Source organism: Salmo salar, chromosome 09 (assembly GCF_965601325.2).
Source record: "Salmo salar chromosome 09, fSalSal1, whole genome shotgun sequence".
NCBI classification, from domain to species: Eukaryota; Metazoa; Chordata; class Actinopteri; order Salmoniformes; family Salmonidae; genus Salmo; species Salmo salar.
The window spans coordinates 138,112,118-138,167,091 of NC_138299.1; the positions used below are offsets into that span (position 1 = coordinate 138,112,118).

Genomic DNA, 54,974 nt, shown 5'->3' on the forward strand with positions numbered 1-54,974 from the left:
AGAAATTCCACAAATTAACTTTTTATTAGGCACACCTTTTTATTGGAATGCATTCCAGGTGACTACCTCATGAAGCTGGTTGAGAGAATGCCAAGAGTGTGCAAAGCTGTCATCAAGGCAAAGGGTGGCTATTTGAAGAATCTCAAATATAAAATATATTTTGATTTGTTTAACACTTTTTTGGTTACTACATGATTCCATATGTGTTATTTCATAGTTTTGATGTCTTCACTATTATTCTACTTTGTAGAAAATTGTAAAAATAAAGAAAAACTCTGGAATGAGTAGGTGGTCTAAAACTTTTGACCGGTAGTATATATATGGTAGTATGTATGTGCGTGTGTGTGTGTGTGTATTATGCTACAGTCTCACTCTGTGCTTGGTTGTGTGTTACAGGAAGAGAACCATCATTCTATGAGAGGTCCTCAGATACAGTAGGACATAAATTCACTTACCCTCAATGAAAAATATACAGGTAATGAAACAAGACAAAATGCCTTGTTTCAACTGATTGTCTACCAAAAAGATCCCATTCCAGAATGTTACCAACAGTTTGAAAATAATGAAAATCAGTCACAGGTTCCCAAACCAACAATTTCCTGACCGTGCATGGTAAAATAATAGTCCTGCTGTTTGTGTGTTGGTCCACCTGGTGGGGCTGCTGATGCAGTGCGCTTAGTGCTTTCTGGCCAAACTGATCTGGCAGACCATGAACAAAGTCACATGCAGTGAGGGCCGTTACTCAGGCAGTTATGTCTGAAGAGATGGGTACAGAGTAGACTGTACATCATCCCCACACACAGACAGACCATGGAGCTACTAAAACTTTTCACATCTTCTGGACTAACTATCAATGATCAAAACACTGAATACTCATCATTGCACATTCTTTAATTGTGGTTAATAATGTTAGGATGTACATTCGTCATGGAAAATTCTGTCATAACAAATATAAATAATGGAGTGAGTAAACTTCTTGTAATTGAGGATTAAACACCAAAAATAAGTGTGTTTTGGCTGATGATGATGATGATAATAATAATAATAATAATAATATTTGGCTTGTATGATTATCATTAATATAACATAAATGTATTAAAGATATATATGATCATCAACTTGTTAAGTAGATTTTTACAAGTGCTTCTTCATTCCTATATATTCCAATATAAAATGTATTTGATTAATCTAGATTACACATCACAGTATATAATATAAAAAGCAACAATGTTACTTGAACTGTGGCAAGTTGAAGCCTTTCTCACAGAGTCGTTCTCATTTTAGCACAGTCTTTGCTGTGGTCAGCATTCTCAGTGGCAGCACATCCTCCACCCATTCGTTTGGAGAGGTCATCATTCGTTCCCATAGAGCTACCTCGTCAGAATTCGAGTCCATCCAATTCACCACTGCCCCATAACTTCTGCCTGTATGGAGAGATGGAGAGAATCTAGGCTTAGCCATTGAAATCAATTGAATAAAATGAACGTGTTTCTATGGAGAAATCGAGAAAATGTAATAGAAATTCCATTAGTACCTGTGCCAGGCCCCAGTCTTAGACCCCCCAGGAAGTTACTAGCCAACTTGTCACGGTCCCACACAGTCAGCTCCACACAGGCCTCCTTCAGGTCTTCCTGTCTGAAGCCGTCGTACACCATGGTGTGGTTAAACACCGGCTCCACCGTCCTTCTCAGCACCCGTGTCTTCTGACGACTCTTTCTGCTCGTGTCTGGGAGCACGAAGCTACGAAGGAGATAGTCTCACAAGTCAGGCAATTGTTTCAGAAATATTACTTAAACAACCTACAACTATCCTGAGAAAAGCAAATTTGAAAGGCTGGAAATCGAGGCTAAGAAGGGAATATGTCTTTGATGGGCCTCCACATCTTCTGTTCTCCCCAGATACTGTAGTTCTCCTTGATCATATTTAGCCATTCATACATTTCAAATGTTGATATTATTTATGGCATGTGTCGTACGTACCACTTGACATATGGGTCGACGGTGGCCCCTCTGATGAGGGGAAGGTTCTTGCAGTCTTTCACCCAAATGTGAACCTCACCTTTGTTAGAGGGGGGGTCCTTGCCTAGGCCTAGGGGTCAGAATCAAGCATGGTTCAGTGAACGTGTACACTAGCTTTCTATTGCACAAAAGTCATATTTTAATGTAAGGTAACTAGTTAACGAAAGCAACACATTTTCTTGATAAAATATCAATTTTCTATATAATAAATTGCTTATAGAGACTGGTTACAGTTAAGACGTGAGGCGTACAGACTCTTACTGTGGGAGACTTGAGGCAGGAAGCGTATGGCCAGTTTCATCTCCCCTCTGTCATCTGAGGGCTGCAGACTGGAGGCGGGCTGAGGAGGCCAGGGGAAGACAGTCAGCACAGAGAGTACCCCAATTTACGATATAGCACCACCACCTCACTGGACACACTCCAAACCACACTCACACCTCCACAACCTACTGTGTATAGCAGCATACACATGTCATGTCAAACAATACTAACATGCACAGCCATTGAAATAAATAACAAAAGCAGAGATATGGATTTCAGTCTTGGATTATTGTTTTAGTACAGTACTGAATGAGACCAGTACACAGACAAAGCAGTTGTGTTGTTGTCTTACCCTGGATTTCAGAGCTAAGTAGTTCATCTGGGTGTGGTTAAATTCCCATTTGGACAGGTCCACATCCACTTCGCCCAGAAAACTGTTCCTGCCAAAGGTGTCGTGGTGCCAGACAGAGAGAATGAGGGTCTGAGTTCGAAGGTACTCCATACGAAGCCGATACTGATGAAGGAACAGGAGAGAGAGGTTTTGCTAAAGCACTTTATGTCAGACCTGATGTATGTGTAAAAATACATTACTCTAACGTAAATCATATAGAGTTTTTAGAAAATCTCTTACTCTGAGGAGCTCGTTGAAAATGGGGTTGACAGTCTTCTTCTTCACAGACGTTTTCCTCTTCCCTAGATTGGCTTTGTCAGGCACCAGGTAACTTTTAACATACCTACGACAAGAAACACAAGAATCATACACACAAAGTACCATGTATTTCAGCAGTGTCCAATCAATTATGGAGTAGTAAATAAGAAAGCAAGGCTATATATTCCCAATATTCAAGGACCATAAGGAATCCAATCAGGGGCCTAGTGTAATAGTGGTACTATACTCACGGGTCAGAGCGGCCCCTCTTGGGGTCGACGGCCGCCAGATCTTGGCACTGAGCCACAAAGATGTGGAACTCCCTGAGCTTCTGGACGTAGTTGATGGAGAACTGGATGTTCCCCTGCACCTCCACACCTCCATAGTCGCCACTGTACATTGTCATCACACTGCCACTCAGCTAACACACACACACACACACACACACACACACACACACACACACACACACACACACACACACACACACACACACACACACACACACACACACACACACACACACACACACACACACACACAGAGTTAAAAACGTTTAAACAGTTTACATAAAACCATAGCCCGGCAGGCAGTTCTTATCAAAGTCAGGATGTGAAAAACTATCATATTTGTGGTTAATGGGACAATTAAGAGATTTAATAAGACTGTTAATATTGTATAATCATGATAGTTGCCAATAGAAAATGCCAGTTAAACTTGGTTAGGCAGAAAATGTGCATGCTTTGAATGTGAACAGTGGTTGCGTGTTAGCAGGGCATGCGTGAAGTGAACATACAGAGGACACAGATGCCATGCCAGAGGAGCTGCTGAGTTTAGTCATAGATCTGCCCGTGTTCTGCCTGCCTCCATGGTAACTGTCCTCAGAGGCAGAGTCAGTGTCTCTGCCATCGCTCTAGAACACAGACAGCAGAGCTAGAATGCCCAGTGCACATACAGACATACAGTGTTCTTTGACCTAAAGTGCTTGCATGGGATAAAGCTGCAGTGACTTTACCTCATTTTGCAGGAACGAGGGAACAGATTTGCTCATCTTCTTCAAATGTTCAGTGTCAGAGTAGAGGGATGAGGAGGGAGAGGGGAGGGTAGATGCTGAGGGAGGACAGAACAAAGAGAGGGATGAGAAGTTAATTGTTAGGCTTGGTACCTAAAACCCTCAGAAACCTTTACAGATGCACAATTGAGAGCATCCTGTCGGGCTGTATCACAGCCTGGAACGGCAATTGCACCGCCCGCAACCGCAGGACTCTCCAGAGGGTGGTGCAGTATCCCCAACGCATCACCGGGGGCAAACTACCTGCCCTCCAGGACACCTACAGCACCTGATATCACAGGAAGGCCAAAAAGATAATCAAGGACAACAACCACCTGAGCCACTGCATGTTCACCCCACTATCATCCAGAAGGCGAGGTCAGTACAGGTGCTGGCCATCATACTGTTAAATAGCCATCACTAGGTGGCTTCCAACCGGTAACGAAACCCTGCAGCTTAGAGGCTGCTGCCCTATATACAGTTGAAGTCGGAAGTTTACATACACTAACGTTGGAGTAATTAAATCTCATTTTTCAACCACTCCACAAATTTCTTGTTAACAAACTATAGTTTTGGCAAGTCGGTTAGGACATCTACTTTGTGCATGAAAAGTCATTTTTCCAACAATTGTTTACAGACAGATTATTTCACTTATAATTCACTGTATCACAATTCCAGTGGGTCAGAACTTTACATACACTAAATTGACTGTGCCTTTAAACAGCTTGGAAAATTCCAGAAAATGATGTCATGGCTTTAGAAGCTTCTGATAGGCTAATTGACATAATTTGAGTCAATTGGAGGTGTATTTGTGGATGTATTTCAAGGCCTACCTTCAAACTCATTGCCTCTTTGCTTGACATCATTGGAAAATCAAAAGAAATCAGCCAAGACCTCAGCAAAAAAATTGTAGACCTCCACAAGTATGGTTCATCCTTGGGAGCAATGTCCAAACGCCTGAAGGTACCACGTTCATCTGTACAAACAATAGTACTCAAGTATAAACACCATGGGACCACGCAGCCGTCATACCGCTCAGGAAGGAGACGCGTTCTGTTTCCTAGAGATTAACGTACTTTGGTGCGAAAAATGCTAATCAATCCCAGAACAACAGCAAAGGTCCTTGTGAAGATGCTGGAGGAAACAGGTACAAAAGCATCTATATCCACAGTAAAACAAGTCGTATATCGACATAACCTGAAAGGCCGCTCAGCAAGGAAGAAGCTACTGCTCCAAAACCACCATAAAAAAGTCAGACTACCCGAAGAACACCATCTCAACCGTGAAGCACGGAGGTGGCAGCATCATGTTGTGGAGGTTCTTTGCTGCAGGAGGGGCTGGTGCACTTCACATAATAGATGGCATCATGAGGATGGAAAATTATGTGGATATATTGAAGCAACATCTCAAGACATCAGTCAGGAAGTTAAAGCTTGGTCGCAAATGGGTCTTCCAAATGGAGAATGACCCCAAGCATACTTCAATAGTTGTGGCAAAATGGCTTCAGAACAACAAAGTCAAGGTATTGGAGTGGCCATCACAAAGCCTTGACCTCAATCCTATAGAAAATGTGTGGGCAGAACTGAAAAAGCATGTGCGAGCAAGAAGGCCTACAAACCTGACTCAGTTACACCACCTCTGTCAGGAGGAATGGGACAAAATTCACCCAACTTATTGTGGGAAGCTTGTGGAAGGCTACCCAAAAGGTTTGACCCAAGTTAAACAATTTAAAGGCAATGCTACCAAATGCTAATTGAGTGTATGTAAACTTCTGACCCACTGGAAATGTGATGAAAGAAATAAAAGCTGAAATAAATCATTCTCTCTACTATTATTCTGACATTTCACATTCTTAAAATAAAGTGGTGATCCTAACTGACCTAAGACAGGGAATTTTTACTCGGATTAAATGTCAGGAATTGTGAAAAACTGAGTTTAAATGTATTTGGTTAAGGTGTATGTAAACTTCCGACTTCAACTATACATATACTTGAAATCACTGGCCACTTAAATAATGGAACACTAGTCACTTTAATAATGTTTACATACTGCTTTACTCATCTCATATGTATATACTGTATTCTATTCTACTGTATTTTAGTCAATGCCACTCTGACATTGCTCATCCTAATATTTATATATTCCTTAATTCCATTATTTTACTTTTAGGTTTGTGTGTATTGTTGTGAAGTGTTAGATATTACTGCACTGTTGGAACTAGAAATACAAGCATTTCACTACACCCACAGTAACATCTGCTAAACATGTGTATGTGACCAATACAATTTGATTTGATTAACCTTATCATAGATCACTTACTGTAGCTATTGAATTACCCAACAATGCTAGCATTCTACAACATAGAATAATAAACCCCTACATTATATTTGGTATAAACTGTCTAACCCAATATCGATCCAAAGGCAAATAACATAACAAATCTTAACCATCACTGCTTCGCCTGATGTCATCAAGAGGAGCTAGCCTTCTATCTTGTCCTGTAGTGAATGGTGGAAAACAAAGACAACATTACTTTTTCACCCCAACCTGCATTAATACTGGTACCTAAGCCATCCTGACAGCACCCCTATAATGCTTGTATAGTGGTTGAGAAGACAAGGGACATTTCTCACGTGGTGGCATGGATGCTGTGATGTCCTCAAGACTTTTGGCCAGATTTCGTGGGCGGGCCTGAGCTCTCTTCAATGCCTTCTGTACATGGTCATCATAATTGTCACCTAAAATATCAGAAATTAGAGAAAGAGTTGCTCATACTGTACATGCAGATGACTTCAACAAAGACCACACATGGACGTGTTAAAAAAAACATTACATGCGGCCTCTTTACACTGATCATTTACACTGAGGGTACAAAACATTAACCTTCCTAATACTGAGTTGCACCCTTTTGCCGTCAGAGCAGCCTCAATTTGCCTAGGCATGGACTCTACAAGTTGTCGAAAGAGTTCCACAGGGATGCTAGCCCATGTTGACTCCAAAGCTACCCACAGTTGTGTCAAGTTGGCTGGATGTCCTTTGGGTGGTGGACCATTCTTGATACACATGGGAAACTGTTGAGTGTGAAAAACCCAGCAGCAATTCAACCTGGCACCTACTACCATACCCCGTTCAAAGGGACTTAAATCTTTTATCTTGCCGATTCACCCTCTGAATGGTACAAGTATACAATCCATGTCTCAATTGTCTCGAGGTTTAAAAATCCTTTTAAACCTGTCTCCTTCCCTTCATCTACACTGATTATAGTGGATTTAATAAGTGACATTAATAAGGGATCATAGACTGACCAGGTGAATCCAGATGAAAGCTATGTCATGGAAAGAGCAGGTTTTCATAATGTTTTGTACACTCAGTGTATGTAGTCTGGTGTTTACAAGCTTCTCTAGAGTTTTTCAGTTGGAAGAGAAAAATATATTTGAGGTTGTTGAAAATAATTTGTTTTACTGGCTATATTGTAAATATCATCACTCATAAAAGTTAACTCAAGAATGTTCTAGATCTATCCTGAACTGGAATGCTTAACTCAAGCAAAAAAAAACTTGGCTACTTGGCTGTTGGCTCTATTAGAGAACCATGTGATGTCAATAAAGTTACAAAAGCCTATCGTCCAACCCACAAATTAAACACAGGCAGCTGATTCCCTGCACACACTCTATTTACACTGACACAGATAGCCAAGGACACTGCATCCTGGATGCTGCCTCATCTACAAAAACATCTACAAGTAGATGACTTCACATGGAACCCAGATAAACAAATAAATATTGTATGTTCTCATGAAATAACACAGGTTACATAACACTTGTACTAAGACAACAGGGTGTTACAGTATACAGTAGATCATCAAAACTCACGATTTGAACTTATCCTGGCGTTAGACCAAGTTTCAGATGTGCTGCTCGATGCTCTCTCAGAGGCACAGAATGATGACTCATGTCCTGTGTCAGTGCTGCCCTGGTTTGACCAGAGGGCCAGGGGGCGCTGGGTTATCTTGCTGTTCCTCCTGCTGTAGCGCTCCTCTGAGTCCACTAGGGTGCTGGATCTGACAAGCCCACCACTCAGGTCAAGTTCAGCCCCAGGCGGGCCTTCTCCCTCCTTCTGCTCCTTCACTGCCAGGGCCAGAGCAGTGTGGACGCTGGTCTTCTCTGTGATCCCCAGGTAATGGCGGTAGTCTCTGGGAACAAAGGCCCGAGCGCGAGGGGTCAGAGATTCAGACTCGTCTGATGATTTTGAGGACCTCCTTGGACCAAGAAGTGCTTGCTTGTCAGCACTCTGTCGTCTACCCTGTGTCCTTTTCGCTTGAAAAGCACTAATATCTAGTGTCTTTTTAGGGTACAACAGAGAAGTTTGGTCCTGTTCCTCATTCATGTCTAATGTGAACATACTGGTGGCACGCCGAAGAGAACTTGCACGTCCACTTCCACTTGAGTTTCCAAAACTGTCTTTTCTAGCTTTGTGAGACCAAGATTCCTTTCCTGAGGTGCTTTGGGGCTTCAGGGCCTTTTCCTCTTTGGTGAAGTCCTGTTCTGAGCCCCTGTTCTGAGCCCCAGGGGCTCTTTGCAGCTCTGACTCTACGGTGATTTGAGGTGAGAAGTTGGCTTTAGTGTCAATCATAGCTCCTGATCCCACACCAACTGATCTAGACTTTGACTGGTGCGCTTTAGTGTCAATCATAGCTCCTGAACCCGCTCCAATCGATTTAGACCTCGACTGGTGCTCTCTGTCTTTGTTCCCCCTGACTAAAGATGGAGGGCGAGATGGAGAAGATGGTGAAGAAGGTGAAGATGTTTTCTTAAGCCGGCTCTCATCCAAAGGTGGTCTAGCACTGACCTTTTGTGACTGGCTGGGGGAAGATTTGCTATAGAAATCAGGGTCAACACATTGCTTTAACTCAAGCATTGAGTTCTGGGCATCCATTGGCTCCTTCTTTCTGAGGCTTTTGGGTTCGTCAGAAGAGATCGGCCCTCTGCTATTCGAAGTGGCCTCACCCCAGAAGTTACGAAGATTCTTAAACTGCGAGCGGTTTGCTCCAAGACCTGGGGACGACTTCTCCAGTCTTTGATTCATTGTGAAGACTGTGAAATTCTGTCTTTTTCTGTCAGAGGAAAGGTTGGAATCCCCTTTGTGGTCGCTGTCTGATTCGTTGCAGATTGACCTCAGGTCAAACTCAGACTTGGTAAACCTTTTATTCAGCTTTCCTGGGGCCGATGATGGAGTTTGAGTCATGCTGGAGTCCCCTGCTTCTTTTGATTTACCTGTATAAAATATAGGCCTGTTCTTCTCCTGCTCCCAGAAGCACTTGAGCTGCTTTATCTTGTCTGCCTTGCTGTCCTGCCGAGGGGGAACCTGCTTCAGAGTGTGTGGGCTATTTCCTTTATCTGTAATGTTGTGGTCTTGTTTTTTACTGGACACACTTGAATGCACAAAATCTCTTTTCAATTCTTTACCCTCCTTTGTTTCTTCATTGACATAGCTCTGCTGAGTTTTGGGGGAAAACTGTTCACTTTCTTTTTCAACCTTGTGTCTAGACTGATGGAACTTCTTAGAGTCTGGGCTGGTTGCAGGCTGGAAGAGTAGTTCATGCAGTGGATTGGGACTGAACGGCATTTCAGGTTGGGGTTTTGGTATGGCAGGTGAGAGCTTCACAGTTTGGGGGTTAACTGTGGGCTGGAGGAGCAGCTCAGGCTGAGGACTAAGTGTGGATGGGGAGAATCTCTGAGGTTCTGGACTGAGTCTGGACTGGGACACTGTGTCAGGCTGAGGATGGAGTCTAGTTAGGAAGACTTTTTCTGCCTCTGAGCTTCTTCTGTCTACTGTCATTGGGAATCTTCTGAGATCTTCTTCTGTTAATGTCAAATCATCCTTCTCACTTTGAGCCGCAGGAGTGTAGCTAACATCCCAGGTTGGCAGTGTACATATCTCTATAGAGGGAGCAATAACAACACTCTGTTTGTGTGTGTATACCTCCTGTTTGTAAGGGCTAACACTCGGCTGAACACTTCTCACATCTTGACTAGTAGAGTTTTGTTGAGTATCTAGGCTTAACCGTTCATCCTCTTTTCCATCCCCGAGATTCTTCCTGGACGACCCCTCCACACTGTATGACTCTGGGCCAGGAACAGTTCTATGAGACTTCTCTGCTAGTTCTCTCTCTTTCTCCATTTGTTTCTGTCCTTTGTCAGTGATTGATCTGCTGATGAGTATCTTGGGCCCGGTGTTGCCCTTCTCCCAGAAGGACTTCAGGTGGGAAATTTTGGGTGGTTGGTTCTCATCTTGGACCTCCTCCTTCTCTTTGACTTCCTGTGTTGTGACCTGTGGTCCAGCAGCTTTGGCTGGAGGGCCACTGACCTTCTTCACATCCTCTTGCCTATATATCACATCCTCTTCTCTATCTAACATCACTTGCTTGAACTCCTTCCTATATGCTGCTCTCAGCCTCTCAGCCTCAGACATGCGTCTCTTGGGCTGGTATGATCTTTCTGTATTCAGAGGTGACTGGTCAAGAGGTTGATTCACAGAGGATTCAGACTGAGATCCATCCTCTACATCTGGTGTTAAACATACTGACACTCCTTCTCCAATACTTTGTATATCCAGGCTGGGGTCAACATGTAGAAGCTTTCTCTTCATCTCTGGAGCTTTCCCCTCCGTCTGCTGAGACCTGCTCTCAAAGGAAGGCCGGTCATCTGTATCTGTTTTTGCAGAGCCAATCACGTCTTCCTCCATGTCTGGTTGATCACTTTCAGTCTCCAGCCAGTCATTGCTGTCTGTGCTGCGGCTGAACCACTCTAAGACTTTAGATATGGAGTCGCCCTCCTCCCCTGTGGATTGGGGACTACGGGGGGCTGATTTATAGGCAGGTTTGTGCCCTACTTGTTTTTTACGAACATGCTTATCAGGCTTATCCCCAGGGTTATGGAGTTCATGATGCATCCATTGAGCTGAAAAAAGAAAGTTAATGAAAGTGTTATGATGAATGACAAAATAAGCTGAAAAACTCAAGATTAGACATTTCAACCGTGGCCTAGTAATACCCTTCATCATTAGTGAGAATTCCATTGATTGATCACGTTCATGTATAAACAGTACCCTTGAGCCAAGCACTTGAATGACTTTGAATACATTTTCACACTGGTTTTAAATTGTAGTGTGGGCTCCATGAATTCTCACTTTCTGTCTTTGGACTTACCTACAGTGCTTGGAGGCAGACTACGGTCCTCCTGTCTGATTGCGGTGCCCACATTGCAGGTTCTTATCATCTCCTTGTCCTGCATCTCAATGAGTTGAAAGGCTGCATGCTGAGAAGGCTGGTGGTGAGTAGGGGCTGTTAGTTCTGAACTCGGAGAGAGTGGTATGGACAGAGGTTCTGAAAATGGACCATCAGACCTCTCTCTGCCCTGAGGAGGACCCACACTGACAAACTCTCTCTGGATGAGACCATCGTGACTCTTCTGACCACCTGTGTAGGATTTATCTGTGTGTCTGTCATTATCAGAGTGTGTGGCTGGTCTAAGGTCCAACAGTCTGAGAGGCTTTGGCTCACTCAGGGGTCTCAATGGAACTTTGGAACTCTCAGTTTCCCTAAGAAGAGAGGGAGTCCTCACTGAGTTATCTGAGGGCTCCTCTGCTCTCTTCTCTCTCTCTAGGGCCTCTTTCTCTCTCTCCAGCTCAGTATTGGTGGAGACTAGGGTTAAATCCTTCAGTGGCTTATGGGAGAGGTGACTCAAAGTGTTCAGTTGCTGACTAGAGGGAGAAACTGGAGTTGCATTGTTCTGTAACTCACAGATGGGAGATGGAGTAATTTTCTGTGACTGAACGTCCAATGCCCCCTGGCTGGACTGGTTGGAGCCCCAGCAGGAGCCATGTTGGAGACTTCCCTGGGGGGCAGGGGCAGTAACCTTTGACCCAGCTACATGACCTTGCTGCCCAGGGGCGGAGACATCACTGCCTGTAAGAGAGCTCTGAGAGCGCCGGGAGAGGAAGGTTCTCTTCTTGGGCACAGGCCTGAATCCTAGAGAGGACCCTTCGGAGGTGGCAGACCCTGCTGAGTTGTGACTGGTGGAGTCTGCTGTCATGTGAATCTTCAGGGGAGATACGGGCTCTGTGTGCGTGAGAGATGATGGAGGAGATGATGATTATTTACTGTGATAAGTTCTTGCCATATCACAGGCCTGGTTGGCATCAGTATCAACATACTACAGATGCAGGATCTTAATTTTACATATATTGCCAGAGTTAAAATAATCCTGCAGCAAAAGGATTTGAACGTTTAGTTCATAATGTTGCTTGATCGTGAATATGCTATTAGCTAGCCAAAAGGTGGCTCCATGAAAAGTGCAATATTGTTAATATAACTGTGTGTTTTTTCAGAATTTATGTAAATCACAAAGCTCATCTGAAGTCCAGGAACATTCTGAGCAACAAAATAATGACCAAATGAAGATCCTACATTTGTAAATCACTATTGTGAATCAGCCAAAATAGGTTCTCATAGCATCCTGAAAGATCAGGTTACTCAATTTGACTCAACCTCCTTTTCTTCTATTTACCTGTATGTTTGCATAATGCTTGATTGTGTAAAAAGGTGTATGCACTGCACTCTAACCTGTTTCAGATGCTTTCTCAGCCTCTTGATTTCCATTGGATAACTGTTTTTCTGTCTTCTCTATCTCCAGAATAAGGGATGCTCGATTAAAAGGATTGTGCCTTGGCTGGAATGAGAAGAGAAGAACATGATTAGGAAATGCAATTGGTTTATGGTTCTATATTTCATAATACTGTCATACTGTGATATGGTGATTGGAAAAACAGAAGTAAATCAGAACAAGATGAAAATCCTTTGTTTGTTTATTCTGTTCATGCTTCACATATATTCTCTGCAAATGAAATCTCACATACCCTTCCCGGGGAGCGCACCACTGAATTTAGTCTCTCTTTCTCTGCATCTGATGCACTGAGGCTTTCGCTGCAAAAAAAAGACAGAATGACCACTATCAAAATAGAATTGGGGTTGTATACTATAAATGAGTAGCCCTCAGAGCACCACGATACACTGTACTGGAATCTGTGGCCTATTTGCATTTCCTCATTAAATTCCTGAGCACCTCTGTGACTGGCTGTTCAGTGAACACGCCTCCTGCATAACTGATGCCTGCTCACATGTGATTAATTGTGACATCAAAGGGAGGCAGGGCTGTGGAAGAGCCGACTCACCTAGAGAGCTGGCTGCTGCCCACTGGGACTCAGGGAGGTAAACACAGCCCATATGACCTCATGCATAGCATGCCAAACACACCAAACACTACAAGACTTCACTTTGTATTGACTTTAGGAAGTGGTGTAAGATATAAGAATTAAAATTTTTCAGGAAACTATTTCCAAAATCTTCCAAACCCCCTCCCTTCGCAAACCCTTGGCAGCCCCCCTCCCGAACTTGAACCAATTAAAATAGAAGTGACTGGGCAGAGAATCATACTGCCACGTTATCTGTACAATAACAGCCAAACGTAAAATTACAGGCCTATCAAATTGAATTACCGTCTTCTCAAAATAATCACTTTTTATAGCATTCCCATAGTGACTGACTCCTATCCTCGTGAGACCACATCCTGAAAGTATAACAGAGCAGACAGATTCCATGCAAACAGTGAGCACCACCTATGTTGACTCCAATTGAGTCACGAGACACACCTAAGACACACACACACACACACACACCACAGGACTCAGGAGCTGTTCAAACACCTGAGTATCTTACTCACTCTGTGCAGGCAAGCACTATGATTGATCAATCATGATGAACTGCTATACTGACTTAGCCTTAAGGCATGGTTATGAGACTAGGTAGTGGGCTATACTCGGCCTTGTCCCGGGATGGTATGTTGGTGGTTGGAGATATCCCTCCAGTGGTGTGGAGGCTGTGCTTTGGCAAAGTGGGTGGGATTATATCCTACCTGTTTGGCCCTGTCTGGGGGTTTCATCGGATGGGGCCACAGTGTCTCCTGACCCCTCCTGTCTCAGCCTCCAGTATTTATGCTGCAGTAGTTTATGTGTCGGGGGGCTAGGGTCAGTCTGTCACATCTGGAGTATTTCTCTTGTCTTTTCCGGTGTCCTGTGTGAATTTAAATATGCTCTCTCTAATTCTCTCTTTCTCTTTCTTTCTTTCTCTCTCTCGGAGGACCTGAGCCCTAGGACCATGCCTCAGGACTACCTGGCTTGATGACTCCTTGCTGTCCCCAGTTCACCTACCCGTGCTGCTGCTCCAGTTCCAACTGTTCTGCCTGCAGTTATGGAACCCTGACCTGTTCACCGGACGTGCTACCTGTCCCAGACCTGCTGGAACCCTGACCTATTCACCGGACGTGCTACCTGTCCCAGACCTGCTGTTTTCAACTCTCTAGAGACAGCAGCAGTGGTAGCGATACTCTCAAAGATCGGCTATGAAAAAGCCAACTGACACTTACGCTTGTGTTACTGACTTGTTGCACCCTCGACAACTACTATGATTATTATTATTTGACAATGCTGGTCATTTATGAACATTTGAACATCTAGGCCATGTGCTGTTATAATCTCCACCCGGCACAGCCATAAGAGGACTGGCCACCCCTCATAGCCTGGTTCCTCTCTAGGTTTCTTCCTAGGTTTTGGCCTTTCTAGGGAGTTTTTCCTAGCCACCGTGCTTCTACACCTGCATTGCTTGCTGTTTGGGGTTTTAGGCTGGGTTTCTGTACAGCACTTTGAGATATCAGCTGATGTAAAAAGGGCTATATAAATATATTTGATTTGATTTAATGGGTTACAGTAGCGAGAGGAATGGGTTAGGGATGGATGAGGAAAGAGGGGTGGGAGGGGTGCATTGGCTCACCTGTTCTCTTGGGGCTGTGTTGGTGCCACCAGGAGCCTGGCAGGTTTTGGAGGGGGGGTGATGTCTGAGACTTTACCGCTGACTGCTCTGGGTCTGGACAGAGACCCATCTGCAAGAAAGAAAGACAGACAGACAGACAGACAATAAGTGCTTACAGTACCCTCACTATAAACTCAAAAACCCATGTCTGCTGATGATCTGTACATACCAACTCGATATCATAAACTTGACTTATACCACAGCATTGTTGAATAGTCATTCCTGATTGGTTAGAAGGGCGTTATAGAATGGACATTATAACCAGATAATGGTACAGTTGAAAAGATATCGGGATACCTTGCAATCATGATGCAATACGCGTTTAGTACTAAATACAGTACCTTTGCGGCCTGACTTTGAACTCAAAACAGTGTGGTTTGGTAGCACTCTTCCGTACACATTCTACTCTGGTATAGCGTTTTCATTATACGGCAGTATGTGTGTACTGCACACATGCTTATCTTTGTGTGACAATGACTTACTGTATGCAGCACTTAATTAGTGTTTGAACTGTGTTTTTGACCCACCTAAAGAACCTGCTTTCCTCTGCTTCATGGAGGCCAGGATGATTTCAGAGCCATGGATCTTATCCCTGTGTCTCATAGACTTGGCCTCGTAAAACCACTCTCCTGTCAGATACTTGAGCCTGCTCTCCACAGGGGCGCTGGTTTTCTGCAGCTGCCTGATGGGAAAAACACACACAGGTGCATTACAGTATACGTTACGGTTACCCATTAAACACATTACAGAAGCAGAGGTCATGGCTAGAACACAGTTCAGTCAAGGGTGTGATTCTGAATAATTACCTTTAGGTAATGCCATTGAATTAAATGGATTTAATAAACGTATCACTAGTCAATTTAAATAACGCCACCTTAGTAATGTTTACATATCCTACATTACTCATCTCATATGTACAGTTGAAGTCGGAAGTTTACATACACTTAGGTTGGAGTCATTAAAACTCATTTTTCAACCACTCCACACATTTTCGGTTAACAAACTATAGTTTTGGCAATTCGGTTAGGACATCTATTTTGTGCATGACACAAGTCATTTTTCCAACAACTGATTACAGACAGATTATTTCACTTATAATTCACTGTATCACAATTCCAGTGGGTCAGAAGTTGACTGTGCCTTTAAACAGCTTGGAAAATTCCAGAAAATGATGTCATGGCTTTAGAAGCTTCTGATAGGCTAATTGACATCATTTGAGTCAATTGGAGGTGTACCTGTGGATGTATTTCAAGGCCTACCTTCAAACTCAGTGCCTCTTTGCTTGACATCATTGGAAAATCTAAAGAAATCAGCCAAGACCCCAGAAAAAGAATTGTAGACCTCCTCAAGTCTGGTTCATCCTTGGGAGCAATTTCCAAACGCCTGAAGGTACCACGTTCATCTGTACAAACAATAGTACGCAAGTATAAACACCATGGGACCAAGTCGCCGTCATACCGCTCAGGAAGGAGACGCGTTCTGTCTCCTAGAGATGAACGTACTTTGGTGCGAAAAGTGCAAATCAATCCCAGAACAACAGCAAAGGACCTTGTGAAAATGCTGGAGGAAACAGGTACAAAAGTATCTATATTCACAGTAAAACGAGTGCTATAACGACATAACCTGAAAGACCGCTCAGCAAGGAAGAAGCCACTGCTCCAAAACCACCATAAAAAAAGTCTGACTATGGTTTGCAACTGCACATTGGGACAAAGATCGTACTTTTTGGAGAAATGTCCTCTGGTCTGATGAAACAAAAATAGAACTGTTTGAACATAATGATCATCGTTACGTTTAGAGGAAAAAGGGGGAGGCTTGCAAGCCGAAGAACACCATCCCAACCATGAAGTACGGGGGTGGCAGCATCATGTTGTGGGGGTGCTTTGCTGCAGGAGGGACTGGTGCACTTCACAAAATAGATGGCATCATGAGGGAGGAAAATGATGTGGATATATTGAAGCAACATCTCAAGACATCAGTCAGGAAGTTAAAGTTTGTTCGCAAATGGGTCTTCCAAATGGACCATGACCCCAAACATACTTCCAAAGTTGTGGCAAAATGGCTTAAGGACAACAAAGTCAAGGTATTGGAGTGGCCATCACAAAGCCCTGACCTCAATCCTATAGAAAACGTGTGGGCAGAACTGAAGAAGCGTGTGCGAGCAAGGAGGCCTACAAACCTGACTCAGTTACACCAGCTCTGTCAGGAGGAATGGGACAAAATTCACCCAACTTATTGTGGGAAGCTTGTGGAAGGCTACCCAAAACGTTTGACCCAAGTTAAACAATTTAAAGGCAATGCTACAAAATACTAATTGAGTGTATGTAAACTTCTGACCCACTGGGAATGTGATGAAAGAAATAAAAGATGAAATAACTAATTCTCTCTACTATTATTCTGACATTTCACATTCTTAAAATAAAGTGGTGATCCTAACTGACCTAAAACAGGGAATTTTTACTAGGATTAAATGTCAGGAATTGTGAAAAACTGAGTTTAAATGTATTTGCTACGGTGTATGTAAACTTCCGACTTCAACTGTATTCTATACCATCTACTGCATCTTGCTCATCAATATATTTATATGTACATACTCTTATTCATCCCTTTACATTTGTGTGTATAATGTAGCCGTTGTGAATTTGTTAGATTACTTGTTAGATATTACTGCATTGTCGGAACCAGAAGCATAAGTATTTCGCTACATTCGATTAACATCTGCTAACCATTTTATTTGGTTGAGACACACTATAGGCTAAACGTTGACGGGAAAAGGTACATTTACCACCACATGAGTTAACAATCTAAACCAATAGACATGGGAACACAATACAAAGCTTGTGCCAAATAGTTCCACATTCTTTGGGAGGAGAAAACACTTATTTCCTTCAATCAGTATTAAATGAGGGAAAGCTCAACAATGATTTCCCTTAGAATTCGTTGTTGGTGATTAAGTAAGATGTTTTCTTTGTAACAACATTGTTTAGCTGGATATGCACTGAGAGTTCATACAATATTTGCCTGTGAACAAGTGAACAAGCGAGTTTGACCAAGACAGTGACACCATTACTAGTTTCTATTCATGGTTGTTCTGTGTAACTCTACTCTCATATTATGAGGGAAACATAATACCTTGGACACACAAAAGGGCCATACCACCACATGCAACCATCTGAAGCTGCAGCATATCTGTTTGAACACAACTCCTCACTAATGCCACCTCATAAACTCAGCAAAAAAAGAAACGTCCTCAAACTGTCAACTGCGTTTATTTTCAGCAAACTTAACATGTGTAAATATTTGTATGACCATAACAAGATTCAACAACTGAGACCTAAACTGAACAAGTTCCAAATACATGTGACAAACAGAAATGGAATAATGTGTCCCTGAATAAAAGTGGGGTCCAAATCAAAAGTAACAGTCAGTATCAGGTGTGGCCACCAGCTGCATTAAGTTCTGCAGTGCATCTCCTTCTCATGGACTGCACCAGATTTGCCAGTTCTTGCTGTGAGATGTTACCCCACTCTTCCACCAAGGCACCTGAAAGTTCCCAGACATTTCTGGGGGGAATGGCCCTAGCCCTCAACCTCCGATCCAACAGGTCCCAGAAGTGCTTAATGGGATTGAGATCCGGGCTCTTTGCTGGCCATGGCAGAACACTGACATTCCTGTCTTGCAAAAAGCCACGCATAGAAAGAGCAGTATGGCTGGTGGCATTGTCATGCTGGAGGGTCATGTCAGGATGAGCCTGCAGGAAGGGTACCACATGAGGGAGGAGAATGTCTTCCCTGTAACGCACAGCGTTGAGATTGCCTGCAATGACAACAAGCTCAGTCTGATGATGCTGTGACACACCGCCCCAGACCGTGACGGACCCTCCACCTCCAAATCGATCCCGCTCCAGAGTACAGGCCTCATGTAACGCTCATTCCTCTGATGATAAACGCGAATCCGACCATCACCCCTGGTGAGAAAAAAACGCGACTTGTCAGTGAAGAAACCTACAAACGATCTTCAATGCCATACAGCACTCCTTCCGTGGCTTCCAACTGCTCTTAAACATCTAGTAAAACTAAATGCATGCTCTTCAACAGATCGCTGCCCGCACCCGCCCGCCTAGCATCACTTCTCTGGACGGTTCGGACTTAGAATATGTGGACAACTATAAATACCTGGGTGTCTGGCTAGACTGTAAACTCTCCTTCCAGACTCATATTAAGCATCTCCAATCCAAAATGATATCTAGAATCGGATTCCTATTTCGCAACAAAGTCTCCTTCAATCATGCTGCCAAACATACCCTCGTAAAACTGACTCTCCTGCTGATCCTTGACTTCAGCGATGTCACTTACAAAATAGCCTCCAACACTCTACTCAGCAAATTGGATGCAGTCTATCACAGTGCCATCCGTTTTGTTACCAAAGCCCCATATGCTACCCACCATTGCGATCTGTATGTTCTCGTTGGCTGGTCCTCGCTACATATTCATCCCCAAACCCACTGGCTCCAGATCATCTATAAGTCTTTGCTAGGTAAAGCTCCGCCTTATCTCAGCTCACTGGTCACCATAGCAACACCCACCCGTAGCACGCGCTCCAGCAGGTATATTTCACTGGTCATCCCCAAAGCCAACACCTCCTTTGGCCGCCTTTCCTTCCAGTTCTCTGCTGCCAATGACTGGAATAAATTTAAAAAATCACTGAAGTTGGAGACTAATATCTCCCTCACTAACTTCAAGCATCGGCTGTCAGAGCAGCTAACCGATCGCTGCAGCTGTACACAGCCAATCTGTAAATAGCCCATCCAACCAACTACTTACCTCAACCCCATATGCTTTTTTTGTTTTTTTTTCTGCTCTTTTGCACACCTGTATTTAGTGTTAATTGCTAAATTGTAATTACTTCGCCACTATGGCCTATTTATTGCCTTACCTCCTTACTTCATTCGCACACACTGTATACAGATTTTCTATTGTGTTATTGACTGTACGTTTGTTTATCCCATGTGTAACTCTGTGTTGTTGTTTTTGTCGCACTGCTTTGCTTTATCTTGGCCAGGTCGCAGTTGTAAATGAGACCTTGTTCTCAACTGGCCTACCTGGTTAAAACATTTTTTTTTCTTCAAAGAACACTTTTTGCCAGTCCTGTCTGGTCCAGCGATGGTAGATTTGTGCCCATAGGCGATGTTGTTGCCGGTGATGTCTGGTGAGGACCTGCCTTACATCATTTGTGCCCATAGCCTTCCCTGTAGCTCAGTTGGTAGAGCATGGTGTTTGCAACGCCAGGGTTGTGGGTTTGATTCCCACGGGGGGCCAGCACAGAAAAAAAAATGTATGAAATGTCTGCATTCACTACTGTAAGTCGCTCTGGATAAGAGCGTCTGCTAAATGACTAAAATGTAAAAATGTAACAGACCTACAAGCCCTCAGTCCAGTCTCTCTCAGCCTGTTGCAGACAGTCTGAGCACTGATGGAGGGATTGTGTGTTCCTGGTGTAACTCAGGCAGTTGTTGTTGCCATCCTGCACCTGTCCCGCAGATGTGATGTTCGGATGTACCGATCCTGTGCAGGTGTTGTTACATGTGGTCTGCCACTGTGAGGATGATCAGCTGTCTGTCCTGTGGAGCTGTCTTAGGCGTCTCACAGTACGGACATTGCAATTTATTGCCCTGGCAGTCCTCATGCTTCCTTACAGCATGCCTAAAGCACGTTCACGCAGATGAGCAGGGACCCTGGGCATCTTTCTTTTGGTGTTTTTCAGAGTCAGTAGAAAGGCCTCTTTAGTGTCCTACATTTTTATAACTGTGACCTTAATTGCCTACCATCTGTAAGCTGTTAGTGTCTTAACGACCTTTCCACAGGTGCATGTTCATTAATTGTTTATGGTTCATTGAAAAAGCATTTCAATGATTAAACCCTTTACAATGAAGATCTGTGAAGTTATTTGGATTTTTACGAATTATCTTTGAAAGACAGGGTGCTGAAAAAGGGACGTTTCTTTTTTTGCTGAGTTTATATAACACAATTTATTCGATTACGGAAGTGATATCAGGTTTCTAATCAAATAATATTTAATTGCATTTGTTTACTTTTTAAATATGCAAACTAGAGAAAAGGCTAAACTGGAACTTGATGATGAACCTGACATCTTTGAAAAGCTACAGCGTCTTTGCTGTTTGCCAACTTTCGTGTGAAACATAATTCTGTTACAATAAGAGAAACAGTGCACATGATTGGGAATCTCAAAGGTTTTGCCACTAGCAGGGTTAGGAATCATCTTTCCTTTTGCATTTTACATTTTGGGGGGGGGGTTGCGGTGAGAAGTGTGGGTGCTGTGGGATTATTTAAGATACTCTTTGAAGACGTAGGGTTTCATATGTTTCTGGAAGATGGACACAGACCTTGCTGCCCTCAGCTTCAGGGGGAAGCTGGTTCCACCGTTGGAGTGCCAGGACAGAGAAAGGCTTGGACTGGGCTGAGCGGAAGCTGCCCTCCCATAGGGGTGGAAGGACCAAGAGACCAGAGGTGGCAGAACATAGTACTCAGGTTGGGGTGTAGGGTTTGAGCATAGCCTGAAGGTGGGGAGCGGCAGTTCCTCTTGCTGCTCCGTAGGCAAGTACCATGGTCTTGTAGTGGATGCGAGCTTTGACTGGAAGCCAGTGTAGTGTGGGGAGGAGCAGGGTGACATGGGAGAACTTCGGAAGGTTGAACACCAGGTGGGCTACAGCGTTCTGGATAAATTGCAGGGATTTGATGGCACAAGTGGGGAGCCCAGTCAACAGCGAGTTGCAGTAGTCCAGACGGGAGATGACAAGTTTCTGGATTAGGACCTACACCACTTCCTTTGTGAGGAAAGGTTGTACTCTATGGATGTTGTAGCGCATGAACCTGCAGAGCGAGTCACTGCTTTGATATTTGCAGTGAATGACAGAGTGTTGTTCAGGATCACGCCAAGGTTCTTTGCAGTCTGGGAGGGGGACCCCGTGGAGTTGTCAACCGTGATGGAGAGGTCTTTGAGCGAGCAGGCCTTCCCTGGGAGGAAGAGCAACTCCGTCTTGTTGAGCTTGAGGTGGTGGGCCGACATTCAAGCTGAAATATCTGCCAGGCACGCAGATGCGTGTCGCCACCTGGGTGTCAGAAGGGGGGAAGGAGAAAAAATAGCAATGATAGGAGAGACCATGTGAGGATATGATGGAGCTGAGTGACTTGGTGTATAGAGAAAAGAGGTGAGGGCCTAGAACCGAGCCCTGGTGGACACCAGTAGTGAGAGTACGTGGTGCAGACACAGATCTTCTCCAAGTCACCTGGTAGGAGTGGCCTGCCACGTAGGATGCAATCCAAGAGTGTGCAGAGCCTGAGACGCCCAGCCCTGAGAGAGTGGAGAGGAGGATCTGATGGTTCACGGTGTCAAAGGCAGCGGATAGATTTAGGGGAATAAGAACAGAGAGAGTCAGCTTCGGCGATGCGGAGAGCCTCCGTGACACAGAGAAGAGCAGTCTCGGTTGAGTGACCTATCTTGAAGCCTGACTGGTTATGGTCAAGAAGATCGTTATGAGAAAGATAGCGAGAGAGTTGGCGAGAGACAGCACACTCAAGTGTTTTGGAAAGAAAATAAAGAAGAGATACAGGTTGTAGTTTTTGACATCAGAGGAGTTGAGTGTTGGTTTCTTGAGGAGGGGAACCACTTGGGACATTTTGAAGTCAGAGAGGATATAGCCAGTGGTCAAGGATGAGTTGATGAGGGAAGTGAGAAGTTCTCCAGAGATGGTCTGGAAAAGGGAGGAAGGGATGGAGTCGAGCGGGCAGGTTGTTGGGCGCCGGACCTCACTAGTCGCTGGATTTCATCTGGAGAGAGTGGGGAGAAAGAGGTCAAGGTGTAGGGTACTTCTGTGTGAGTGGGACCAGTGGACTCTATAGGTTGAGTGAATAAGGAGCGGATATCGTCATCCTTCTTTTCAAAATGATTGACAAAGTCGTCCGCAAAAAGGGGGGGGGGGGGGGGGGGGGTGGAGGATTAAGGAGGGAGAAGGTGGAAAAGAGAATGTAAACAACCCTGGTCATGTGAAAGGGGGTAGCACAGTATTACACATGATTGGCGCTAATCCTTTTACGCTAAGGCAAAAGCTGTACACAGACAAGTCAACCATACAGAGTCAGTCTCCAGTCTTCTTCTGTTAGAAATAGACTTGTTAGGCCAACTCCATTACAGAATGAATAGGCCTTTGTTTCTCGACTTTTGTCTCACTGTGGAACTGCTTTGACAAGAAGGCTTAAGACAATTTAAGATACCCAGTTGTCCTTAGTTGGCACGTCTGAATGTGTAATGACATGACAAGAAATTCTAAGTATGTCTGAGTATACATCAACACAAGGTTGTTTATGTAGTTAGTGGATGTGCCTCAGGATTCCATGGTTAAATGCAGTGAGGTGTATCTCTGTGTTCTACCTCTGAGGGTATCTATTTCGGACCATCGAGCCTGCATTTTTCTCTCCTACGTGGTTCTGTAACGTTGAATTGGAGTGGTAATCGAATTGCTTATCTCACATTGAAGCCTCTCTGTGGTGGAGGCTGTGTCTGTATCCGGCTGAGTTGATATTATATTACAGACAGACAAACAAACATCACCTCACTAGCCTGTTTACCACTCCCACACAGGTTGGGGAGGTTGACATAGAACCACTCTACTCAGAATGAAAGGGAATGAATAGGCACTAAAAAATAAAACAATATTGAAAACATAACATTATCTAATAAAATATTGCATATTTACTTGCAATACACAAAGTATGTATTTGATTACATAACTATAATTTCAGCTAGAGGGTGGAGATGCTAAGTGGGGCAACACTAATGCTGTAAAAATAAGATGTGAAAACTAGGAAATACTCTAATCCCAGTCATGGTTCAGAGCTGTGAGAATATGGCTATCATAAACTTACTTGATCCTCTCCTCCTCTGCTTTCTTTAGCTCTTCGTCTCTCTTCAGCACAGTCATGATCATCGACTGTTCCTCCTCCGTCAGATGGCTCAAGTCTATCATGGTGACTCAGGTTCTCTCTCTCGCCCAGGCAGGTATGGAAAGGGCCTGGAGTTGGGCCTTGTGGCCTGTTGAGGCAGTCAGTGATGGGATGTGATGGGCAGCGTCTGTCTCTAAGCTCAGAGCTTCAGAGGCATTGCTCAGGTAGCTAGCATCTGCAGAGTTGATATGAATATTCAAGGTAAGGTGATACACCTCTTCATGTCAAGATTAGGCTCTGCATGGAGAATGTTGTGAAGACTAAATGAACAGTAAATCAAGCAGGATCAAACACTAATTCAGAAAACCATGCTGGATCAAACACTAATTCAGTAAATCATGCCGGATCAAACACTAATTCAGTAAATCATGCCGGATCAAACACTAATTCAGTCATTCATGCTGAATCAAACATTAATTCAGTCAATCATGCTGGATCAAACAGTAATTCAGTAAATCAAGCATGATCAAACACTAATTCAGTCAATCATGCTGGATCAAACACTAATTCAGTCAATCATGCCGGATCAAACAGTAATTCAATAAATAATGCTGGATCAAACAGCAATTCAGTAAATCATGCTGGATCAAACACTAATTCAATAAATAATGCTGGATCAAACAGCAATTCAGTAAATCATGCTGGATCAAACACTAATTCAATAAATAATGCTGGATCAAACAGCAATTCAGTAAATCATGCTGGATCAAACAGCAATTCAGTAAATCATGCTGGATCAAACAGTAATTAATTTAAGTTAATGTGATTTTCCTCTGCGGTCACATGGACTAAGTGTACTCTGCATTATTTTCTCTCAACTACAAACAGCTCTGATGGTGTGCAGTGGGTGGAGAGTTGGACTAAAGTGGTTCAATTAATGTGCTTTAGTTTTTTCTGAACACTGGAGAGATCAATGCCTTGTTAAATAAATCACATACAGTGAGTGAAATAAGGTGATTAATCATGATTTACAGTCATTGAGAAACAAAAGACTATGTTGAGTTGGCAGTCAGTTGAAATCAGAATGACCGTAATTTTGCCATACCGATGCTGGGTATAATTAATCCCTAAATAGGTAAGGATTTATTCCTGTGTAAACCATCTGACATACTGGCTGCCTTCACACAGGCAGCCCAATTCTGATATTTTTTCCACTAATTGGTCTTTTGACCAATCACATCAGATCTTTTCACATCAGATCTTTTTCAGAGCTGATCTGATTCATCAAAAGACCAATTACTGAAAAAAAGCTCAGAATTGGCTCAGAATCAAACATTGTTTTCCCTTCTCAATGAAATTCTGCTGACTTCCCTTAGTTTGAATTTAGACAGGTTGCCTGCTTTACTTAAATCAATCACATCTCTATAAATACATTTTATAGTTTGTGCTACCCAGTAGGCTACATTCAAAGACACAATTTAAGTATTGTTATCGCCAAATCGATGATAAAGTAAAAGAAAATTGATGTTGACACTAGAATTCACTGTCAATTGAATATTCAGAGACATGATCCTTGATCCAAAATCCAACTTTTGCACGTTAAATACTACACAACTTGAGTTGACCAGAGATTACCCCTCCTGTTGACTTCAGGTCAAATCTGATAGAAGTTATGAATACTTTGTCCTTCATTATCAACAGCAATTACAACACCAGCAACCTTGTGAAGACTTGTTAGTGAAAATGGCTTATAAATGTTGGGCAAACAGCTAAAAAGCATACAGCTAAAATGTTGTCAGATAAAAAGATACATGAATATGGAAGCCACATAATGCATGCTAACTCTGTCCTGTCTCAGGGATTTGGACATTGATGTTAGCTATTCACATTATAGTTCAATGTAAGACATTTCGTAATGTCATATTGTGGGTGTGAACTGTCTATAAATCAGAGGTAGGCTTTTTTATATAGTAGCCTAGTAGCAGACAACAGTGATAACTTATAAAAGGAAATGTTTTGTGCAATGTGATGTTTTTGCCTACTTAATCTGTCTCATAACTATGTTAGTGTAATTGGATAATTAAATTGCATAGACTCATGTCTTCTCAGAAAGAGACGCCCTAAAGCTCTTTAAAATAAGTTTACGTTTGTTGTATATAGGACAACAATGGGATCAGCCTTATAAAGAAAAACATTTTATAATTATTATTTATATATATATTTGATGTACACCTGCACATGCCCACGACATGAAAAACACCACCAAAAAGTGGCCTAAATAAAGAATAATAAAGAATACACAGCAAAGGTCTCTGAAGTCTAAATTCATTGTATGATATTTTCTGTCGAGCCTTAGGACATTTGAGGCAGCTTGTAATCATATTCGTTCACAAGTGTTGCCTTCTGAACAGTGAGGATTGACAGCGAATAAAAAGCCTGTTAAGTCAAGAACAAATGTCATTGTGGGTAAGGCTTCACAACGCCCTCATGTTTTCCTCATAAAACGTTAAAATCTGAAAGAACATTAGGTTGATACCTTATTTTGTAACTTTTTGGAGATAAATACAGACCAGCCAAAAAATAGTAAGTAAAAAGTTTTACCTTGTTTTGGAAGCTACCTCTGAAGAGAAATTCGGACATCCACTGGAGGGAGGTGGGTCAGACTCAGGGGAGGTATGCGCTTCACTCAAACGGGTTAAGTGCCCATAATGACTGCTGGTCACTGTTCAATGTCAACGGCCAACTTTGATAGCAGCCTGTAATGTAGCAACTTCAAGTGTATGATGAGCTAAAATCGTTGAAAAGACAGCTGTCCCAACAAAACGAGTGTTATCGTTTTTTCATACGGGTATCTAGGCTAACGTTAATGTAATCGTACTACAATCTTATTACAGTGCCAATGCCACAATGGGAATAAGTAAAATTGTGTAAAATGTACACGAGGAACACTAACAAGGTGCTAATTTATTAGCCGTGCCATCTGGCATATTCCCTGCCAATTGTGACATTCTTTACTTCAAGATCCAACCCACAAAGTCATGATGATTGTTGCGATAATAGCAATGAGTATGTTTGTCAAGGAGGAGTGTAGACCTGATGCTTGTTGGAGGACAGGTGTTTGAACAGGCTGGCGGGTACAAATGCAAACGTGAATGTTGATAAAAACAACACTGTAAATAGTCTCCAAGTGACTGCATACATGCTGTTGGAGTAAAGTAGATTTCATCCACATGCAGTATACAGATATACAGTAAGCTACATTACTGTGTAATAACCAAAGGTTTGTAGTATAGAAATTGGACACAGGGTGGCAGTCTTGTTCAGATAAAGTATACAAGTATGCAATACGTTTTGTGGCGAGGCTCCATGAAATCTCCTACAAAGGAAGCTGAGGACATACAATATTAAAATACAGGAGAAAGGCAAAAAGTAATCCAAAAACTAAGAGAATCCACATATATACTAACCATAGTGCCAAAGATGCCATCACTGTTGCAATATTCACCAACACATTTTAATAAAATGTTTAAGAACATCAATTTGTGGAAGCTGCTCTTTATTTGAAAAAGAAAGAAAAAAACTCAGTCAATGTCTGCTACACGTTCTAATTACATAAACAAAAATATAATCTGCGCCAGACAAATGCAGAAAATATCCTGAATCAAACTTAGGTAGAGTCAGATTTTGATTGAATTGCTTTCATATTTCATACATCTTTCACTTCCCTCTCCGTTGAACAGTCAGTTTTATATACACAGAGCACCGATCAACAGTGCCCCTCTCTCACCCTGTTCCACTGGATCTTTATACAACTAATTTACATCAAAACTGTAACCCTTGTTTAGTATCTGCAACACCCAGACACACTCTCCTCTCGTCTGGCTCCCAGGGAGTCAGAGCTGAGGAGCTGTGCGGTGCGCGTAAAGATGTGTGCAATATAAAAGCAATTCTTTCACATTCAGAGTAAAGGCAGCCATTTAAACGGTCAGTGAGTCGATGGCATGCCAAGCTTAAAGCAAAATGGATCCCACCCCAGTGTGATGCTTCAGAAACGTGGATGAAGTGTTTTTCAACTAGACAGAAAAGTTGTTCCATTGCAAAAAACTCTAGGCACAGAATTGACTATATAGATTACTGACTCATACTGGAACCCCCTACTCCACTTGCACAGGGGAGATCATGGGATTTGAGCCAGTAAGAATTGTTCTTAACACAAAACTTGGAGAACATTTAGTGCTCTATCATTGCATTTATATGTGTATTTTATATAATATGTATTTTCTTTTCTCTACCGCTCCAATGAAACAATCCAACATCCATGTTTAATGCTGAAGCACTCCCACAGGTGTTCAATGTACTATAGATTTTTCCCCCAGTCTTAAAACCAAATAATAAATAAATAAAACACACAAGGAATGTCTACTGTAAACACAGTAAAAAAGACAAACTAAAACAGGTGTAAACGTCATTAGCATCACTACTCAGTGACAGTTAAATAACTAGGAAATGGATGACTGATGATCGGATCAAGAGAGGGAAGGATTCCTCTTTCTTCATGTCCCCCCTCCCCCTCGATTAGAACACCAAGCTGTTACATCCAACCACAGTAGTATTTCCAAATACATTAGATATCAAAGTCTCTCAGCACCCATAGCTATCTTTACAGATTATAAAATGGCTATGGAATCCCTATAGGTTTATTTTTTATTTTTTTACAGCAGCATCACTTGAGGTCTTGGACAAATGACAGAATAATAGGTGGTGAATTCTCTTCTTCCCAGCGTCATTTGGACATGGTTTCCATGGTTTTCCTCCAGTCATTGCACTGTTCGTTGTGTTCTTGACATGTCTGTATTTGGGGGGAGGGGGTGAACATTTCCGTGAAGAGTTAGACTGGCAATGAGGACAAAGCTTTGCTGCTAAGTGCTTCATCTTCTGAGAGACACTTCGTATTACATGAACTGCATCTGTGGGTGGAAATCATCATACAAGGATTGATTAGACCAGAGTATTACCAGCTCACTCATGGTGGTGCTGAAATAGTAAACTGAATAAATACAATGAAAAGGCATCACAATGTCCTCAGAGCAAAAGCAACCGTCACAATGGCAACCTATTGGCTGAAAACGACAATACTATATCTAAAGTCATGGCATGGGGAAAAACGCATATCAGCAAAGACGTAATGGCTACCGTATCTGTGGAAAGTATAAAACAATTTAAAAAATGCTGAAATGCATCTGCTGATTGTTTAAGCGAGCAAGACACAAACCAATTAAATCAGGCCAATATAAAGTGCAAGAGATATAGCCAGAGGAAATAAACAGCAGTGGTTGATCAGATGGAAGAAGCAGTGAGTTTTCAAATGAAGGAAGAGTAAGAGAAGAGAAAAAAAAGAGAAGCATGAGTGTAAAGCCGCGCTGTGCATGCATGTACATCCGCAAGCACAGAGCAAGCTGTACCTAAGAGACGCTCTACAAGAAATCCTTGAGAGAGAGCTGTGCAAATGGATCCTGTCCAGGGGCTCTGAGAGGACTCTGGCTGGAAGGACTAGAGGCTGCAGAGGGCTATTACAGGGAGAGGGAGAAACACATGGAGAGGAGAGGTCAGAGAGAGAGAGAGAGAGTGTGAGTGAGAGGGAGGGATCAGATCGGGTGAAAGACAGGTTACACCAAGGGGGGTAAAATTGCGGACTCTTGAGGAAAGGGATGACAGACAGATTTTGTCCCTCTCCTCCTGAGAGGTAAGAATAAACTAGAACACTGTTGTTATCACAGGGGGTAGTACACACACACACACACACAGCTAATGTAACTATACACAGCACTGAATACACCTGGACACTGAACTCACGTGCATGGTACACACACACACACACAGAACTGATTATTATACAAACACACACCTGAGCGCTGGATACAGAGCTGAAGGGGTTGGGCGGCCTCATGACGGGCTGGTTGTACATCATGTTGGGTTGGTTCATCATACCCATAGAGCCAAGCTGTTGGGGTGGCTAAAGACAATAGCATAGAGAAACATCAAGCATAAGAGACATGCTACAGTAGATTGCATAGCACAGAAGCATGTATAGCACGTATTACTGTTATTCTTATTGGCTATTACCGGTCAGTGCTATCTCTACTGTATGGCTATTACCTGTCAGTGCTATCTCTACTGTATGGCTATTACCTCTCAGTGCTATCTCTACTGTATGGCTATTACCGGTCAGTGCTATCTCTACTGTATGGCTATTACCTCTCAGTGCTATCTCTACTGTATGGCTATTACCTGTCAGTGCTATCTCTACTGTATGGCTATTACCTCTCAGTGCTATCTCTACTGTATGGCTATTACCGGTCAGTGCCATCTCTACTGTATGGCTATTACCGGTCAGTGCCATCTCTGCTCTATGGCTATCACCTTTCAGTGCCATCTCTACTGTATGGCTATTACCTCTCAGGGCCATCTCTACTGTATGGCTATTACCTCTCAGTGCTATCTCTACTGTATGTGGTGCGGGGGGGGACAAGGAGACCAGCAGAGGAGCAATACTAGCTACTGCATGGCTTTGTTCCTTAGAGATAGCTAATGCGTGGCTACGTCCCTCAGTGCTAGCTAATACATGGCTACGTCCCTCAGTGCTAGCTAATGCATGGCTAAGTCCCTCAGTGCTAGCTAATGCATGGCTAAGTCCCTCATGCTAGCTAATGCATGGCTACGTCCCTCAGTGCTAGCTAATGCATGGCTACGTCCCTCAGTGCTAGCTAATGCATGGCTACGTCCCTCAGTGCTAGCTAATGCATGGCTACGTCCCTCAGTGCTAGCTAATGCATGGCTACGTCCCTCAGTGCTAGCTAATGCATGGCTACGTCCCTCAGTGCTAGCTAATGCATGGCTATGTCCCTCAGGGCTAGCTAATGCATGGCTATGTCATGGATTAGCTAATGGAATGGATCCAGACATCCAGCTGACAGATACTGACCATGCCATATCCCCCCATCATGCCTGTGGGTGTTGTTGCAGGGTAGGCCATGACTGGGGGGGTCTGTGGAGATACAAACACACAAATGATGACGCAACATCTTCTCCCACAGAGAATACAGCAGACCAATGTCAAGTCAAGAACTTCTTAACATTGTTTGTCTGAAACCAACACTAGAGTGATACATTAGCTAAACACTCATCACAGGCAGATAAGAGCACCAGTACTTAAGAGGCCAGTGTAGTGTGTATTACCATGGAGACGGGGTTCCAGGTGGTGTTTGGGGCTGCTTTGGGCTGCCAGTTGCTACCGCCAGTCAGCCTCTTCTCCCCAGGCTGGCTCCAGTGGATGTCACTGTAGATTAAGACAGCTAATATTAGCACTGGCTCCTAACTGCTGCTGGCTATACAGAACAGTTCTTCATCTAGCACTGACCACAGCACGTTGAAGAGACTGAACAGCTCACTTACTTTTTCGTTGTGCCATTTCCAATCCCGAGATCTAGAAGAGGATAGTAATATAAATGTGAGATATACACATCCAGAAACAGTTCATTCTGCTATAGCTATGTGACATAGTGCGGTCTAACCTAGGAGTATATCAAATAAAATATAAATAGACACCACTCAGGCAGAGATGGGTGTTGATCTCTCTTAATTCATAGTTTTCTGTTCTGGGAGTTTAACCTGAATGAAATATCCTAGAATGACGTTGTGACACCTACTTCCCACCAGGTTGGCCAGGGAGGAGTCCAGGTCATCTCCCACCAGTTTGTCTGACAGCTGATTGATTGAGCACAGGGCCTGATTGGAGCCAACCATGGTGGGTTTCAGGATGTCTAAGGAGGACAGAGAGATGTACATTGGTTGGATGTGAAACACCATGTGTATCAAACAGTATAATAGTCAACACCTCACCATCAGATTCCATGTTGTTAGCACCAGAAGCTTTGGCTCCAAAGACTGACTCGAAGTCCACTTGGAGTGCTCCTGGGGGAGGGGCCTGTGTTGCTGTGGAGTACCCTGTAAAGAGGTCAGAGGGGAGGCTGCTCAGAACACAGCAGGTGCAATGATGGAGAAGTATTATTCCATTGGTGTCAAAGTCAGAGCTGCTAAATAGCTACAGAAAGTCACCTTACAGAAAATGGCTGGTCTCCTTCTAAATGGCTAGAGCTACAGGTTCTCTAGTACTCTACCTCTGAATAGACCTGCTACAGTAGAGCTACAGGTTCTCTAGTACTCTACCTCTGAATAGACCTGCTACAGTAGAGCTACAGGTTCTCTAGTACTCTACCTCTGAATAGACCTGCTACAGTAGAGCTACAGGTTCTCTAGTACTCTACCTCTGAATAGACCTGCTACAGTAGAGCTACAGGTTCTCTAGTACTCTACCTCTGAATAGACCTGCTACAGTAGAGCTACAGGTTCTCTAGTACTCTACCTCTGAATAGACCTGCTACAGTAGAGCTACAGGTTCTCTAGTACTCTACCTCTGAATAGACCTGCTACAGTAGAGCTACAGGTTCTCTAGTACTCTACCTCTGAATAGACCTGCTACAGTAGAGCTACAGGTTCTCTAGTACTCTACCTCTGAATAGACCTGCTACAGTAGAGCTACAGGTTCTCTAGTACTCTACCTCTGAATAGACCTGCTACAGTAGAGCTACAGGTTCTCTAGTACTCTACCTCTGAATAGACCTGCTACAGTAGAGCTACAGGTTCTCTAGTACTCTACCTCTGAATAGACCTGCTACAGTAGAGCTACAGGTTCTCTAGTACTCTACCTCTGAATAGACCTGCTACAGTAGAGCTACAGGTTCTCTAGTACTCTACCTCTGAATAGACCTGCTACAGTAGAGCTACAGGTTCTCTAGTACTCTACCTCTGAATAGACCTGCTACAGTAGAGCTACAGGTTCTCTAGTACTCTACCTCTGAATAGACCTGCTACAGTAGAGCTACAGGTTCTCTAGTACTCTACCTCTGAATAGACCTGCTACAGTACAGCTACAGGTTCTCTAGTACTCTACCTCTGAATAGACCTGCTACAGTAGAGCTACAGGTTCTCTAGTACTCTACCTCTGAATAGACCTGCTACAGTAGAGGTACAGGTTCTCTAGTACTCTACCTCTGAATTGACCTGCTACAGCAGAGGGCTCAGTGGGGTAGGGGGCCTGGTGTGGAAGGTGCTGGGCCATGGCCACTGGACCACCACAGAAGGAGTCTGACAACGCCAAAGTATGGGCAGGAAGAAGGAAGAGAGCAAAGGAAGGCATTTCAAGGCACGGCAAGAAAGGCAAGCAAGGCAAAGTGACAGTACAGACAAAAAGGAGACAGTTAACAGAAAACACTTAGTTTTACTTGTTAGTGTCCCTAATTCTAACAAAATCAAAACAGGAGCTGCAGAGTACAAGGATATAAAGGCTATAAAAATATCCTATTGACACTAAAGTCATCTAAATCACCAGACTACCCTAACCATAGGGTTATTATGGGGCCACTAAACACATTACATGGGTTGAGGGGTCTATGTTTGCCTATGGGCTCAGGAAACATAGGCTGGGATGGTGAGCCATCATAGTACCTGAGATGGAGTGTTCTATCCGCACTGTGCGTTTGTAATTGGTTGAAACGGACGAGTTTGTGTCAGTAAAGGGATTATAACGATCTAGAGAATCAAAAATAATATTAGTAAGGGAAACAGATTTCAACTTATACTGCTAAGAGAATACTACAAGAGAAAATAATCAAATTATTGGTTTGTAATATCTAGAAGCAATAGCCTACTTGAATACATTATGAAACAATATATATCAGCAGCAGGAAAACCATAATTTGAACACAACCACTTAGTCAGAATAATTTTGGACATGGGTTTACTAGACACTAAAATGTGAGACCTCAATGGATAAAGCCTCATATTAGACTGAACTGGCATGGGAGCCTATCAAAACCAGTAACTCCACGTCACAGTGTTAGCTTGTGGTTCAAACCTTAGCTTCCATTATAGGACTGTGCTACAATAACAATATAGCAAGTGGAGGCTTTGCATTTCAAGGTACACAACAAACATTTAACTTTAGACAGCCATGAGATCATTTACAGTGCATTCAGAAAGTATTCAGACCCCTTGACTTTTCCACATTTTGTTACGTTACAGCCTTATTCTAAAATTGATTAAATACAATTTTTCCTCATCAATCTATACACAATACCACATAATGAAAACACGAAAACAGGTTTTAGAAATTTCAGCAAATGTATTAAAAATAAAAAACAGAAATACCTTATTTACAAAAGTATTCAGACTCTTTGCTATGACACTCGAAATGAAGCTCAGGTGCATCCTGTTTCCATTGATGATCCTTGAGATGTTTCTGCAAATTGGTGTCCACCTGTGGTAAATTCAATTGATTGGACATGATTTGGAATGGCACACACACCTGTCTATATCAGGTCACAGTGCATGTCGGAGCAAAAACCAAGCCATGAGGTCGAAGGAATTGTCCGTAGAGCTCCGAGACGGGATTGTGTCGAGGCACAGATCTGGGGAAGGGTTCCAAAACATTTCTGCAGCATTGAAGGTCCCCAAGAACACAGTGGCCTCCATCATTCTTAAATGGAAGAAGTTTAGAACCACCAAGACTCTTCCCAGAGCTGGCCGCCTGGCCAACTGAGCATTCAGGGGAGAAGGGCCTTGGTCAGGGAGGTGACCAAGAACCCGATGGTCACTCTGACAGAGCTCAAGAGTTCTTTTGTGAAGATGGGAGAACCTTCCAGAAGTTCAACCATCTCTGCAACTCCACCAATCAGGCTTTTATGGTAGAGTGGCCAGAGATGCCACTCCTCAGTAAAAGGCACATGACAACCTGCTTGGAGTTTGCCAAAAGGCTCCTAAAGGACCAATATTGAACTCTTTGGCCTGAATGCCAAGCTTCACATCTGGAGGAAACCTGGCACCATCCCTATGGTGAAGCATGGTGGTGGCAGCATCATGCTGTGGGGATGTTTTTCAGTGGCAGGGACTGGGAGACTAGTCAGGATTGAGAGAAAGAATGGAGTAAAGTACAGAGAGATCCTTGATAAAAACCTTTTCCAGAGCGCTCATGACCTCAGAATGGAGCGAAGATTCACCTTCCAACAGGACAACAACCCTAAGCACACAGCCAAAACAACGCAGGAGTGGCTTCTGGACAAGTCTCTGAATGTCCTTGAGTGGCCCAGCCAGAGCCCACACCCGATCAAACATCTCTGGAGAGACCTGAAAATAGCTGTGCAGCAACGCTCCCCATCCAACCAGACAGAGCTTGAGAGGATCTGCAGAGAAGAATGGGAGAAACTCCCCAAATACAGGTGTGCCAAGATTGTAGTGTCACACCCAAGAAGACTCGAGGCTGTAATTGCTGCCAAAGGTGCTTCAACAAAGTACTGAGTAAAGGGTCTGAATACTTATGTAAAATGTGATTTTTTTTTTATTATTATACATTTGCAAAAAAATCTAAAAACCTGTTTTTGCTTTCTCATTATGGGGTATTGTGTGCAGATTGGGGGCGACGACAATTTAATCCATTTTAGAATAAGGCTGTAACGTAACAAAATGTTGAAAAAGTGAATGGGTCTGAATACTTTCCCAATTGACTGTACATGTAGACAGAAGTAACAGTTATGAGAGACTTCCTTCAAATTCCCAGAGACACAGGAAGGATATTTCAGGAGGAACAAAGAGCATCTTTACCACTAAACATTTCATGACCAGACGTCCTAGAGGAATAGCTAACACCGTCGGAGGACACGACAGGTAAGTGAGCAGCTGCATCGACAACGACTTTTGACAGGAAAGGATTAAGGTTTGGCATGGAGTCATCTCCAGCTTCAGCAGAGGTGAAAGGATCTAGGCAGGCAGAGGAGAGAAAGAAAGACGAGATACAGAAGAGAAGAACAGGAGGACATCAGAGTCAGACACAACAGGAAGAGAGGGAGAGCACGAAGAACAGAACATGGTAGAAGATACTAGACAATAGAGTGGTCCTGTGGTGGTGGCTGTTTCTCCTACCTGCCCATGCGGTGGCCACAGGAAGCCCTGTAGAACTGGCCTGCATTGAAGGGTTAAACGTCTGCTGAATGTCAAACAGGTCACTCTCCATCTTCAGAGCACTGAGGAGAGAAGACAGCAGTGATGCGATACCTGAATCCACACTGGGACATGTAGCTAAACATCAGCATTACCAGATACACACAGAAGTATTGAGGTAGAGGTTCCCCCTAACCACAGATCTAGAATCAGAGCACTCTAAATCCTAACCTTAACCACTAGGAAAATGAAGAAATATCTGACCCTGTATCAGTGGTTAGGAGTAATTTATACATAATCCACACTGACCTCTCTGGTCAACCACATGAGTGGGTAAGCTTCACAGGTCATAGGTGAACATTTACCCATTGGAGCAGCTGGGTGTGGAGAAAAGGTCGATGGCTGGGGCTGTGCTGATAGTGACCCCGGTGGTGGAGACAGGAGACGTGTCTGTGGTGGCAAAGGAAGGCCTCTTCGAGAGCTCCTTCAGCCTCTGTTCCTGGGTGGAAAGAGTCCAAGTCAAATACAGTAGGCGATGATTGTAGTCATGCATGTGGGCCATACTGGATCCACCAAACAAGGCTTTGAATTGTTCAAATCATTGCCTGCATACTGCAACATATCACTGTCCTTCACATGTAGATGGGACAGGCAACATGAAACCATGTCCATTCTAATCATATTGATGTTGTGATCCACGTGTCATGATGGCTGTACCTTCAGTGCTTTGAGACGAGCCTGTTCCTCCTCCAGAGCAGCCTGCTTCTCCCGCTCATCTACTTTAGTAAAAGACATCCCTGTACTGGCCAGCGAGGACACTGCGTTGGATAGAGTACTGGCCCTGAAACAACAGTAAACACCTTTAGGCAGAATACTACAGCAACCCTGGCTGAAAACATCAATAACCATTACCATGAATAATAATTCAAGCAATCTTGGCTTAACAGCTTGTGCACAAAGCAAATCAGTTATTATAGTGGCAGCCGCTTCTAGGCTACCTGCAGGGGGAATAGTGGACTCAGTGCCAAAGACACTCCAGTGTGAGACATAGGATACGTCCCAAATGGCACCCTGTTTCCTATGCACTACTTCTGACCAAGCTATGTTCAAATGTAGTGCACTATGTAGGGAATAGGGTGCCATTTGAGACGTAGCCCATCCTGTACATACCTGCTGGCAGCGGTGGAGTCTTTGACTTTCTTCCCCTCTAGTGAGGCCAGGTGCTGCTCCAGAGCTTCCAGAAGGCTACTGGGAGCCTGTTGTAATGGAGAACAGCAGTTAGTAAAGGCCAGGGTTGGAAACATGCAGCTACACTGTACTATATGAACACAACCATCTAAGGCAGTGGTGGTCAACCTAGTTCATCTAATGTACTGTACATACACTAGCTATATGACTTGAGTTTTTCCTGACAACCTTTCGGAAAACGTTCAGCTGGTCATGTTACGTGGCGAGAAAAACTCAGGTCCCTAACTATACTGTCCCATATACCACTATACCTTAGTTATTGGATTCTAGCACTTTTTAAATTTGATTGAACCTTTATTTAACTAGGCAAGTCAGTTAAGAACAAGTTCTTATTTACAATGATGGCCTACCAAAAGGCAAAAGGCCTCCTGTGGGGACGGGGAAATACATTGATGGACAAGCAGAAACACAAAGGACTGTGGGTAGCCCACCACCAGTCAATGGTTGTATGCGTTTCAGCTAAAAGCCCCATTGGATGAGTGATATTGAAATGTATGTGGATGACACACACCACAGCACTTTCATCATACAGTATGTGGTGTTGAATTTGCAATGCCTAAGCACACCTGGGCAGCCATGTTGGATGGGCTATGTACATTTCATGTGACAAAGAGACCTTTGTGTACAATTTGCTTCACTCCTATAAAACACAATGTCAATCAGACACAGAGTTAGAGTAGAGGCATGCAAAGACAACACCAAAGCAAGTCACAGACACAGAAGAAGAGTGAGATGAGAATACTTACACAAACTGTGAACTAAAGGTGGAAAGATAAGGGGAAATACAGAATATAAAGGTGGTGATGGTCAGAGATAAATAACTATAATGTATTTGAAGTGTATAACACTGTTACAGGTGCCTCATAAAAAATATATTAGGGGACATAACACACAGCTAGTGCACTTGTACTTTCAAGGAAAAGTATGATCCTTGGTGGAGGAGGGATTTTCCTTGGAAATACTGTAATATAACCAGTGTCACTGTAAAATACTGACTGTAGCGCAACAGGTGTGGGGGGCCATCTATTCAATTTGCTGTACAGTGTGAAATCAGAAGTACTGTAAGATACACAGTCAGTTTGGACTCTTAACAGCTTAACACCTTTATTTACCGTAGATAGAGCCTAATCAAGAAGAAGAAAAATGAGAAGAAAAATAAGGCAACAATTGGCAACATGCATTGGAGGACTTCATGCACTGAGCAGTGCCTTATCTCTGGGAGACGTGTGCAGGGTGGAGTAAATATAGTGTGGTGGGGCAACAGAGCTGATTAAATAAGAGGAGTTAATACTGAGAGACACACATACAAAGAGAATACAGAATGAGAGTAGAAAATAGGAAGTGACAGCGAGAAATAAGGGAGAGAAAGTGAGAGCAAGAGAGAGAGAGATGGAGACAGAGTAGTAATCCAACTGCAGAGACAAATGGATAGAGTAAGTTTGGTGTGTAGGCTTTTTGTTCAGAGAGTGTGTCTAATAGGTTTTACCAGTAAATCCCTCATACTGCAAGGCTCATTCAGGGAGTTGAGTGTAAGGCCTTACCTGGGAAAGGTCTGGAATGTCTCCTCGATCAATCCCCACCTGCTGTCAAATGAGAATATGTGCAAATTTATAGTGGTGCCTCTAAATTAAAACTTATTTTCTACCACTACAATTTTCTCACAAAAATGTAAATATATCGGAGGATGTTCCCTTCAATGAATGGTAGTGAATGAATGAATAGCATCAAACTCAAAGCAGGTGAAGAAGAAATCACCTCTGCCACTTTAAGGAACTCTGAGATTCGGGTCATTCGGGTCAGGAACTTCTTGTAGATATCCAGGCCCTCTTTACACTGGGTTTTCTTCATGTCAAAGTACTTCTCTGTGGTAAAATAAAAATAAAAAACAGCAGACATTAACTCAAAGTCTGTAAACACACTAGGGATAAACTCTGTAGAGAATCTAGTCTCCATTAGTAAAATGTAGTACTGTACATATCAAAAGATCTACAGTACTAGGATCTACAAAGCATCTCCAGACTAAACATTTTAAAAGAGTATTCATCAGAAACTAGTGAAGAAAATACAGTTGGAGTTGAGGTTTTACCCAGCAGGTTGATGATGCCTTCGTTATATGCAGCAAAAAGCCTAATAGAATCTTTGAAGAGGAGCATGAACCCTGCATTGATCACTCCGTTTGTGAGCTCATTGGCATTAACCTGAAGGAGACACATCATTCAGTTTCACATAAGCCATAAGTTGCCCTTTTAACACACAATAATGACTTTGGCTTCGCTGACAAACAATTAAAGAGCAGGTCAGTGTGGAGGAATATGCGTCCATCTCTGGTTTCAGCCTGTATCTATCTCTGGTTTCAGCATTGTCCATTCAGTAATCAGTATTCCTGACAATCTGTTAGCCCCAGGAACCTTCTCATATTACAGTACATATTACAGGACCTGAGCAGCACAGTTCTGGGGAGGTTGACCTCAGACTCACATTGAAGTCGAGGAGGGCGTCCATCTGGTTTTGTATGATAGGGATGGTCTTCAGTAGCTTCTCTGTATTCATGGTCCTCATCACCCCATCCACCCTGTTGAGATGTGTGTGTAGTGTTACATAGGTGTTAGAAGCACAAATGACAGAGAGGGAGGGAATCAGTGAGAATAGCCGCAGCCAGTCAATTTCTACTGCATGTTAACAAATCGTTCCCAGAGTTACAGAAATACCCCTGTGATTACTTCATGGGATATAAAAAGCGTTGAACATTTTGAAAAAAATGACATTCTGTCGTTAAAACTGACAAGAATCTTGTTCTCTTCTAAACTAAATATTTGAGCTGTCATAAATATTTTCATTATTTTTACACCTGCGGGCGGCTCAGCAAGGAGAAAGTGTTTATTGTAAGAAATTGTTTGAGCCTTTAAAACTCCATAGACATACATTCAGCTAAGGAGAGGGTCAGTCAAAAACAAACATACCACTTTCTTTTGTTGATATGTTGGGAATTTCTTACCCTCGCTTTACTTTAGTGAAGTCAAAGGCAACCTGTCTGTATGACACAGCCTTTTCATTCAGATATCGACTGTACCTCCGGATAAATGTGGACATATCGTAGCCTGGGAGAGAGAGACCTGAGAAGTGATATAAATCTTACATTTGTCATGAAAACCTACATGAGAATCATGCTATATTCGTTCATAAGTTATATTGTTTCCGCTTATAAGTATTTGTCACTAACAGTTAAAGATGAGCTTGAAAACAGCAGTTGAGAGCCAAGTACTCATACTTTACCTTGTAAACCACTTTTGTCCAAAAAATTACTGAGGTTGAATAATGTGTTCCTTGAAGCCAAGTATTGGACAAAACGCTGTATCAAAGAAAAAGAGGGGTATCAACACGTGTTCTTAATTTCCATTGATCTACAGAAATAGAATTGGACCGGCGCACCAGAGTAATTTCCAGATTTTTATAAAAATATTTATTATGATATAAACCTAGAAATTCCATGGTTAGCAATTGATTGTCTTAATGTCTGAACTGAAAACTTCAACACTATAGCATTGCTATTATAGAAATAATATATATTACAGACAATAATGTAATGAGTGGTGAATGTAGACATAGAGAATACTGTAGAGAGTGGTGATTGTAAGCTCAGCTCACCTCATTGCCGTAGACCATGAGGTGGTGTGTGGCGATGAGCGACTTGAAGACCACCACCCAGCTCGTGCTGGTGGTCCTTTCAAACAGTGAGTCAGCCAGCTGGGGAATGTTCACGTTCATCTCATTGGTGCAATGGATCAGGTCTAAGGACGAGACAGACAGACAGAGACATGTTAGCGATAGCTCGATGTCTACGAAGACCATGGATAATTGATGTCTTGTAGTAACAGTAGTGGCCAGTAGAGGTTAAAACAACTTTGGATACAAGGCATTTCCCCTATGGGGGAGTTGAATTTTGGGGTCAAGTCAGTTAATAGTCTATGAAAGACACTGTTTTTAAATCTGTTCAAAACAGAGACACGGGCACTCTCCCCTTAACTGCAATCTCATTCAATTAGCTTTAATTCAAGGTCTTGCTAATTGCCTAACTATACTCAAGACACTTAATTACTATGCTACGGTACTACAGGCTGCCTCTCTCAAGTTTTTTGCCATGGCAATTCCTCAAGAGGGTCTACTGAAGTTCAATAGATGAAAGCCTGATGAATATGTCACCATCTTTAAATCAAACAATATATTTTTGGTCAAATATCTTAAGTAACTACTAGTTGCTCCTTCCGCAACCAGTTCTCTCCACTCGTCTATAGCCTCAGTTGACCTAAAGCTCTACTCTAACGAGCCCCATGAACCAGTACAAGTCAGCTTCTAGGCTAAGTTCCTTTCAAGCTTATTTTCTCTTCACAACATAACAAGAAGGAAATTGATTCTCAACCGTTTGTGTATGTTTGCTATTTGAGGCCTGGGTCTTTTCTTGGGCACACAGACATGACAATCTTATCAGCTCTTAACCAACCATGCAATTTTTTTTCACGTTGTTCGTAACTTATTTTGTACATAATGTTCCTGCTACCGTCTCTTATGACCGAAAAGAGCTTCTGGACATCAGAACTGCGATTACTTAGACTGGACAAAGAGTTTTTCTTCAATGAGTCGGACGGGAGGGATATACTGCAGACACCCAACCAGGCCCGGATCCCTGTTACTCGCTGGATAAGGAAACTGAGATTTAACGGAAAAAGATCAGGGTGCCTTGTGAGGATCAGGTGATGAGAGGCTAATCTGCCTTTGCCTTCCGTCCTGCTAGCTAACGTTCAATCGCTAGAAAATAAATGGGACAAACGGAAAGCACGTTTATCCTACCAACGGCACATTAAAAACTGTAATATCTTATGTTTCACCGAGTCGTGGCTGAACGACGACATTAAGAACATACAGCTGGCGGGTTATACACTGTATCGGCAGGATAGAACAGCAGCCTCTGGTAAGACACGGGGCAGGGGCCTATGCATATATGTAAACAACAGCTGGTGCACGATACCTAAGGAAGTCTCAAGGTTTTGCTCGCCTGAGGTAGAGTATCTCATGATAAGCTGTAGACCACACTATCTACCTATAGCGTTTCCATCTGTATTTTTCGTAGCTGTCTACATACCACCACAGACCGATGCTGGCACTAAAACCGCACTCAGTGAGCTGTATACTGCGATAAGCAAACAGGAAAACGCTCATCCAGAGGTAGTGCTCCTAGTGGCCGGGGACAGTAATGCAAGGAAACTTAAATCAGTTTTACCTCATTTCTATCAGCATGTTTGCAACTAGAGGAAAATGGTTGAGAAAATTCTAGACCACCTTTACTCCACACAGAGACGCGTACAAAGCTCTCCCTCACCCTCCATTTGGAGAATCTGACCATAATTCTATCCTCCTGATTCCTGCTTACAATATCCGCAACGCTGATCTTCAACACGGGGCCCCTCAGGGCGTGCTCCGTTCCCTCCTGTACTCCATGTTCATTCATGACTGCACAGCCAGGCACAACTCCAACACCATCATTAAGTTTGCTGATAACACAACAGTGGTAGGCCTGATCACCGACAATGATGAGACAACCTATAGGGAGGTCAGAGACCTGACCATGTGGTGCAAAGACAACAACCTCTCACTCAACGTAATGAAGACACATGATTGTGGACTACAGGAAAAGGAGGACCGAGCATGCCCCCATTCTCATCGACGGGGCGTCCACATCACCAACAGACTAACATGGTTCAAGAGCTATTCCCCCTCAGGAGACTGAAAAGACTTGGCATGGGTCCTCAGATCCTCAAAGGGTTTTACAGCTGCACCATCGAGAGCATCCTGACGAGTTGCGTCACTGCCTGGTATGGCAACTGCTTGGCCTCCGACTGCAAGGAACTACAGGGGGTAGTGCATTGCCCCCCCCCCCCCCACACTGCTGCTACTCTGTTATTATCTATGCATAGTCACTTTAATAACTCTACCTACATGTACATATTATCTCAATTACCTCGACACCGGTGCCCCTGCACATTGACTCTGTACCGGTACCTCCTGTATATACAGTAGCCCCGCTATTGTTATTTACTGCTGCTCTTTAATTATTTGTTACTTTTATCTCTTACTTTTTTTGGGGGGGGGGGGGGGGGTATTTTCTTAAAACTGCATTGTTGGTTAAGGGCTTGTAAGTAATCATTTCACTCTAAGGTCTACACATGTGACAAATAACATTTGATTTGAAAACTACTATGTCAAAATTGGTCTATTGGACTTATTGGTCTCTGTTGCTTCCGATAATACACATTAAAACATTTCAGTCTCATTCCTCCGCATATAGTAACTCATTATGTCATACTACTGAATGCGCTCATGCATCGAGCCAACCGTAATATTGCACACCTGATTCTAATAATTTGCTGGTTGATAAACTGAACCAGGTTAGTCAAAACTGGGGTCGGAGCGAAAACCTACAGAAGGGTAGCTCTCCAGGAACATGGTTAGAGAATTCATGTAGAGCAGGGCTCTCCAACCCTGTTCCTGAAGAGCTACCCTCCAACCTCAGTTGTAACTAACCTGATTAAATCTATCAACCAGCTAATTATTAGAATCAGGTGCGCTAAATTAGGGTTGGAGTGAAAACCTACAGGACAGTAGTGCTCCAGGAACAGGGTTGGAGCCCTGATGTAGAGAATGGGGGATGCCAGTCAAACCTGTGCTTACCCATTCTCATTCAGAGTCAGACTGAGTGATGAACAGATAGTCAGTGTAATAACCAGGCCTGGCTTTCTGGCCTATATTCTCATGTTTTCAGGAGTCTAAGTAGGACAGTATAACCTTCCAGAGCAGCAGTTAGCATGGCTAGCTGATTATTCAGGGAAGACTGGGAGGGGCGACTTTCACTCATACTGTTAGATCAAGACTCCTGTACCTCAGGAGTAACAGGTGTGAAACAACAGGCTGGCTGAATCAATTCACAACTTTAGCATAGATAGTCCATAGGATTAAAAAGTTATTAAAAGTGGACACTTTCAGATTAACTGACCAGTGATCACCTTGGTTTCACACAGTTTTCCAGTAGTTTCAAAGGGCAATGTCTCCCAAAATAATTTAGGAAAATAAATAATGTAGCTAGCCTACTACATGCTTCAGTTGGGGTCTGAACCAGCAACCTCCACGTCATTGTACCTGTGTGTCATGCAATATGCTCCCATAATGAAAATGACATTTGAACGGTAACCTATTATGCATAACCTGCTTGCAGAAGAGATATAACATGCTTGAAATTGAATCACATATACTGAAGAAAAATATAAAAAACATGTAAAGTGTTGGTCCCGTGTTTCTTGAGCTGAAATAAAAAATCCCAGACATTTTCCATATGCACAAAAAGCTTGTTTCTCTCAAATTTTGTGCACAAATTTGTTTACATCCATGTTAGTGAGCATTTCTCCATTGCCAAGATAATACATCTACCTGACAGGTGTGGCATATTAAGAAGCTGATTAAACAGCATTATAATTACACAGGTGCACCTTGTGCTGGGAGCAATAAAAAGCCACTTTAAAATGTGCAGTTCTGTCACACAACACAATGCCACAGATGTCTTAACATTTACATTTACATTTTAGTCATTTAGCAGACGCTCTTATCCAGAGCGACTTACAGTAGTGAATGCATACATTTTATTTTTTTCATTTCATACATATTTTTTTTTTTTCGTACTTGGCCCCCCGTGGGAATCGAACCCACAACCCTGGCGTTGCAAACACCATGCTCTACCAACTGAGCTACAGGGAAGTTGAGGAAGCATGAAAATTGACATGCTGACTGCAGGAATTTCCAACAGAGCTGTTACCAAATAATTTAATGTTCATTTCTCTACCATAACCCGCCGTCAATGTCGTTTTAGAGAATTTGGCAGTATGTCCAACCGGCCTCACAACCGCAGACCACGTTTAACCACGCCAGCCCACAAACTCCACATCCAGCTTCTTCACCTGCGGGATCGTCTGAGACCAGCCACCCGGACAGCTGATGAAACTGAGGAGTATTTCTGGCTGTAATAAAGCCTTGTGAGGAAAAACTAATTCTGATTCGCTGGGCTTCGCTCCCCAATGGGTGGGCCTGGCTCCCAAGTGGGTGGGCCTATTCCCTCCCAGACCCACGCATGGTTGCACCCCTGCCCAATCATGTGAAATCCATAGATTAGGGCCTTTGACTGATTTCCTTAAATTAACTGTAACTCAGTAAAATCATTGAAATTGTTGCGTTCATATTTTTGTTCAGTATATAATTAAATGTATTAAAGTGAGAGTGAATTAAATGGAGAGGTCCTTCGTTGCATTCACTGTTACTTGTGCATCTTTGTGACGAATAGTGTTTCTGAGGATGGTCACACAGATAAAAAAAACTTGAAAAAGTCAAGTTCTTTTTTTATCATACAGTGCCTTCGGAAAATATTCAGACCCCTTGAATTTTTCCACATTCTGTTACCTTACAGCCTTATTCTAAAATGGATTACATTGTCATTATGGGGTATTGTGTGTAGATTGAGGGCGGGAAAAACGAAGCAAAAAAATGATAATCTTACAAATAAAAATGGACATTTACATAAGTATTCAGACCCTTTACTCAGTACTTTGTTGAAGCACCTTTGGCAGCAATTACAGCATCGAGTCTTCTTGGGTATGACGCTATAAGCTTGGCACACCTGTATTTGGGGAGTTTCTCCCATTCTTCTCTGCATATCCTCTCAAGCTCAGTCAGGTTGGATGGGGAGCGTTGCTGCACAGCTATTTTCAGGTCTCTCCAGAGATGTTCGATCGGGTTCAAGTCCGGGCTCTGGCCGGGCCACTTAAGGACATTCAGAGACTTGTACCGAAGCCACTCCTGTGTTGTCTTGTTGTAAGGTGAACCTTTGCCCCGATAAGAGGTCCTGAGCAGGTTTTCATCTAGGATCTGTCTGTACTTTGCTCCGTTCATCTTTGCCTCGATCCTGACTAGTCTCCCAGTCCCTGCCGCTGAAAAACCTCCCCACAGCATGATGCTGCCACCACCATGCTTCACTGGAGGGATGGTGCCAGGTTTCCTCCAGACGTGAAGCTTGGCATTCAGGCCAGAGATTTCAATATTAGTTTCATCAGACCAGAGAATCTTGTTTCTCATGGTCTGAGAGTCTTTTGGCTAACTTCAAGCGGGCTGTCATGTGCCTTTTACTGAGGCGTGGCTTCCGTCTGGCCACTCTACCATAAAGGCCTGATTGATGGAGTGCTGCAGAGAAGGTTGTCCTTCTGGAATGTTCTCCCATCTCCATAAAGGAACCTTAGAGCTCTGTCAGAGTGACCATCGGATTCTTGGTCACCTTCCTGACCAAGGCCCTTCTCCCAATTACTCAATTTGGCTGGGCAGCCAACTCTAGGAAGAGTCTTGATGGTTCCAAACTTCTTCCATTTAAGAATGATAGAGGCAACTGTGTTCTTGGGGATGCTGCAGAAATGTTTTGGTAGCCTTCTCCAGATCTGTGCCTCAACACAATCCTGTCTCGGAGCTTTAGGTACAATTCCTTTGTCCTCATGGCTTGGTTTTTGCTCTGACATGCACTGTCAACTGTGGGACCTTATATAGACAGGTGTGTGCCTTTGCAAATCATGTCCAATCAATTGAATGTACCACTGGCGGACTCCAATCAAGTTGTAGAAACATCTCAAGGATGAGCAATGGAAACAGGATGCACCTGAGCTCATAAGCAAAGGGTCTGATGAGGCATTTCTGTTTTTAATACATTTGCTAAAAATGCAAAAAAAATGTTTTACGCTTTGTCATTATGGGGTATTGTGTATAGATTGCTGAAGATTTTTTATTTAATCCATTTTAGAATAAGGCTAACGTAGAAAAATGTGGAAAAAGTCAAGGGATCTGAATACTTTCCGAAGGTACTATGTAACACACACACACACACACACACACACACACACACACACACACACACACACCAGTCAAAAGTTTGGACACACCTACTCATTCAACGGTTTCTTTATTTTTACTATGTTCTACATTGTAGAATAGTGAAGACATCAAAACTATGAAATAACATATGGAATCATAGTAAAAAATAAATTTAAAAAATGAAAGTTAAACAAATTAAGATATATTTATATTTGAGATTCTTCAAAGTAGCCACCCTTTACACACTCTTGGCATTCTCTCAACTAGCTTCATAAGGTAGTCACCTGGAATGCATTTCAATTAACAGGTGGGCCTTAAAAGTTAATTTGTGGAATTTCTTAATGTGTTTGAGCCAATCAGTTGTGTTGTGACAAGGTAGAGATGGTATACAGAAGATAACCCTATTTGGTAAAAGACCAAGCCCATATTATGGTAGAAACTGCTTGAATAAGCAAAGAGAAACGACAGTCCATCATTACTTTAAGACATGAAGGTCAGTCAATCCGGAAAATGTTCTCTGCTGCAGAAGTTCAGTTTATTAGAGTTACCTGCACCTCATATTACAGGCCAAATAAATGCTTCAGAGTTCAAGTAACAGACACATCTCAACATCAACTGTTCATAGGAGACTGCATGAATCAGGCTTTCATGGTCGAATTGCTGCAAAGAAACCACTACTAAAGGACACCAATAAGAAGAGACTTGCTTGGGCCAAGAAACACAAGCAATGGACATGAGACCGGTGGAAATCTGTTGTTTGGTCTGATGAGTCAGAATTTGAGATTTTTGGTTCCAACCGCTGTGTCTTTGTGAGACGCAGAGTAGGTGAATGGATGATCTCCGCATGTATGGTTCCCACCGTGAAGCATGGAGGAGGTGTGATGGTGCTTTGCTGGTGACACTGTCTGATTTATTTAGAATTCAAAGACACACTTAACCAGCATGGCTAGCACAGCATTCTGCAATATGATATGTTGCTCAGGTGTGCACCAGGGCCTCCCACTCCTCTTTCTATTATGGTTAGAGTCCGTTTGCGCTGTTCTGTGAAGGGAGTAGTACACAGTGTTGTATGAGATCTTCAGTTTCTTGTCAATTTCTTGCATGGAATAGTTTTCATTTCTCAGAACAAGAATCGACTGATGAGTTTCAGAAGAAAGCTCTTTGTTTCTGGCCATTTGGAGCCTGAAATCGAACCCACAAATGCTGATGCTCTAGATACTCAACTAGTCTAAAGAAGGCCTGTTTTATTGTTTCTTTAAGTCAGCACAACAGTTTTCAGATGTGCTAACATAATTGCAAAAGGGTTTTCTAATAATAAATTAGCCTTTTAAAATTATAAATTTGGATTAGCTAATATTGCTGATAATGGGCCTCTGAACGCCTATGTAGATATTACATACATAAAGTAAATCTGCCGTTTCCAGCTACAATAGTCATTTACAACATTATCAATATCAACACTGTATTTGATCAATCTGATGTTATTTTAATGGACAAAAATGTTTAGCTTTTCTTTCAAAAACAAGGAAAAACAAGTGACCTCAAACTTTTGAACGGTAGTGTATATATTCGTCTGATTAAGCAGGCTGTAATTTACAATTAATTGGTATATACAGCCTGAAACTAATGCCTGCAAGATTGTGTAAATGTTCCTTACACGCTAGAATGTTGAATACAATTACATTCACCAGTTGTCTGTGTGGTTTGTTGCTCAAAATTTGCTCAAAATTTGAGACAAAGTATATACCAATTAATTGTGTATTACAGCCTGATTAAATCAGACTACTGGAGTCCAGTGGAAAATCCTTGTGCCTGGCCCTGACTGCTATAAAGAGCTCTCTGTACCAAATAACTCTTACTCCACTGGCAAGTAACCAGGCAGCTCTGCTACACAGGCAGCCAAACCATTCACAGACCTCAAGTGCAAACACAGCTTTGGCTAGACTTCTGATTTTCTGATTGAGCAAATATTGCAAAGGGATAGGCCTACCAACCAATATTGAGAGAACAATTCTAATATGATTTGGGTGTACTATACTTGATTATAAAAAAATTATATAGAAATGTATAAAACACCCACAATCATGAATTGATTATTGATACTCTACCAGTCCATTTGAATTTCAATTATGCATAACACCCCATTGCAATGAAAGGGCATCCTTACACATTCTATTTCCCTTTCCTGTGAGCAATTTCTACACCTTTGTAACTAGAGACCAGGTGAGTGAGACAGACCATAAAATAGTTGGAAGTGACATACACCCCTTGACTTTTCCTACATTGTGTTAAATGGATTTAAAATTGATTAAATTGAGATAGTGTCACTGGCCTACACACAATACCCCATAAGGTAATTATGTTCTTAGAAATGTTTAAAAATTAATACAAAATGAAAAGCTGAAATGTCTTGAGTCAATAAGTATTCAACACCTTTGTTATGGCAAGCCTAAAGTTCAGGAGTAACAAAAAGTCACATAATAATTTGCATGGACTCACTCTGTGTGCAATAAGTGTTTAACATGATTTTTGAATGACTACCTCCTCTCTGTACCCAACACATACAGATAATTATAAGGTCCCTCAGTCGAGCAGTGAATTTCAAACAGATTCAACCACAAAGACCAGGGAGGTTGTCCAATGCCTCGCAAAGGGCACCTATTGGTTGGTAGATGGATAATACATTTTTTATTTTTTTTAAAGACATTGAATATCCATTTGAGCATGAAGTTACTAAATTACACTGTGGATGGTGTATCAATACACCCATTACATTTACATTACATTACATTTAAGTCATTTAGCAGACGCTCTTATCCAGAGCGACTTACAAATTGGTGCATTCACCTTATGATATCCAGTGGAACAACCACTTTACAATAGTGCATCTAAATCTTTTAAGGGGGGGGGGGGTTTAGAAGGATTACTTTATCCTATCCTAGGTATTCCTTAAAGAGGTGGGGTTTCAGGTGTTTCCGGAAGGTGGTGATTGACTCCGCTGTCCTGGCGTCGTGAGGGAGCTTGTTCCACCATTGGGGTGCCAGAGCAGCGAACAGTTTTGACTGGGCTGAGCGGGAACTGTGCTTCCTCAGAGGTAGGGGGGCCAGCAGGCCAGAGGTGGATGAACGCAGTGCCCTTGTTTGGGTGTAGGGCCTGATCAGAGCCTGAAGGTATGGAGGTGCCGTTCCCTTCACAGCTCCGTAGGCAATCACCATGGTCTTGTAGCGGATGCGAGCTTCAACTGGAAGCCAGTGGAGAGAGCGGAGGAGCGGGGTGACGTGAGAGAACTTGGGAAGGTTGAACACCAGACGGGCTGCGGCGTTCTGGATGAGTTGTAGGGGTTTAATGGCACAGGCAGGGAGCCCAGCCAACAGCCAGTCACTACAACAATACTGGCGTCCTTCCTAACTCAGTTGCCGGAGTGTAAGGAATTTGGATTTCACCATGAGGCCAATCGTGATTTTAAAATAGTTACCAGAGTTTAATGCAGGGTTTCCCCTAACTTGAACTTGATTGATGAATTACGGTGACTGATTAGTAAGGAACTCCCATCACCTGGTTGTCTGTCGTAATTGAAAGTAAAAAAAAAAAAAACAGCAGACACTTGGCCCTCCATGGAATGAGTTTGACAACCCTGTGCTAAAGTAAAACTGCCAAACAATGTGGAAAAGAAATGTACTTTACAAGCATTTCGCTACACCCGCAATAACATCTGCTAAACATGCGTATGTGACAAATAAAATGTTATTTGATATGTCCTGAATACAAAGGTTATGTTTGGGGCATATCCAACATCAGAGTACCACTCTTTATATTTTCAAGCATAGTGGTGGCTGCACCATGTTATGGGTATGCTATTCATTGGCAAGGACTGGGGAGTTTATTTTAAGCACAGGCAAAATCCTATAGGAAAACCTGGTTCAGTCTGGTTTCCAACAGACACTAATGGAGAAACATTAACCTTTCAGCAGGAAAATATCCTAAAACACAAGGCCAAATGTACACTGGTGTTGCTTACCAAGACGACATTGAATGTTCCTGATTGACCTAGTTACAGTTTTGACTTACATCTGCTTGAAAATCTACAGCAAGAAATTAAAATGTCTGTCTAGCAATGATCAACAACCAACTTGACAGAGCTTGAAGATTTTTTTAAATAATGTGCAAATATTGTACAATCCAGGTGTGCTAAGCTCTTAGAGACTTACCCAGAAAGACTCACAGCTGTAATCGCGGCCAAAGGTGATTCTAACATGTATTGACTCAGAGGTGTGAATACTTATGTAAATTGGATATGTGTATTTCATTTTCAATACATTTGAAAAATATATAGCATTATTGGGTATTATGGTAAGATGGGAGAGAAAAAAATTATATTTAATCAATTTTGAATTCACGCTGTCACACAACAAAATGTGGAATAAGTCAAGGGGTATGAATACTTTCAAAAAGGCACTGTACATGTGCTAGTAGTGATGATAATGTAGGCTACACCTTACATATGAGACAAAGCATTCTACTCTGAAAAATGAACAAGGTAGTTTCCACAGCTGAGCTGTTCAAATGTGGTTGTTATACCCTCTTCTGGTAAATAGATAAAATAGGTCTACTGAATTTACTCCCTGGAACATATATTTTGGGGGGCATTTTTGTATAGCCAAAACGTTAATGTACTGTATCATAGAGAACTTGTCAATAAATGGTAAGATAAGATACACTATGACTGATAATTACATGTTAACTGTTTAGGTCTGGGAGGGCAGCCTAAAGCTATGCAGAATGAATGAAACCACTTAACAGACGGCTAGAAAGCTAGCTAATGTGACAGTGATGATGAGTAGGCCTACACTGAAATTATCAAAAAATCGGATATTACTGTTAACGTCCAGTTAAATAATGTTACGAGCAGTCTCATTGTATGCTCTCGTTTTGCTAAAATGTATGCTTGATACATTTTGACAGGAGCTAACATAGCAATAACATTAGCCTATCCACTCAGGCTTCAGGCCTTGTCAGCATCGCCATAACTCACGAGATGAAGACCTCCGACTGGTTTTAATGAATGACACATCAGAAACTCTCGATCATTTCGATACTTACAATCCAAATGTTTCTTTTTCGGACCCATTATTTCATGTGTGGTGGCCTTGCATACTGTTTTCGACACAGCAGATCCAGTTACACTGTGCTGGGCTGCAGTTATCCTGTCAGTAATGCTCTGCCCCGACATCTTCGTTTATTGATGCAACAAAGAATTTGAAAAATCACAATGTCTATAAAGTTCCAAATTAATTGAATTATATAATCTCCACGGTCGACACCTCCAGTCCACCACCTATTTAAAAATAAAGAAAGGGGGAAAACTGAAAGAAAAAGACAGGGCGACGAGGCAGAAGAAAAATTATACAACAAAACGTATCAAACGTATCCAAAGCTTGCTTATTTCAGTCCAGTGTTGATCCGAATGACGCCTTTGATCAAATTGATTTCATAAATAAAGATGCGGTGGTACATTTGGTAGGCTGACTCATTCTCTGCCTATCTCTCATCCCGATCTCTCGCTCACTGGATCCCTGTGTGTCTTCGTATCGCCACTCCTACTGGGTTTAAAGGACTAGAAGCATTCAGGGAAATGGCGGGCCTGCTCTGTTCTCAGAAAGGTTAGGATGTATGACGTTTACACGGAGCATGCCGACCTGGAATCAGATTTTACATCATAATCCATTAAATGTTATTCTGTGCAGGTGTCCACAACTGATTGTGGTTTTGGTGGGAATGTAATATGCCAGACGAAAGCAGTTAGACCTTAATCAATTTTCACCAATAATATAATAATATTTTCCAAATCTCAAGATAAACTGCTAAACAGGCATATGCCCACAGTTATTTATTTTTTGCAACACATATGTCCAAGTTCCACTCCCTGCAGGCTGCTATTGACTCGTTTCTGTTGATTAGGCCTAGGCTACACAGGCTCTGTAAGTGCATTCACACAGGCAGCCAAGATTCGGATCTTTTTCCACTAATTGGTCTTTTGACCAATCACATCAGATCTTTATCAGAGCTGATATGACTGGTCAAAAGACCAATTAGTGAAGAAAATATCAGAATTGAGCTGCCTGTGTGAACGCAACCTATGGAATCATCTTGGACGTTATTTAACTGTGGTTCAATTCAGTGCTACCACTACCAAATACCACCGGGGGGAAGTATAGTGCCACAAAACTCTCAACAACATGATCACATCCTTCATCCCCATCCCACCCTGAACAATGAACATCCATTCATCTATTCATCATAGACTGTAAAGAAAAAGGATTGTACAGTTACTGTGAAAAAGCAGAGTCACTCTAGGTATTAAGTTTACATCTATAGAAATAGTTTGGAGCCCTTTCGATAACTAAATGACTGCTAAAGTTATTGGATAACCTCAAGTTAGATTCATTTGAACTGTTTGTAATCATTTTTCAATTACAAAGTAGCCCCAGAGCCATATATTTTATTCTAATATGGCTCTGGCTCTGAGTAGGTCTATACATCACAACACTGGAAGGAAAAAGTTACATTTGTGTGTCAAGTGCCTTGACCCATGAGGAAGGCTATATCAGGTTGTATCACAACTGGCCATGATTGGGAGTCCCATAAGGCGATGCACAATTGGCCCAGCATCGTCCGGGTTTAGCCGGTGTAGACCGTCATTGTAAATAAGAATTTGTTCTTAACTGACTTGCCTAGTTAAATAAAGGTTAAATAAAAATAAATGTCAAAATGAGACAGGCTGTAATGTACAGAACCTTAAAAGGAAAGGGCTAGTGTTGAACAACAAATGTTTTATTTCTTAATTTTGTCTTGACAGTCCAAAAGCCTATGTAAATTCTTAATTTATTATAATAACATCAGATTATTGCAGGTGCATCCATCATGACTTCACGATCTCCTCTATTGTCATTGCGCTGGATATAAAGCCCATTTTTCATTTCCCTTATCCTGCTTGCCTTTCTTTTCTATTTTCAATGAAGATGGATGACTGATATTTGACTGAGTATTTATGACACTCTCCTTATTCTCTATGTAAAGGGTTGCGTTACATACATAAACAATACAGTTGAAGTCGGAAGATTACATACACTTATGTTGGAGCCATAAAACTTGTTTTTCAACCACTCCACAAATTTCTTGTAAACAAACTATAGTTCTGGCAAGTCGGTTAGGACATCTACTTTGTGCATGACAAGTAATTTTTCCAACAATTGTTTACAGACAGATTATTTCACTTATAATTCACTGTATCACAATTCCAGTGGGTCAGAAGTTTACATACACTAAGTTGACTGTGCCTTTAAACAGCTTGGAAAATTCCAGAAAATGATGTCATGGCTTTAGAAGCTTCTGATAGGCTAATTGACATCATTTGAGTCAATTGGAGGTGTACCTGTGGATGTATTTCAAGGCCTACCTTCAAACTCAGTGCCTCTTTGCTTGACATCATGGGAAAATCAAAATAAATCAGCCAAGACTTCAGAAAAACAATTATGGACCTCCACAAGACTGGTTCATCCTTGGGAGCAATTTCCAAATTCCTGAAGGTACCTCTTTCATATGTACAAACAACAGTACGCAAGTATAAACACCATGGACCACGCAGCCATCATACTGCTCAGGAAGGAGACGGAGAACGTACTTTGGTGCGAAAAGTGCAAATCAATCCCAGAACAACAGCAAAGGACCTGGTGAAGATGCTTGGACGAAACAGGTACAAAAGTATCTATATCCACAGTAAAACGAGTCCTATATTGACATAACCTGAAAGGCTGCTCAGCAAGGAAGAAGCCACTGCTCCAGAACCGCCATAAAAAAGCCAGAC

The 54,974-nt window shown here is 42.5% G+C and overlaps 2 protein-coding genes across 14 annotated transcripts; both read right to left on the reverse strand.

The window, feature by feature from the left end:
* Positions 1-870: 870 nt before the first annotated feature.
* LOC106613012 (uncharacterized) lies at positions 871-26,871 on the reverse strand. 2 transcript variants are annotated; one of them, XM_014214837.3, is made up of 19 exons: positions 26,465-26,870; positions 23,846-24,098; positions 15,431-15,585; positions 14,865-14,973; positions 12,896-12,962; positions 12,603-12,708; positions 11,187-12,098; positions 7,852-10,938; positions 6,613-6,717; positions 6,427-6,477; positions 3,944-4,038; positions 3,725-3,841; positions 3,180-3,349; positions 2,911-3,013; positions 2,632-2,793; positions 2,280-2,358; positions 1,980-2,088; positions 1,535-1,740; positions 871-1,424 (listed from the first exon to the last, which is right to left on the reverse strand). In XM_014214837.3, the coding sequence occupies exons 2-19, from the start codon at positions 23,944-23,946 to the stop codon at positions 1,276-1,278; spliced, it is 5,883 nt and encodes a 1,960-aa protein (XP_014070312.3). In that variant the 5' UTR covers positions 23,947-24,098; positions 26,465-26,870; the 3' UTR covers positions 871-1,275. The 2 variants fall into 2 exon arrangements, with proteins under 2 accessions (XP_014070312.3, XP_014070313.3); XM_014214838.3 differs by lacking the exon at positions 3,725-3,841 and having other exon boundaries at positions 26,465-26,871.
* A 531-nt stretch (positions 26,872-27,402) lies between these two features.
* Positions 27,403-52,753, reverse strand: LOC106613010 (phosphatidylinositol-binding clathrin assembly protein). 12 transcript variants are annotated; one of them, XM_014214828.3, is made up of 23 exons: positions 52,211-52,750; positions 40,808-40,950; positions 40,436-40,511; positions 40,158-40,260; positions 39,641-39,734; positions 39,249-39,360; positions 38,918-39,024; positions 38,704-38,745; positions 37,085-37,170; positions 36,632-36,755; positions 36,280-36,407; positions 35,897-35,997; positions 35,579-35,734; positions 33,428-33,511; positions 32,972-33,067; positions 31,763-31,867; positions 31,570-31,683; positions 31,316-31,346; positions 31,100-31,199; positions 30,846-30,908; positions 29,769-29,876; positions 29,326-29,430; positions 27,403-28,830 (listed from the first exon to the last, which is right to left on the reverse strand). In XM_014214828.3, the coding sequence occupies exons 1-22, from the start codon at positions 52,338-52,340 to the stop codon at positions 29,338-29,340; spliced, it is 2,196 nt and encodes a 731-aa protein (XP_014070303.1). In that variant the 5' UTR covers positions 52,341-52,750; the 3' UTR covers positions 27,403-28,830; positions 29,326-29,337. The 12 variants fall into 12 exon arrangements, with proteins under 12 accessions (XP_014070303.1, XP_014070302.1, XP_045580597.1 ...); XM_014214827.3 differs by having other exon boundaries at positions 36,280-36,413; XM_045724641.2 differs by having other exon boundaries at positions 40,158-40,275.
* Positions 52,754-54,974: the final 2,221 nt, after the last annotated feature.

Excerpts from the sequence above, each read along its gene's own strand:
- LOC106613010 (XM_014214825.3), bottom strand. The coding sequence starts at position 52,340 with ATGTCGGGGCAGAGCATTACTGACAGGATAACTGCAGCCCAGCACAGT. Across the intron at positions 39,025-39,248 it reads AGGCATCATCAACCTGCTGG|AGAAGTACTTTGACATGAAG; the intron begins GTAAAACCTCAA and ends ATTTTACCACAG. Across the intron at positions 37,171-38,703 it reads ACATTCCAGACCTTTCCCAG|GCTCCCAGTAGCCTTCTGGA; the intron begins GTAAGGCCTTAC and ends CCATTACAACAG.
- LOC106613012 (XM_014214837.3), bottom strand. The coding sequence starts at position 23,946 with ATGATAGACTTGAGCCATCTGACGGAGGAGGAACAGTCGATGATCATG. Across the intron at positions 12,099-12,602 it reads TGAGAAAGCATCTGAAACAG|AGCCCGTATCTCCCCTGAAG; the intron begins GTTAGAGTGCAG and ends TCACGCACACAG. Across the intron at positions 3,350-3,724 it reads GCATGGCATCTGTGTCCTCT|CTGAGTGGCAGTGTGATGAC; the intron begins GTATGTTCACTT and ends TGTGTGTGTTAG.